Source organism: Melitaea cinxia, chromosome 11, assembly GCF_905220565.1.
Source record: "Melitaea cinxia chromosome 11, ilMelCinx1.1, whole genome shotgun sequence".
NCBI classification, from domain to species: domain Eukaryota; kingdom Metazoa; phylum Arthropoda; class Insecta; order Lepidoptera; family Nymphalidae; genus Melitaea; species Melitaea cinxia.
In genome coordinates, this window is record NC_059404.1 from 12,465,706 (window position 1) to 12,529,929 (window position 64,224).

A 64,224-nucleotide genomic window follows, 5' to 3' on the forward strand; every position below is an offset into this window, starting at 1 on the left:
TGACAGCTCACGCCCATGAAGTTTTGTATTGTTTTACTTAAAAATTCATACAAATAATATTATACTTCATGGACAGGTACCGCCCCCTTAGTGATATGCCACACATAACGATTACTACGATTGTGCCACAGATTACAAATAATGGTAGAAATAAACGTTAATATGTAAATAAGATGTAATATATTATTTAATCAGGAAGACGACAAATTTTTTAGATCGAAACCAATAAATTAAATATATTAAAATTATATAAAGTTTATAGGATATATATAATTGGCATATATATAATTTTTACGATTATAATATTTATTTTCATATTAATACTAGCTGACCCGGCGAACTTCGTATCGCCTAACACAAACTTTATCGTATGGTATTAAAGTTCAAATTGACTTTTAAGTATTATCACAAATCTTTTGTATGGGAGTATAGAAAAGTGTTGTTTTTAGACTTTTTCAGGAAATTTAATTTTTTTTTTTTTAGAATTTTTCTCTCCGTAAAAACCATCCTCGTACTTCAAGGAATATTTTAAAAAAAGAATTAGCGAAATCGATCCAACCGTTCTCGAGTTTTGCGCTTAGCAACACATTCAGCGACTCATTTTTATATTATAAATCTGGTGTCATGGGACACCAGGTAGAAACGAAGTTCCTTCGGATAGTATAGAAGCAACACAATTTAAAAAAAAAATGTTGAATTTTATATTTATTTACTAGTTCTTGATTTTCTTTTTAATTTTGTTGATTTGTTTTTAATTAAGTACAAAAGTAAAATTATTTAGGAAAATTAGTATTTTAGAAAATAACAAATACCGTAAAATAAAATAAATCAAACAAAATAATAATAATAATTCAAACTATTAAGTGAAAAAAAAATATATGGCTTTATTTATTTTTGACGACAATATAAAATTACATAAATAATTTTAAAAAGTTTCTTAGTAACATTTTAGTTTTACAAACGTCATATTATACAGTCGTGTGACTGATATTACGTCACTTCCGTTATATATTTTTCTTACGGTTTTAGTGTCACATTTTTTTCAGTTCGCTCGCCCTGCCAAACGTCAAGCCTGCCGTAAGGAACTTCGTTCCAATAAATATTATATTATATTTTTAAACAACAAAAAAAAATAGCTATACCGATTATCCTTTAGGACATCACAGTACCTTGTCAGTCGTCGAGCTGTCAAAAGACTAATAATAAAATGGACAAACTATACGAACAAATCCGCGTAGTTTATAAAGTAAACAAGATTATAGGAAAATACGGTCGTAATACTAAATTTTTATATCTTTAATAATACAACGAAGAAAATGGCGGTACATCTATTCAATTTTTGCAGATTTATAGTTTACTTAATATCCATCGCGTCCTCCCAATTGTACGTGACATTGGGGAAAACATTCGTATTATTTTGGCACTATTGGAAACGTTTTTTATTGCTCCACTGTTCTTTTTTCTTTATTTATTTTCACAACACATTCTTTTTGATTATAGAAACAAAAAAAAAATGTTTAATTAACCTTTGATTTTACTACAGCAATAGTAAGAACTAAGAACTACAAATATGTGTAATATTAATCCTTACGTTACGCTAATTGTTTTATGTTTACCTTTTCTTTAATTTTTCCTTCTTGAGGTTTACGTAATGTATCGTATATTCAGAATGAAAATGACACATTACGTAAAACTTAAGAAAGACACGCGACTGGAATTTACCTACTCCTCAACAACTACTAGTGTAACATTTAAAAATATTCTTATCTATTTCTCGCAAGTTACGTTGCGCGGTATAACGACACTTAGGAGAGGTCAGCATTACTGTTTCACACGATTTCCCTCCCCATATATTTATTATACCACGCGACATATATATCTTAAAGAGTGAACTCCAAAAAAAAAGATAACACAAAAATACACTACTAGTACAAAAATATAAATCTAGGATGATAACATATGAGCAGTGGCTCGAAAAATGTGAAGCGACAAAGAAGATGGCGATTGATGAACTTCAAGATACTCTGAGACTGAGAGAATCGTTGTTTGTGGCTCGCGGTCGGGCAAGAAACGCGCTTAGAGCTCAAACCGACGTTACTAACTACATGATGAGGAGGCGGATATACGATACTCAGAGGGCGAGGAATGAACTTCAGTGGCAGAAAATGAAGGTAAGTAAGTACTATAGATTATGGATGGTTGTTCTTGTTAAAAAAAAAATTTCGTTTGTTTTCTTTTTCTTGTCTGTGAATTATACCTTAAACATTTACCGTCTTGCTACGCTGATAACTTATGGTACTATTTTTGTGGTTCAAATGAACTTTTTAAGAAATATGAGTTATCATCTATCTACATAAATCATTTTAATTAAACAAAAGTTATTGTTTAATTATAATGATTTAAAATATAAAGCGTTTCCTTACAATTTCAACAGTAAACTTTAATATAAAAGGTTCTTAATAATATTATGCAATACTTAGGTTCGTTTTCATTATCAAATAATTGTCATTATTTACATGTAATTTTTTCGCAATGTTAGATGGAAGAAAACATGGACAAGCTAGCAAGCGAATTGAAAACGATTGGAGAACAATTCGCGGACAAAGTAAACGCGTTGAAAGTTGCTGAAACAAGACTGGAAACTCGGGGTTACAGACCGGGAATAGAACTCGCTTCCGACGAAGCTGATGTGGGACTTAAGGAAGAAGTTCGCAATTTGAGAGAAACAATACGTCAGTTGCAAGAGAAGCAGGACTGTGCCAAGTAAGTTTCGATTTGTTAATAACTAAATGTTTATACATTCAGAGAGGAAAATTTTATATATAGAAAAGAATACGGTAGCAGTAGTTGGTAAATGGATAAAATAAACTTGCCAGGTAAGTTTTTCTCGGTAAGTAAGAAAATAAAATTCTTATTTACTCGTATAGTGTATAATAATAAAAAATGGTCTTTATATTGTTATAAAGCCTGTTGAGTTAAAGAGAGAAACACAAAATTAACGAAATTGAAAACCCGCATCTGACTTTTCATCTTTGTCTGCGTGACCTTAAAATGATACTAAGGGTTTCATTAACCACAATGTTTCAACTTTTTTTTTTCTATTCAAACTTAAATGAACCGCGCCAGGAATAATTAGCAACAGAGGTACATTAGTAGATGGAGATAATAGATTAATGGCTATCATTTCCCTTTTATAAAAACACTAGCTGTTCCCGCGACTTCGTCCGTGTGGAATTTAACAAAAAAGTTATTTTTCACTTCGCAGATTTATAAAATTAATAACTTTCTAAAATAAAGGTAGCGTAAGATACTCCTTACTACAGCAGTGAAAATCCTATCGAAATCGGTCCAGCCGTTTCAGAGATTAGCCAGGCAAACAGGCAGACAGACAGACACACAAAAATCGTAAAAAATGTTATTTTGTTATATGTACCGTGTATACATCCATATGCATTTAGTAAAAAACGGTTATTTTAATATTACAAACAGACACTCCAATTTTATTTTATTGAATAGATAAGGAAAGCCACCTTATATTGGCGATTTACTTTAGTAAATTTTGTACCCAAAAGCTCTTTTTGATTATCAATTTCGTTTCCATTGAAAATAACCAGCAATAGAAGATATACAATATACAGGTATTCTCATATACAGATCTGATTTCGACTTACTCATGTTTATTTTCAGAAGTTAGTAGTTTTTGTACTTCTGCAGTAGTAGTAATCTTAATTACAAATGTGTTAAAATCATGTGTTATATCAACCAAACTTAGAGTTAACTAATTCCTCTGTTCTAGAATTTGTTAGTATAGAACTAGATATCGGTTTAAACTTATTCTGCAAACTGAATTTCTAAATTGCTTTCGACTTAGTTATAAATTCTGCGCTTGTTTGTGGGAAACATTTATTTAAAATTAATTTATCAAAAATGCAAACACACCAGTATAAACTGGTTCATTTATCAATATTTTAGCAGAATTTTTGAACTAACAACTAATTCATGGAATTTTTCCATTTTTATTTTTCAGTGTCTAAAAATAATAATTTAGACATTAATTTAAAAAAAAATCAATATATGTAGTAGTTATTTTCGAGAGTAGTGGTATTCAACTAATCCAAACTTTTCCAATCGTTTATAACTAGCTTAAATCTATACAAATTAATAAAATTGGAGTGTCTGTTCATAATATTAAAATAACCGCTTTTTACTAAATGCATGTGGGATGTATACACGGTACATATACCAAAATAAAAAAAAAATAATATTTTTTCTGTCTGTCTGTCTGCCTGTTTGTTCCGGCTAATCTCTGAAACACCTGGACAGATATTGACGGGACTTTCTCTGGCAGATAGCTAATGTAATAAGGAGTAACTTAGGTTCCTTTTATTTTAGTTTTTTTTTTATATCACTCAACAATAACTTTTGTAAAATTCCACGTGGACGAAGTCGCGGGCATAGCTAGTTTAGTAATAACTGCTAACGTAATTCACTCGCCCTAGTAAAAGTTTTGTACAAAATGTACCAATTTGGAATTGAAGGTAGTAACAAAAACAATAATTTGGAATTTATTTGATTTTTATAACTTTTATTTATCTTTCTTAAAATAATTTACTCAACGACAACTTTTCAAAAAATTCAGCAATTCATTTTTCCATAATTTTATATGAGCAGTATGTAGTAGCCCATTGATCATTCACCCGCGTCGTGTATAACGTAAGCAATTTATTCGCAAGCGATAGTGCAAACAAAACAAAACCAAACGAAATGCAACACCGAAACTCTAAAATCTAAATATTTTGCTACAGATTAAAAATGTTTTGATTGGCACAAACAATTTGTTTGTAAAAAGGTTTTTTTTTTTGTAAATTAACCAGTGAGCTTAATACTAAATTTCGTACGCCCCAAAACGTACCATCTTAGAATTCCGAGAGCTTTACACTTGTTTTCTAATGAATTACTCGCATTGTCCTTTTTGGAATGCGTCCAGAGCTACGAGCCAAATAAGTCTGTTTCTACTGTAGCCGTTTTATTTGCACATAGTTTACTCGTTGTTTGTTGCAATTAACAAAATCTCGTGACCTTTAATAAAAGTCTTTTCAGTATTCATGTAATTTTCCGAGTTTTTTTACATAAGTTTTCTATAATTTCCGCAATAGCTCTAATTTCCGTTTTTCTTTGACTGCTACAGTACAGTACAGAGCCTGTCAAATAACGTTTGCGGATAAAGGCTACCCCGACTCTTACATAACTATTTGTATACAGTAATTTCGAGCCTGCGTAGGCATATTGCGCGAATGTAGGTAAATGTTTTTCATATTTTCAGGAGCAAAAATTACTCCCGTAATATTTTATTTAAAAAAAAAACCCTTAAAAAAACGCATATATAGTAATATGTGAGATATAAAAATGTTGCTGGAAGGTTAAAATGAAATATTCTTCATTTTCGTATATATTTATGAAAGCAAAACTTCCACTACGCATTCAATGACAAATCGTGAATTGAAATTTTTAAAATCACTATCTATATAAATAAAAATGAATGCTGCTAATGTATCCGCATAACTCGAGAATAGCTCGACCAATAGGGCAAACTTAGATTTTTGTATTTTCCTTAAGGCTCGCTGTGTGGTTACTGTCGTCATTAAGAATATAGCCCCCTCTCTTCCCGTGGGTCTCGTGAGAGGCGACTAAGGGATAACACAGTTCCACTACCACCTTAGAACTAAAAACGCCGCATCATGGCGGGATAACCATCTAACTGCTGGCTTTGAAATACACAGGCCGAAGACGGGCAGAAGCGTCGACTAATGGCAAAACTCATGTGCAAACTATGGGCAAAACTCATATGAGTTCACTCCATTTTTGGTGCGAACTTGTGGAAGCCTATGTCCAGCAGTGGACTGTATTAGGCTGAACTGATGATGATGATTACTTAACTGTTTGTTTACTTTATCTATTTACAATTTTACAATTTTTACCTATTGCTCTGTCTAGATAGTTTAAGAAAATTACCGTCATGTCCAATACCCTTTCTTAATAGTCACACTTTTACCTAAAAATATTTTATTTTACTCCAATCTATCTCTAATTTTGTTTATTAGAGATTGTCATAAAATCCATAAGAATTGTGTCCGAAATTTATCACTAGTAAGCTTAGTCACAGTTATACTATTGAAACCGGCCATAAACGGATTGGTAGATATGAGACTAGCATTTAACTCTTCAACTTTACTGCCTTCCTTGTTTGTTTCATTATCTTTATTTTTATTGCACGCTTCCTGGATCTTATGACTTAATACAACTGCGGCGCTTTATAGCTGTAATTCCCAACATACTTTGTTTCGAGTAATATTTTTAATGTTAACTTTTGACGAATATCATTGTTATTGCCATCATTACCATAACCCTCTACTAAGGTACGAAATTATCTTGAAAAGTTGCATTCATTCTCTTACAACTGTTGTACTATCGAATTCTTAAAATATTTACAAAAGTTTGTAACTTAAAAAAAAAAAAAAAAAAATATATATATATATATATATATATATATATATATATATATATATATATATGAACGATTGTCTGTATGGTACAACTAGTATTAAAATAAAAATAAAATAATTAACTGAAAAATTTAAAACTAAAATATTTCAGTTTCCTGCTGGATTTTGAAGTTTTTGTGATTACATAAACATACCGATAGGAGCAAAAGATTAGCCTCGTTTTTATTCCTTTGTAAAAAAAGTTACAAAGTTGTAGGCAGCTATATTGCTATATTGTAAAGATATATCGTTACAATCACTTATTATTCATAAAAATTTAAGGTACAACAATTTTCTTTCCAAATAGTCTTACAATCACAACCACTGAAAGTACATATTGCCCATTAAGATTACTTTTATGTATTCAGGGCCACATACAACGCCCTGGAGGCTGCGTCCATCAAGATAGCAATAGATCTCAATGATAAGGAACAATCTCTCGAGACGGACAGGCAGGCCCTAGAAATGAGGGCGGCCTTGGAACCGAAGCGCCCACAAGGAACTGACAAGAATCTCATCCTAGCAAGTATGAAGGACGAAGTACCGAATATTGAAAATTAAAGATTGTTGTAGAACTTTTTTGTTTTGGATTATTTTGTATTAAATGTTTTTGTACTTTTTTATTTCGAATAAATTGTTTATGTCAATACAAATGATATTTATCTTTTAAAATAAATAAATGTGTCAGTCTCTGAAAATAAAAATGACAACGGTAATAATAAAGGAAACGTTGAAAAGCCGTTACAAATGAATAATGGTTTTGTGGCCAACAATCTGTTCAATATTTAACATTTTACGGTCAAATTCACAACTGCCACTCGATTTTTAGTAGCCTTTTAGTCCGAGTTATCACCCCACGATGAAATTGTAGGGTCGGTGCTACAAAAGTTATGACAAAATTGTAATCCATCTTTTATATTATTCCCTATAAAACCTCGTTACTAATAAAATGAAATACTTTGTACTTGTGAGTGAAAATTGAGTTTGCCTTATCGTGTAATAAAGAACTAAGTGATCAATACGTGACCCATCTGCAGACTGCATCATATCGATGTAAATCCTGTCTGAGGGTTTGAGACCATCATACAAGAAAAACATAAAGCCACTATGAATTCTTCAAACTACGACTTATGTCTTACAGTGCAAAATGAAGAAAAAATCGACTAACACATACATTAAACTTATTTTTTTATTACCTCTCAGAGCCAACGATGCGTTTGACTATTTAACCGACTTCCAAAAAAAAGAGAAATTTTCTATTCGATTGTCATATGATCCCATTTTAATTTAATGGAGATCTGAAAAGTACGTTTTCAGCGGTCTCTAATAACGCGTACTTACTATTTTCTCGTTTTAACTTACTGGCTGCACCGATTTTGATCATTTTTATTTGAATAAATAATATTTTTAATCAAAAACTTCTACTTGTCTTGTAGTCGTATTTAAATTTGATCGAGATCTGATCACTACTCTTTGTGTAATCTTTGTAAGCACGTGTTTACTTGACTATTTTTTTCGTCTATTTACGTTGTATTACTTGTCGATGTAGATGAAGTCTGTTCTTTTTTTATTTTCGAACAAATACAATTATCCAACGCATATCCAACGAATGTATAGGTGTCATTGCCACGAACTTAATTAAAATTTGGTTGTTTAGTTTTTCTTTTAAAATACCTCTTCAATGAATAATTCAAATCCACGTCTACCTTTTAGTACACCAACCGTGCTGATTAGTACGTAGTAGTCTCCTCAGACTTCAGAGTCGGTAAGATTTTATGCCTACTTATTAGTCTTAAGAGGCAGGTATATAGGGATTAAAAGTGAGTGCTTAAAGTAATAACGGTCTCGAATAAATCAAAGAACTCTTGAGAAATAAAAAGCCACATGAAATGTCTGAAATATAAGCTTTTTTATTGCTGTTACTATTTTATGGATCTTAAAGTAATTCTGATATAGCGATCATAATTAAACGTAAAACTACTTTCTTTTTCGAAGCAGCGTCGTAATAGCAAGAATTATCCTACTTCCTACTAACAATATAAATGAGAAACTTTGAACATGAATAGATAGATTAATGTTACTTACTTAAATGCAAACAGTTGAAGTGAATGTAACAAAACTTGTTACGTAGATAGCTAGAGATGTAGAATGACACTTCGGTTGGTTTTGTTTTAAAGTAAGTTTCTTTACACATGCTTGACCCAAGTCAAGTAGAGTAAGCTGGTGAATGCGTGACGAGAACGTTACGAAAAGTGTGATCGGGAGAGGCGAACGGAGCAAGACAGAGAAGAGCGAGTACACGCTTTCTTTCATTCTTTCTCTCATAGCATTGTACATGTAAACACAGTGCAGGCCGATTGTGCAAAGTTTTACTTCAATTGTGTGGTCTAAAGCACACTCGTTTTTTCGAGATACCCAAGCGATATTGTCATCATTCCTTTTTTCTTGTATTCATGAGTTTTTACGTGCTATCCTCTTATAATTATGTAGTGTTCAATAAAATGTATGTCAATAAATAAAAGAATAATAAATTGGTGTTCCACGAAAAGAAAAACAGTAAGATTACAATAGAGACCGTTATATTTATTGTGACTTCGAACTTTGTTATTAGTTGAACCTAATTAGCCAAATTAAATTTTCCAGAGAAAATATTAAAATTTCAAAACTAAGCTGCAACAACGATTTCTAATTTTAATTATCGTCTGTAATCACATCCTGAAAAATAATATATACAATAAAATTTGCATGACCTAAAGAATTCTGTCTAATATTATTTTATAATTTTTATAATACATCCGTCGACGTTCAAGCAACGTGACGGATTAAGCGCAAACCCCTTCTTAATATTAGACGAGGCACTTTCCAAGGGATTGGATATTTATAAATTCTTTGTATATTTTACGTACAATATTTTAGTACATATTTCGGGCACATATACGTAATATTTTCATATTTTTTAATTTAAGAGAGACCGTGTTTATTTATTGTAAAATGGTTCTAACATTAATTAATTTGATTCAATACTCCATTTATATTTCAGTAACATTTAAAAAAATAATGTGTTTACGAGTGAAAGTTTGATTTCATTTTTTGCAGCAATATAATTACAAAATAAAGTTAATGTATAAATAATTGTATTTGCGAAACAAAAAATAACTTCAATTACATCAACAAGTAATACAACGTAGGTAGACGAAAAAATAGTCAAGTAAATACGCGTTATCAAAGATTACTCCAAAAGCACTCATGAGATCTTGATTAAATTTAAATGGTGGTACTGCAAGACAAAAACTTACGAATAAAACAAAGAATCATTAAAATCGGTACACCAAGTGAAAAGTTATGCGATATAATACAACGTAGGTCGACGAAAAAATAGTCAAGTAAATACGCATTATTAGATATACATAGCTCGAAAAGTACTTGACAGATCACAATTAAATTTAAATGAGACCACATGACACGCAACACCTATCGATGAAAAAAAAAATCATCGAAATCGATTTACCCAGTCAAAAGTTCTGAGGTAACCTACACAAAAAAATCGAATTGAGAACCTTCCCCTTTTTGGGTAGCGGGTTATAAAAGTAACAGGGATATAGAATTATAGAGCAACAGACAGTTATGTCACTATGTTGTTACGGTTAGACGAATTCAAACATTAAAATACGTCAAGCATTTTATCAAAAAAAAATATGCCATTCTAATTTGGAGACACACACACATATATAAACAACTTTTACTTTTTTTGCTTCAGCTTATAATTCTACTACTGGGCGTATGCCTCTTTCCCCATGTAGGAGAAGGATCAGAGCTTAATCCACCACGCTGTTCCAATGCGGATTGGCGGATATATTCCCTACTATGAGTAACGATCACTATCAGGTGTACATGATAACAACTGGTACCGACATCTTAACCTGCTATCCAAGGCACAGTGGAGTAACAACCAGACCAGAAATAAATATTTGTATAAACACAAATATCTACCCCGAACGAATATCAAACCAGTGACCGACGGTGTTTAGGTGCCGCCGACACAGCACACGCACGATTACACCAGATCGGTCGTCAAAACAACTCAATACATTTAAATTAGCTTGTAAAACAGTCATTCTCTAGCAGGCTGTACTGATCCTGCGCTCTATATCATATTAATAGAAAATTCGGAAAAATTACTTTAATATTTATTCATAAAATCGCGCTTGAAGTATGCTTGACCTTAAACTTGAACAATAGACAAAAATAAATAAAAAATGGTAACTAAAGCTACAAAATCCCTGCGTAAGCCGTCTTCCGTGGTTATTAATTTTTCACGAGCCGATATATTCTATGAAAGTTTCTTTGGATAAAAATATAGGTAGAAAATACATACCTGTTATAACTAATCTAATGTATGTACGTAAAAAAAATAATTTTTTATCAAAGCTGATAATAATGTTTATTCATTCAAACGCAATAATCTCAAGGTGTAATAAAATAATTAAAAATGGCTAGCTACTTATTTACCATCAATATACATATGAGTATGATTATAAAATGACTACCGTACATAAAAAAAATAAAAAGGGGATTTATTTTGCACGTATTCACAAGTTTAAAATTAATTAATTAATATATGTTAAAATAACAACAGATAATCCCATTTCATTAAAAAAATTCATCACACTATTAAACATTTTCAAGAAATTATCCATTAAAATAAACTGACATTTATGTTTACTCCCACATTCGTTAATCCCATAAGCTCAGAAACTCGGCGTGAAGTTCTATTGCTGCGTTTTATACACATTCATAGTTATTTTCCCACCATCAGTTTCCTACACCCATCCATCAGGTGACACGCATGCTCACTCACTATTCCCAAAAAAATAATAATCTCATATGAGCCATAAATCAACGCAGGTGAAACTGCCAATCACATCTAGTTACTTATAACACGTGTCAAATATCGTAGTCACGTACAAAAAAATTTGGTTCTTGTTAAAGATTTTTTTCAAGAAATAAGTTGTTAGCTCGAATGAAAGCAATCGTTTTATATATAAATATTATAAGATGGATACATTTTATAGTAAAACTCAATTTAGATTACTCAGATTTATATTTCCATATTATTAAAGCTCTACTTTTTAAATTGGATTAATATTATAATTGAATTTAAATCTCGTATTTGATTTGTCATCGTTGAACTAACATAAATAAATAATTTATGGAATCAATTATACAACAGCAACTAATCGACGCGGTAGCGACTCGGGTTCGACCCCGCACATGACTATTATTTGTATTGATTATACAGATATTCTATTGTCAGACATGATGGTATTTGTGATAATATGATGTATTGTCTGATCCCTTATACAGGATTTACATCTCTATGGTGGCCTAAGTACATAGAGTATATTATTATTAGCCACATATGTAGGTACAAAATAATAAAAACGAAGGTTTCGTTTTTGAAAATTTGTTCCAAATTCCAACTTCATTTATCATGATAAACAGCAACCAATACCATTTTTTTATTCAAGCATTACCTATATATAAAGAATTATCATTCATGTGTAAAATTAGCTCATTCTAGTATCTTCGCCCTCGAGGAATTACCTGACCTAGAAAACGTAACTAGAATGTACATGTTCTAGAACCTTCACAAGGAAGATAAGATGATGAAAATGTTGCATATTTTAAAAATTCGTGCTAATAATCTTATATTTTTATAGAAAACAAGATGCAACACGCGGTTCCATTCGTGTGGTATTATTATCTTTGACATCAGATAATAACAATTTGACAACCGTTCTGGTGTTGGGTAGGGGGTAGTTGCCTTAAGGCCGGTGGTTGCGGATTCAACTCCCGCTGGGGACAGATATTTGTACTTAAATGTAAATTTTCTTTAAATGTAATTCTTAATGTAACTGTAATTATTTATTTCTGATCTGATTGTATACTATTATGGTTCTCCCCACTTTACCTAGAAGAGCAAGTAAAAGTCTCTGTCCCGATTGTCCTCACAAACACCTGAAAGCGAACATTACTCTATTAAGTTTGTTCCACTTTTGTCCTATAAGGAGATATGGCTTTAGCCCAGCTGTGGGATATTCACAGGAAGTTCAATGGCCCACCTGTTTAGAAACGTAGCTGATTATTCAGAACAAAATGTTTTGACTTTATATTAATTGGAAAATTATATAAATAGTAGGTGTAGAGTATTTTGAACAATAGAGTCAGTTTTTTATATTTGCGACTTTATAATGCATTTGAGCAATGTTTTGCTGCCGGCTTTTTATTCTAAAGAAGCGATGCCAAGTCAAAAAATAATTTTATCAGGTTCGCTGTTCCCAATTATAGTACAAATAAGTATAACCAGTATGGACTGGATACTTGTGTATAAACACATGCCTAAAATCCCACTAATCAAAGACCTCTGTTCTTATGAAGGATATGATTTGAATTTAATTAATCACGGTTATACTCTGCGGGTAAGATTAAATTTCTCACATTTTGAATTTTTTTTAATTATTTTAATAAACACACGACGTACATTTTGAAGACAATAATTTGTACTTTACGACTTTTAAATCCATTCGAATTTTCTCTCTAAGGACTATTTCGGATTTTGTATCATTTGTAATCTTTTCTCAAGTATGTGTAGTTGGAAACATTTTTCCCTACTTATATCGATTAACTTTATAGAATAAAACTAGAAATATTAATATTAATGTATATAATTAACCAATGAAAAATTCAACTCAATTCTAAATTTACACATTACCTATTAAGGTATTATAGTATAGCATACGTATATTTGTAGGATATCATTATACAAGAATTTTCTAATACTTACAGGAAAATGGAAAACTAAGATCAACTAATGTTTCATCAATGCAACAGGTAAATCGTAGTCTAAACTAGAAGACTAGCCTTTTGTAAGTCGGGTCATCAATAAATCTCTACAATTCTGGGATTGAGTGAAATAGTACCCTGACTGTGATTTAATGATGACCTATCTTGTTGACGTGTCTGATAGACGCAGAGTTCAATAATTTATGTTTTTTTTTAATATTACAATATTAGCCTTAATTGTAAAATGTACTCGAAACATTGAAGAATTATAGCTATCGTATTATAAATTGGATTTTCTGATACTCAAATATACATATATCTGAACCGAAAACTGAACTTACATATAAGGTATATCTTAAAACCTGATATATCTACTTTGTGATAAGTTTTATTTAAACATATCATCTTAGAAACGGTTCATGCGTACGAAGTCACGAACTAAAGCTATCCTAATAGCTCATGATTATAAATTCCATCAAGGATTGAAAATGTTAAAACAGAAACCCGAATGATTCCGTACTTTGCCGAAAGAATATAGGAAAAATAAATATAAATAACTTCATAATGTTAATTGGTTTATGGCAACTGAAACTAAGAATATTGCATGCATTTTCATGGCTATAAGAAAAAAATTTGAGCCGTAAAACCAACCTGCGGCGAATTGTTTGTTACACCTTATGTTTCCTAGTCTTAATCGGAATTTAAAAATATGTAAAAAGTAACAAAAATTCTTTTTACGCTTCTTCCGCAATTCAAGCATCAGATTAATAACAAATATCTCGAAAATTTACACCCTATTGATTCATAAGTTCACGTAGATACCGACCCTCATCCCCTTCCTTTCACTAAAACCCAGTACTCACCGCTCATAATAGACCAGATACCGTCTTGGCCTACCCTACTTCTATGTGCTTACGTCATTGTAAAATAAGGGCGGCGAACTGGTATTGTACATTTAGACGCTATACAGTTAAAAAGGATTTGATTTATCGTCGATATTTCCTCAACTGTTCAGTTTTCGTCTATTCATTGAAATACTTCGAAAGAACAACTTTTAAGAATAATATTTGTAGAATGTTATGAGGTTTGTTTAATTTTAAACTAAATTCGTAATTTTTTTTCTATTCATATATACATAATGATCAACCGATATGACCCAGAGGATAGAAATAATAAGATTGTATGCAATAGTTACCTGGTTTTAACAATGGACTAGCATTGCTAATTTTTCGTCTACTAATTAATTTTCTTGAAATTTTTTATTAATCAGCGCCTAGTCATAATATTATAAAAACTTATAATCATCAGAAAACCACTAATTAGAAATAATAAAGTAAGTAATATTATATAAGTAGTATATTATATAAGTATATAAGTAGTGTAATTATTTTATTTTATTAAATTATCAAACTATAATATTTCTCCATAATAAGGATTACGAATGAACAGGCTGAAATAAATCAGAATATACACTCACCGTCATCAGCTTGCTATAGCGTCTTAAATGAAATTCGGCTTAACATCGTTACCCGCAACGCATCACAGACAATACATTAATGTTATATATCCACAATTTAATTATAAGCACAATATATGTTATAAGATAATGGAGACTGTACAATCTCCCGTGGTGGCTAGACATGCTTCGTTAAGAAAAAACATTAGCTTCCACTATAAAATGCTGCTGTTCCTTCTGAGATAGCACAGTCATCCTGATCTTCCTACCGCCGAACAATAGATAACCTTCGGTAAGACTAAGTGCTTAGAACCAGTTACTTGATAATTTAAAATTGTAGATTGATAGCATTGAGATATGAACGTGACTCAAATGTAATTTATCAACAACGAAATCTAGCTTCCCTGTAAAATCTTCCTCAAAATCAAAATAAAAAATATATTTTACCAGATAATACTCGTAACATCGCATAACTCAAAGGATCGTCGCAATAATTCGGATCAGGAACGTTTACACCGGTGAAGTTAAACAAACATTTGAAAATAATTCTCGGATTCCATTTTTACATTAAAAAAACATCGTTTTTCTGGTAATCTAGTTATCTAGAGATTTGTAATCAAGAAAGACCTTTTCATTGTAAAGAAACTCCTTGCTTTTTTATTGAAATAAAAATCAGATTGCAGATATGATTCTGTACCGAAATGTATTTCGAAGGCAATATAAGAAATTAAATTGTAAAAGTAACATATCAGGAAAAATATTAATATAAATTTTCCAGGGCGATATTTAGCACTGAGGGCCGTAAGAAGGCACTACGTACACATCACGAGAAAACGACGTCATAATGAACATGTCAATATGGAATTAAATTAAATCATTTCCAGTTTGAAATTGCCGTAAATACTACATTTTTGACATAAGTATTTTCGAATGCGTGATTTCATATGCGGAAATGTAATAAAAAATTAAAAAAAAATCAATCATATCACATCTCGTTTTCCGGCAGGATTACGAATCTTTACATTAGGAAGTGTTTGGATTACAATTATTGATATATAAATAGATTGTGTGATAAGAAACCGCTTCCTAAATGTTAGTATAGTAAATGTGGTTGGAATAAATTGAGTTGCATGTAGCAGAAACCATTGCCGCATTAAACGGGTCGTACCCGAAGATACTCGAAGAATGCCAGCAATGTCACATACCAGTTCGTGTATTCGCATGTTGATTGCGTGGTACAAGCATGTATCTACAGGTTATTTACATTTGACTTTTTGTTCGATTGTGCGGAAGTAAAAATTGCCTCTGTCCTAAATATCGGCTTATGCAGAGACCAGTTTTGTATATTAATTTTTTATAGGAAATTTCATTTGTTAATATGAGTCAACGATACAAAGAGGATCGCTTAATTTTTGCTTTTATCTCAGAATTTTCGAACTTATTCTGTATTGATTTATGTCGAATACCCAATTTTTTAGAAATAATAATTTGTATTAATACTATAATTTATATTTCTGTGTAGTGTAGTAGTTATTATTTATTAAATTTATCGAATAGCCCGCAGAGTATCATCAATATATAGGCATTCAGGCGCCTGGGGCTATCGTTGAAGGCTGCCCAGCGAACGCAGACGGTAAAGAATGTCGTGGATATTCAAATTTATTTTTATTTAGTAAGCAATATTCTTTTGAAATTATTATTTATACATTCCTTTTTTATCACAATCGTTTTTTTGTCCCCGTATGTGTGCATAAATTTTAATTCATTGATTTTTAAAAAATTACATATTTTTTTAAATACAACTAGGTCGGCAAACATGCGTATGGCTCAGCTAATGGTAAGAGATTACCGTAGCTTATAGATGCCTGCAACACTATAAGCATCGCCAGCGCGTTGCTGAACCTAGCCCCAATTTTCCCAGGGGCTCTGATCACCTTACTCACATTACTTGAAAGCAGTATTATTGAAGTAAAACTTCTATACGCTCGCTTGACTTGGGTAGTAAGCTGGTGAATGCGTGACGAGAGCGTTACGAAAAGTGTGATCGGGTGAGACGAACGGAAGTTAGAGGGAGATATAAGTTAGTTAAAATAGAAAGAGAGAGAGAGAGTTATGATTCGTAAGTTTTACTTCAGCCGTGTGGTTTAAGCACACTCGATTTTGAGCTGTGATCTTCTGTAAGATCGAGGTACTTCCCCAGTCGGGATGCTCCGATTTTGAACAGAATATTTCCTGTTGTTATTTTTTTAGTTAAATTTATAACGTAATAGTTATAAATAGTCTGTATATGCAACGATTTAATAAATAGGTTCAATCACCAAACCTACATACATATCTAGCGTAACTATTTATTAGTATGCGAAAAACTGGTTTCGTGTCATATTGCAGGCCATTCGTCATGATGTAAGACACATCATGCACATTACGATCGTTACATAACATCGGTAACAAGTATTATCGAAATATCGATAAACTTGTATCGAATCCATGTTAGTGTTGATGTTCAAACTTCCTACTTAGAACTTTCGGCTTTCGCAAAGTACGTATATTTCCTGAGATAGGTAGTCCTTATTCACGCGTGCTAGGTACAGCCTGCGCCCCACCCTGAACGAGTCGCATGAGCATAGTCACCGCGATTCATATTTAAGCACGAATCATTTTCGAACGGTCGCGGATAGACGAATTTTTCATATTTACGAACAATTTGATTTCAAAACGGATCAACGAATTAATATTCATGTACAGAGTGTGGGGTCTGGGTAGTTTTCTTCTATTATCAGATCTCAATTACGTATAAATCTATGAATTTAAAAGCGGTGAGTTTATTTTCCGATCGAGTGCGGTGAGTATGATTTGTGACAGCGTGCTGCCGGATTGTCTGTGCTATTTATTTATTAACTACGTTTCATTAGGTATGAAGGAAGTAAACATAAGTGGCTGTGAAATAGGAAGTGTTTCTGTCGTATAGTCGACGTAGTCATTTCGCGAAGTTTACTAGTTTCCTTAGTATTGAGTTCGAACTGTTTACGCGCGGATTTCACTTTTGTGTCGTTCCCATTGATAATAAGTGTCCAAACTGCAAACAAGATATCTACATATATATTAAGTATTGGATATGGATTGCTTTGATAAAATTGAATTTTATTAATTTTTAAATCGCCTCTCGTCATTCACTGTGATGGACATTATATTTAGGTATAGTTATCCTGAATATATAAAGAAAATATTTCAACATTTTTATCAAAAACAATCAGATATCCATGATTTATGACAGTTTTGTCATTATTTCTTTATTGTTTATTAAACAATGTAACAATAACATAAATCACTTTTTGTAAAGTAGTCGTTTTTTTTAACAAATATAAAAAAACTGGCACTTTTACAGGAATCACCATGGTCGGAAAATTCTCAAGCACCTTCGCTGTCTTCACCGTAGCAGTCTTTATCTCTTCTCTGGATTACATCAACACCAACCCAGCTATCGGTAAGCGAATGTAAACCTTATATCCAGCGAAGTTAATCCTTCATTAGAACATTTCGAAAAATTGTAGTTTTAATGTTAGTGAATTAACTTATTATATTTAGGCTAGTAATAGTACACTGTAACTTGTAGTAGTTACAGATCGATCAATAATAATATTCGCGAACTTAGGTATTATATGCTATCGCTATATGCTTCGAATTATATGCTACTTTATGAAAGGTAACTTATTATTTTTAAGATAGGTTGAAAATGTCTGTCTAATTATGTTTTGTAACTTTTTTTGTTCTATGTTCCATTGTTGAGATGAATTACCTTACAATTGTAAATCTTCAAAAAAATTAATGTGCTATTTGCGAAGTCCCATTACAAATAAATAGTAGCTATCTGTTATGACAAACAGAAATACATATTTTGTATATTTCTTAATGTTAATTTATAAACGAAAATACGATAAAATTATTAGTATAAATTATCTAATCTCGCGAGATCAAGAGTTTAACGAGATTTTTATATTTATGATTTCGCGAGCTCATGTCTGGTTGTAAAATTTCGCGAAATTGTATTTTTTAATCAGACTATAATCTAATATATAAAATTCTCGTGTCGCGGTATTTGTAGTTAAACTCCTCCGAAACGGCTTGACTGATTCTCATGAAATTTTGTGTGCATATTGGGTAGGTCTGAGAATCAAACAACATTTATTTTCATCTCCCTAAATGTTAAGGTTAGTTCACCCTAATTTTTTTTTTTTTAATTTTTCGATAAAATTATTTATTTTTTATTTTATTCTGATTTGGCGTTGAAAAATACATGCAACCCTAAATTTTCACCCTTCTACCAACAACCCCTATTTTTAAATAGCGTTTAGCGAGAAGACAACATTTGCCGAGTCAGCTAGTAATATGTATAATTCTATCTTAAGATTAGAATTTTTACAATCTTATCGAGTCTTTAGTTAGGGCTAATCGACAATCTAGGTCTGGTCAAAGTTGATAATAGTTTGGTCTCAGTCCAATCTCGGTCTAGCCAGGTGTGATCATGTCTGGAACGTGATTGGGCCGGAACTTGACTGGTGTCGATATTTTAAATGATTTAACCAGACCGAGATTGCATTTAAACGGACTATTTTGATTGATGTACGTGATTGCGATCGATATTATAATCCAAAATGCCCATATGTAAAAATATTGGTTAAATATTAATTGGTGTACAGTTTTATTTTATTTTATAACTATTTATTACACGTGATAGAGCGTTATTTAATAACACCGGCACACAAAAAAAATGAAGTGGAATGTGCATTTGACCGGACCTACTTACGGGTACGTATTTTGGTCCGCTGAATCCGAATTTGAGGTCAGTTTGACCTGTACACCCTCAGAATTTCGAGAAAACTTAAAAAAACCGTAAAAATGATGAAAATCGACAGTTTTAATGATGTAAAAATTTTTTTAGAACTAAACTAAGAGTGATTTTTGTGTATTTCGATCCGCTGAATATGTGTCGAAACTTTATTGAGACCATGGGCCGCTTTAAATGCAAAAAAATCGCACAAAACCCTCGAAATTTTCGAAAAAATATAGTTTTGATGAAAAAAAAAAAATTTCCCACCGGGTTAACATCATGTTACATCGACTACAAATCGTATGTGGAACCCACGTTGAATCCAAATTAGTAATTTGGAGACCAAAACATTCTTCATAAATTTGTTTGATCTTATCAGATAACGATCTTCGATTCCTTTCCAAATTGAATTCGCCACAAATGTAACAAAATGAATCAGGATTTTTATTACACAGATGAGAATTACTTCTTGTAATAGTATACTCTCCAGTAGCCAAGTTGCCCACTTCTAAAGAGCTGCAGTCGCTTAATGACGACGCCTGCGAGCCTGCTTTCTCACTCTGACCAGACGCCGATACTGGGGTTCCGACTCCCTGCATCGTAAAGTACTTATCACTTGTACCTGCCATGACGGCACACACGCCGTTTACCCAGGGACTCTGCCAGATGGTTCTGTTGCCCACCGTCACCACGTGGAGGTGCCCTGGTTACAGGCACAATCAATTAAGCCTTCAAAAGTCAAAAACAAAAGTGAAAAAGCAAAAAAAAAATACTTTTTTTGGAATTTTCGAGGGTTTTGTGCGATTTTTTTTGCATTTAAAGCGGCCCATGGTCTCAATAAAGTTTCGACACATTCAGCGGATCGAAATACACAAAAATCACTCTTAGTTTAGTTCTAAAAAAATTTTTACATCATTAAAACTGTCGATTTTCATCATTTTTACGGTTTTTTTAAGTTTTCTCGAAATTCTGAGGGTGTACAGGTCAAACTGACCTCAAATTCGGATTCAGCGGACCAAAATACGTACCCGTAAGTAGGTTCGGTCAAATGCACATTCCACTTCATTTTTTTTGTGTGCCGGTGTAATGAATTTACATACAGTATATATATATGTAAACGAAATGTGTATTTTTTTCATGAAAAGTTTATAAAATATAAATCCATTGAAAACGTAATTAACACTAATATAAACAATACTTTTTTTAATTAAATTGGTCTATCCTAAACAGTTTCCATATAGACAGAAAAATAATAAAAATAAACGCAAATGAATACTAAACTTTTAAAAATTCAGTGTTCTTTTAACAAGCAACTACTTTCATAATCAAGATAAATTTTATATTACTCAATATTGTTAAAGTTTGACCAATCATTAATTAAAGTTGCTTGTAATTAAAGATTATTTATTTAATTAATTTAATTACTTAAATAAATATTTTAATTCTATTAGCTCTAACCGATTTCTAAGTTTTTTTTTAATTGAAAGATGGTGCTTGTCATCTGGTCCCATTTAAATTTTATAGAGATATGACAAGTACTTTTTGAGCTATCTCTAATAATGCGTATTTACTTGACTATTTTTTCGCCAACCTACATTGTATTAAGTATATGTTGATATATCATATATTTTTACTGGATACACCTATTTTGATGGTTGTTTTTTATTCGAAATCTGGTGCTTGTTATGTAGCCCCAATTTAAAGTTAATCGAGATCTAACGAATATCTTTTGAGTTATCTCTTATAATAATCATATATATTAATACGCTAAGGTTTGCCTCCATTTTTAGAAAAAAAAAACCTTACAATTACTCTACATAAATTATATATCATTTTATAGATAACTGCTTGCTCTACCGGCATCCACAACTAAAAAAAATATTATTGCTTTTGTGCGAAATATTTGCACAGATATTGCTAGTTTCTTATAACGCTTATTTACATATATTTTGGCGATGTAATTGAAGTCGGTTTTTTTTTTTCGTTTGCGAGCAAATATAATTACTATCCCTAAAATTCAACAAGGATTCAATTACTTCTTTCGGTTATAACAGTAATTAAAATATATGTTGGTATACATCGGTAATCTTAACGCGAAGGTTAAATTTATTTAATCTTAAAAAAATATTTTAAAGACAATACCACGAATATTTCAGTCTGCAAACGAAACAAAGTCACAAAGACAATTATGACGTATACGACGCTTACGTTTTTATTATTATTATCATTTTTAGATTAGTTAAGCATTATTTTATATTGGTATAATTAGATATACAAAATAACCTCCGTACAAATCTTAGATTTTTAACTATAATTGCATTAAATTACATGTACCTACATGTAAGTATTTATCTTTTATGACAATAGTTAGGTAACGCATTTTGACTTGCGATTTTGTCCGTGGAGAATACTTTTTAAGTGATGGTGAATAGTGTCGAGAGCTGAAAAAAGTTTTCTTTGCATTGAAGTGTTTTGGTACAAGTTTTTTTTTCAATATTTTAGCTGACTCTTACCAGATAATAAAACTTTAATACGTATAAAATCAACTGTTTTATTATGTTATACACATAACAATACGTATATTAATTTTGCAAACAATCCTTATTAATCAGAACACGCGTACAAGATCTGATATAAGCTTAACTTTCTAAGTGTCGTGTTTTCGCATAAATAGCGCGAGTCTTAAGTGCGAAACAATATGAAGAAGCGCATGCGAACCGAGGCAATGACCCCAATCCGCGTTTTAGCCGGTTTACTTTCGCCGTATTATTACGCAATTTCACCTTACCCGCTTACACTTGACCTCGTAACGTGTCGCTTTGAATGAGCGAAGAATTTTATGAGAAAAACAGTTAAGCAATAAAGAATAGAATTCTTGCGTAACGCTGATTCTGTTAAGTGATGTTCATACGACTCGCTTAGACATATTTAGCGGATTATCATAGCGGAATAATTTTTGCAATAAATTATTTACATTATTATTACTTGCCATATTACTATAGATATTCAGCTAATATGATTTGATGAAAAATTAATTGATTAATTGTACATTACATATTTTATAACTATTATATTTAGATGAAAAAATATAAAAAGCATCTAAATCATATAAAGGAAAAGCTCGAATATAATATAAATTTAGCTATACTACTAAAAGTCAAAATGGGTAATGGAATATAAGTAGTTATTACAAAATAATATGGGAAATTCTTAAAGTAATTTGCTAGTAGTTACAGACATTGTTCAAGTATGTACATATATCTTACACCGTTGGAGACAAAACTCTTCTCTAAACAAATTACAATAAGCCGAAACTGGGCTACTCCTATTAGGACGAAGGGTTGCAAAGATAGGCCACGTTTTCGACGATTGAAGTAATCTTGAGCATAGTTGTGTGTTCCTCTTAGTAATAGAGAGCCTACTTCTTAGTCCTTTTGCTAAGATAAATATTTTAGGGTCCAGTAGACAAACTTAAAATGTATTAAATATCTGATGTTAGTGTATTATGTGGAGATTATAATCAGATACTACAGGGAAGCATCTATTTTATGTCTTCATTATTATTATTTTTTGTTTCATCCGAATTAAAAATTCTTTTTAAAAACAACATTTTGTTTTTCACGCATCAGTAATACGTTTTTCTTACTGTAATAGAACAATGTTATACCTGGTAGTCAATTGTATATTCATATAAATATACAATTTTATAATTACATTATATTTAATATGTGTGTACTACTGTTGTGTGGCTACGGCAGTAAATAATATAGCCACCCCATCTCTTCCCGTGGGTGTCGTAAGAGGCGATTAAGGTATAACGCAGTTCCACTACCTCCGTGGAACTTAAAAAGCCGACCGATGGCGGGATAACCATCCAACTGCTGATTTTGAAATACACAGGCCGAAGACGGGTAGCAGTGTCTTCGGTGCGACAAAGCCAGCCCTGCGGTCACCAACCCGCCTTCCCAGCGTGGTGACTATAGGCAATACACATGAGTTCACGCCATTTTTGGCGCAAACTTATGGAGGCCTATGTCCAGCAGTGGACTGTGATAGGCTGAACTGATGATGATGATGATGATGATTTAATATGTATAATGATATTTGACTAGCACGTTGGCGCAGTTTGAAGTGACCCTGCTTTCTGCTCCGCGCGTTATGGGTTTTATGTGGCATTTTTTAGGCGGGGGCCTGAGTCTGGTGTAATATTTGTATTTAGATATTTAAGTATGTATTATTTTTATGAATTTTTATTTAAAAAAAATCTGTAGTTATATCAGCCGGCTGTTACCTGTAACACAAGCATTAAGTTGCTTACCTTAGGAACAGACTAGACAGTGTGTGTGTTATGAGATATTTATTTATTTTTTTACTTACTATTTTATTAATAATAATAATAATCACCGTCATCATCATTTCAGCCTATTGCAGTCCGCTGCTGGACATAGGCCTCCACAAGTTCGCGCCAAAAGTGGCGCGAACTCATGTGTCACTCATGTCCAGCTGTGGACTGCGATGGGCTGGGGTGATGATGATGATGGTGATTGCTATTAAAAATTAAAAATTAGTTTTTTTTATCTAATTATATATGTCAGGCCAGTGAATAATATCAACTGAGTACACGTGAATTAATTTTATCCTGTTTATGATTTCGAACAAATATTTAAATTCTTTATTACATTGATGGCATTGAATTAAATACCATTTTTTATTTATTACTTATAAATAATGTCCTGGTTGATTATAAAAACCCGATGCACGAGATCTAGTCAATAATCTTGTTTTGTAATGTAAACATAGTTTTTGGAGTTCTAACTCGAAGACATATACTGGCTTATATACAAATAAATAAATTATAAATAATAAGCGACCGTAAACCAACCGTCTCCGTAAACTCCGGTTAAAACGTTACATAATTAAATGGATATCTTCCAAATGATTATTTTATTATACAAATAGATTAAAAAAAACTAATAAAAATACTTTTGTCTCCTGGCTTACGGAACCATTAATAGGTTCGATCAAAACACTTGATTAGTTTATCACGTTTTTGCTTTAAATAATTATTGATTCATTTACATATATGAATCTTGTTTAATTTTATTTTCCTTTAACTATTTTAAGTTATTACTTCACCTTTAAAATATTTAATATTATTTAGACATTATTTAAACTTATTTGAGGAGTGAATAGTTCGTTAATTAGGTAATTATTATGAATAAACAACTCGACGTACCTATATGAAAATATAAAACGATTTTTTTTTTTACTTCCTTGAACATCGTCTTACGAAGATACGAACAATGTTAATTTTAAATGAAATAAATAAAATATTATAGTAAAAATACAATTTTAATTAATGTGGAAATTAATGTGCAACGAAAATATTGCCAGCCATGTCAAGCAATATACTTAGGCTCAATACAAAAAACGTTTTCCGATATTTATATTCAGATATTATTTAAATGTACAAATTGAATGTTTATATAAATTGAATGTATAAATGGTAGATAAAAAGTTGTAAAGAAAGACTACAAAAAAATAACTTGAATTACTTATCATTCGAATGAAATCCGCATGCAATTAGGGGCATCCATTAATTACTCCCCCCCCCTGTTGAGATTTGCAAGGACCGCCCGTGAGATTGACGCTTCGGGAAAATAATAAACGTGTCGTTCTGAGATAAATAAAGATAAAGATCTTCATTTATCTCAGATAGATCTTAAAAAGATCTGAACCCAGAATTGAAGCGGCTGTTTCCAGAGACATTGAACACACGTCGTAATTCGGAGAATCCGTGCGTAGGGGACAATCGATACGTTGCCTATACTATTGTCTTTATCTTTTAAATACCTGAAAAATTTTCTTTTTCTTTTTTTTAATTCTTCTGAACTAAATGATTTTTATAGGCATGATATTAAAATCATTATTTAGCGGGAAAAATGTACATTAAATATATTTTTTTAATATCTGTAGTATTGGATATCCCCTTAGGTAATTTCGTAATTTATTCCTTACTAACCAAACCGCTGACTACCTCATTCTTTAGGTTCCTAAATACTGCCAGTTTGTTACGGTTGTCACCGCAAAACCGCAATAAAAAGAATCTACTTGGGCTCTAGGATCGAGTTCCTAGACTTGGGCTTGAGTTTTAGTTTTCGCGTAACACAACGCCATCTAGTACACATTTATTACTCATCTTTAATACCTACTTATTAAATTTTCACATGAGGTTTTCAACCAACGATGAGTAGATTATAAATTAATTCTTGGTAACAATGATAGCCTCTGAGTGCAGCAGCATTCAGTTCTTTTATCCTTTCTTTTTTTTTGTATAACTAAATCGACAAACAAGCGTACGGCTCAAATAAGTGATTACCGTAGCTTATTGACGTCTGCAGAAGTATCGCAAGTGCGTTGCCGACTCTACCCCCGATTCTCCCCATCAGGAACACAACACTGCTTGAAAGCAGTTTTATTTAGCTGTGATCTTCTGTAAGGTCGAGGTACTACCCCAATTGGGCTGCTCCATTTTTTGAGCAGGAAATTTCCGCCTGTGCCCTACTTCAGTATTCCTCGAGTAATCCTTTACAAGTAATATTTTATGTACGTAGGTGTCATTGGTTCAACATATTCGATATTTCAACCCTATCCATATTTTCGTGTAAGCACTAAATATATCTTTGATGGACATTTAAAATGGCGGTTAAAGGAAGACATTAAAGATTTCATGTAAGTATGTCATGTTATTGTTGGCAGCCTTAAAACGATCCTTTTTTATTTAATGTAGCAATAAAAAAGATATTTATATATGGAGACGCGTTGATAAAGCTGCAACTAACAAAAATGCATCTAGTTCTATTGCCTAAATATATTTCTGATTATAGTTTAAAATACGCAACAGACACTCATAAAATATGTGTTACGTTCGTTTAAGAAAAAGAACAGAAATTTACAAACATTAAATTATTATAACGTAATTAATTCCCAGCTACCGGCTACGACCCTCTTGAAATCTGCATCGAGAATTGTGCACTCTGCAAGAAAATGTTGGGCGCTTGGTTCGAAGGTCCCCTCTGCGCTGAATCCTGCATCAAGTACAAAGGGAAACTGGTCCCTGAGTGTGAAGACTATGCTTCAATCGCGCCATTCCTTAACAAACTTTAAAAATGTTATTTACCTCTATCGTCCGATTTTAGAAATTGCCAACAATGTACAATCTAGGAACGATCAACTATTGAATGTTTTTGCTTTTATTAGCTATATTATGATCTTACGTGTATTGGAGAGTAGGTATTATAATTAATTGCAATGAATATGATGTACTTACAATATTTGCTTTAAATTTGAAGCCAGCAACATTTATTATTAAAAGAGCAAAATATAGCAATAACTTTATTTCTGGCAACTTCTACAAAATCGGCTATTCATAATACTCATTTACTTAAAGCCTACACAATTATCTATAGATTTATATATTGTTTCGAAGTTCAGCTACGAACTTTGATATAATGCCAAAGCATTTAAACTTTAAGTTATTTATACAGGGTGGTATAATGTAAGATTTTTATGTAATAAATCGAATGAATAAAAAATGTGTTGTTTTTAAATCATTTATTCCTTATGAACATAATTTATAATTTTTCAAATGATTTTTACATATAAGATTTATGTGTACATAAGACTACCTTATGTTATAAAGCTGTTTCTGTAAGTTATAAAGCAAAAACTAACTTTTTTATATCCTCTATAGTCATTCTATCTATAGATATAAAAATACAGGTCCAATAGTTCAAGTATTAGACTACTTGAAATTTATCAAACCTTGAAATTTTAAATTCTATGTCAAGTAATTTTATCATACGTAAGAAAATGAGGGTACTCTTGAATTATTTTTTTTTCTATTTCAATTTTATCACATACATACATCTACGTATTTCTCTTCTTTTTTTTAAATAATAAGTTAACTTTTACAAGTTTTAATTATTGAGACAGCAAATGTTACATGAAAATATCGTATAATGAAGAATAGTGTAGATCATTAGTTATATATGTATGATGTAAAACTTAAGAAAAATTAATTACATGAGTGACAATAAAAACACTTATTATAGAGTAATTCGAAATTACTTAAAATAATTGCTTAGTGTTAAACAAATATCTCTTGCGATAAGCTAAAATAAGACATTTTTTAATTTGATAAATACTATCACAATCAAAACCCTTACAGTCTATAAATATATTAAAATGTTTTTAATTTGTTGATCAAGTTTAAATTCATTCCGTAAGTTTAATTTTTGTGAAACAAAAGAAACAAAACAAATTATTTAATAAAATTATTTTTAAAAGATTACCCAGAAAGTTACCTAATTGCTGAAATATAATAAAAAAGAATCTTAGTAATCTAACAAAATCAATGTCACTTCATACATTAAATTCTTACAATTTTACAAACAAAGACAATGTTGTTTCAATACCATTTACGATAGTTCAATAAAACCTAGTTCCTATATTTAAAAACATTATAGAATAACCGTTAAAAAGATTCTTTTTTTTAAATATAATAACCGATAAAAAAAAATCATTTTATAAGAAACAGGCTTGAATCAAATCATCGCAAATATAATCACTAAATACGCACCTTTAACTTTTAATATTAAAATATGTACACAATCATAGAGCATCACGGAGGGGAGTAGCCATAGCTTTGTTTGCAGGGGGAAATCTGTGCTACGCATACTTTTATCTAATTCCTACACAAAAATAATCGTCTGTCACTACGAAACTCACACATTACTAAATTAAAAACACACATTTTTCACACACACATGGATACATTCTGTGTCTTTACAGCATAATGAGATGCCGCAACTACACTGACAAGTTGCTGCCAGCCGTGGTTGTAACAACTGTCGATAACCATTATTGATAAATTCAAGTGCTCGGTTAGGGATATTGGGTTCTTAAAGTGATACAAAGGTAAGGTGTTATTATAAAGATGGACTTTATTTTTTATGTACTACAATAACTATCACGTCAAAAATAAACTTCTTCTTCTTCTTCTTTAAAGACTATGGCTCCATCAGCTTTTCGCCGATGATAAAATAAACTTTATATCATTTTAAGAACCAGTGATATTTGTATCTATATATCTATTACTGGCTTTTAAAATGGATTAGTTTTCTATAAATATGACGAATACATTTTTGTGGGTTTTCTTTTTTCATTAAGAAATAAATGCTTGTGCCGGTATATTTTTCCATTACTAATCTTGCCAGTTCTACACTTGAAAGGTATTGGAATGATTTGAGAAAATGACACTATTTCTTGAGGGCTTCCAGGTTAGTCCGTTATTACAATTTTTTTTGCATCCAAGGTAATGCCATCTTTTAGTAAATTTGACATGGCATATCTCTTTTTTGCAGCAGAAAACAGAACAATTCGGCATTTTTTGAAGGGCGTTGATTCAATCGCGCAACTAGATTTAGTCTAGTGAGCAGTGCGGCTGCAACTAGTTTTATTGTACGCGTAGGACCATTTGGACTAATACTTTGACAGAGGGGAACGCCTGTGTATGGCTACTCCCCTCCACATTGCTCTATGTACACAATGTATGAAAAATAAGCATAACTGAAAACTTTTTGACTTTGTAAGAGTTGCATTTAATTCATTGAAGACCAATTTCACTTACTGCTAATAAATTTTATCTCACATATAAACAATCCATAAGATATCAGACTTGTGTACTATATAATATACGTGGCGCGCTTGCAATTATGGCGCCCATCGCCTCAATGGTTTTTCTGTATGGCGAAACTATACATATATTATATAGTCCACCATAGATATATATGTGGATATTTTTATTACTTTTTACTTTATCAGTGTGAAATAATAAAAGAAGGCCTTAAGCGCACTCGAGGCCCCTTTTAGTTCTATTTATATACTACAATCATTTGATTTTACAGATTGATGTTGATAGTGAAACAGGAAAAAATATCAGGCATATATCTATTGGATGCTATTTATATTTTATTATATGTCAGATAAGTATCAGTTTCTTTATGAGTAGCCATTGAAATTAGCTCTTGATACCTCTAAGCGTTGTTCATTTCAGTTTGTTTATAACTAGTCTAAAATGAGAAAGCTGAATGAAATGAATCAAAAACAAATTACATGGCAAATGTTGTTATATAGAAAAAAAAAATTACACACTGGGCTATTAAATTAGGCTTAATTTTATATAATTAGTGCTAAATTTTATAAGAACTATGTAATTATAAGTGTAGTCGTTTATTAGGACATGATATCTAACACTTTAATTTCCTGCACTTTTTTACATTCAGCTTACACATGATAGACTATAATTATATACATGTAGCTTTGTATGTAATGTTTGTAAAGAATTATATATCGATCTAAAATTGCTAGTTTTGTTTGTTTTAAGTGTTGTAGTACGAAAGTCAGTTTACTGGTACTTCAATGGGTTGTTGCGTTTCTGTTTCTGTTATGGGTTGAGATTCAGTTGTTTCTACCGCCGGTTGATCTGTTATACAAGTATTAGAAATTTTATCACACAAGTATAACATTTTATTAAGGATCAAAAACTGTATTAACATAAAGATAAAAAGAAAAACACAATTCTTGATTAAATTTATGAATCAACTCCATTAATATTATAAGTGCTGATTTTTGTTTATGTGCAATTAACTTTTTACTGACGTGATAATAATTCCTTTACCACTTATAGTAATGATTTATTAATTTCTGTTATTAACCAATTAAACAAATATAAATTGATAGCAGGTGACTCCGCACAAAACATTAAGTTTAATAGCATACAAAATATGTATTTTACCTGTTTGTGGTAGAGAAGGTGTATCTTGACTGACCTCCATTGGAGTTTCTGTGCTTGTTTGAGATGTTTCTAACGGCGGCAGCTGAAAAATAAGTAAACAATAAAAGATTGATATGATGCATAAGTGTATGCATAGTGTACTTTTCAAGATAAAAAGTCTTGGAATGATAAAAAATCATAAACAAGTTTTAAAGCCTATTTAAGGAAATAGATTTTTAATTATGTTTTTAACAGTAAGAGCAGCAGCAATGTATGTAATATGTTAATATATAGAGCTCTTCTATAATTGACAAGTGGGATTGGAGTTCAATCGTCTCACTTAAGGCTAACTGAACAGACATTGATTAATCATAGGTATAAATTATTTTCAAGACAGGTTTCCTTATATTTCCTTCACAGACAAACATGAATTTTTAATTAAAAAACATACTTAATAGTACAACATACAAGTGCTCACCTACATTTCTGTACACATTCCTTTGGGTTATGATCCCCACAGGATCATTGCATCATTTGCAAATACATACACATCACATAGATACAGTTTTTTTCTGGTTAAATAAATTAATAACTATTCAATTAAAAAATATATATATATCTAATAACTCCTGGATTGATTTCAAACAAATGTAGCTAAGAACCATAAGGAAACTCGCTTTTAAGACAAAAAAAAACACAATGAAACCAGTTCATTCATTCAAGAGAAGAGAGAGATACAATGCCACATACACACAGACAGACGTTGGCATTAACTTATCACACTCTTTTTTGTGTCGCAGATTAATAAACTTACCCATTATACTAAATATTAATAAATTAGGAATAACTTACTTCTGGAGCGACCCTTGGCACTCTGCCTACATTATGTCTGACACTGAATGGAGCGCACTGTTCATAATAGTTTATCACAAAATCTGGGAACGCTTGTCCCAAATCGTGTCCTGGAACTACATCAATTTCTTCACAGCCTTGCCTGGAATCATATACACTTAATTATAAATAGGAAAGACCTATCAAAAATATTGTCATCATAACATTATAAAGTTTTGTTAACACTACTTGTACAACTCATATTAGCAGTATGAGTGAAATAAATGGAAACGGGAACAGAAAGAGATATAGTTTTGTAAATCTGATGATTAGGCTCCCAAAAAACTGAAGCAGCCTATCTGAGAAAGTACCCCAAAACTTAAAGAAGATCACGGCTAAATAGTACTGCTCTCAAGAAAATATTTATAGTACACTAATTTATATTGTGATATTATACATACCATTTTACTAAGAAGTACAAAGTACCATGGAACAGTTGGCCAGCAAGAATTTTTTCTGGTTGTAGTTCTCTTGCTAAGCCTCTTGGTTTTTCAATCTCCTGTAATATTCAAGGTATTATTTATAGCGTTGAATTTATTTAACAGTTTTATTTGTTTGTTTATATGACTACATAATTATAACATATTATATTGTATTATAAGTCAACAGATACAGGCACACATCTGTTGTCCTTTTTGCATACATTATACAATTTATACACATACATTATACGATTCGAGCAATGCGTCCTGCCTTTGTTAACATACGGAGCCGAGACGTCGACACTGACGAAGGGACTGGTCCACAAGTTTAAAGTCGCTCAACGTGCAATGGAACGGGCTATGCTTGGGGGTCTCTCTCAAAGATAGGATTAGAAATGAGACTATCCGGGAGAGAACGAAAGTAACCGACATAGCCCACAGAATTAGCAAGTTGAAGTGGTAATAAGCTGGCCATCTGTGTCGCAGGACCGATGGTCGTTGGAGCTGACGGGTCCTGGAGTGGAGACCGAGTCTCGGCAAACGCAGTGTGGGACGTCCTCCGGCCCGTTGGACCGACGATCTACGTAAGATTGCCGGTGTAGGCTGGATGAGGATAGCGGAAAACCGGGATGTTTGGCGCGAACTTGGGGAGGCCTATGTCCAGCAGTGGACTGCAATAGGCTGAGCTGACTGACTGACTGATACAATTTATGCTTATCCACATAACAATAAACTGTGGTTCAGCTCAGCAGTTCCAAGACTGCCTAGAAAACTTATGACAAGGCCTAACATTTACAGTTTATATAGTTACATATACCGTGTGATCGACTCCTAACTACGTTCCTTCAAATGGGGGATTCTGTAAGTGTAATTATATCCTGTTTCGCGTGAAAAAAATGCTTACCATAAGGTGAGCCATACGTTCGTTTTCCGACCTAGTTGAATAAAAAAAATGTGAGAAATGTCACCTCAACTTTCTTTTCTTTCTTCTTATCTCCTCTCTTAGCTCGTTTGCGAGTAGAATGATTTTCCTCTACTTCGATAGGTGCTGCAGCCTCTCTTTCCCTCTTAAGACGCGCTTCTTCATAAGCAGATATTAAATCTGGACAATCTAAATTATCTTCTGGCTCCCATGTGTTGTCTTCACTGAAAATGTAATATTATTCATAATCTACAGAATTATAAATGTGAAAGTTTGTTTATTCCTCTTCAAGGCTCAATAGCTTGAACGCTTGCCATAATTTTTTTTTAAATGGCTATAATTCATATCGGCAAAATTGCAATTAGAACTAAAAAAGTTAAAAACAGAATTCACTTAAAATGTTATGAAATATGTAGTACGATTTTATTTTTGTGTTACCCACACATTAGGAATTCTCACATTTTTGAATATCATATCAAAAATTTTATTTAAACTTTAGGTTATGGTCCAGGACCCATATTATTGTCTGTAGAAAACAGATTCATGCTACTTTTATCTTAATATATATAAATTACGCGTCACGTTGTTTATCTGCAATGGACTTCTAAACTACATAACCGATTTTAATCAAATTTGCACATTGTGTGCAATTTGATCCAACTTGAAAGATAGGCTATATTTTAATTTGATTTATGTAATTATTAGATATAAGAAAAAAAATTAGGCGATACGAAGTTCCAGGTCAGCTAGTTCTCTGTACAAAACAGATTCATGCTACATTTGCTTGAAATTATGACAGAGTTTATTTTCTTCAATATGTATGTGAAACTAAAAACAAATTGCATTTTTTTTGTAATGTCTCAAAATTAACGGCATATTACGAAAACTGAGAATTCCCACGGTGAAAATTTAATTCCGCATCTCTAGCTTTTTTCTGACGTTCTCTTTTAGCATTCATCCTAATTCGGTTTAGTTTACGTTCTTTACGACCAGTTAATGAACGTCGCCGCGGCATTTTGCTGTAAAAACAATTTTAATTCAATGAGAATGCTGACATGCTTCACCAAGTTATGCCATGTGTATAAATTAAATTCAAATAACATTTTACTACGTTTCTGTTGTAGGCACTTACTTATATTTATTGTTAATGATTCGATAAAACAATGTTTCCGTTTTTTCACAAAATCAGCCCAAAATTATTATCATCAAAAACTTCACTTTTAAACATTGTACGATTGTGTTTGTTATTCCGATTTCCGATACCGATAGTTTTACACAATTACACATCTTTTCTGTTTGAGTGACAGATATCATCAGCCCTGACAGTTAACACAATCTTAATTCTATTTAGGTGTAGTACTCAAATCACAGATGGCGTTACAGTATAATATCATTATTAATGACTTTTCTAATAGTTTATCAGATTGTTATTACAAGCTATATAATATATATAGACATATATTTAAATTGCTATGTTAAAGCTCAAGCCTGAAGATGTGATGGTTTTTCCGTTAGGTGTACCACACAAATGTATAAGTTGTGCTAAATTTATATGAATAGAAACAAAACATAAAAACTATTTTATTTAGCATTTAATGCACTTAATTTAATATATCGCTGGCCCCGGGCAATAAAGCGGTATACGCCGGTTATACCCTTTTTAATGTTATTTAATTTTTGGCTTCTCTGAGTATCAATCTATCACTCTTATTTTTTTCAGTTTTTTTTATTAATATTTCGTTAGAATAAATGACAATAACCGTTTTATTGCATGGATAATTCTCTTACGACTAAGCTATGTATTATTGCATTACTCTAAGAAAAATAACACAAAAAACCGGTGAACATCTTTACAGTAATTGTTAATGATCTTGCAATTAAAATAGTATCATCTATGAATTGTATTATACATTTTTTTAATTATTTCATTAAAAAATTATACGATTTGTTTTTAAAAAATTATTTTTAAAAGCTTAAATTGGTAAAAAAAATAGCTTTCATTTGACATATTGAACGTCTGTTTTGGATCACTGTACACTGCACTATAAACAAATTAGCTTCTTTTATTTCTCCTGTAAAATTTGATTTTTGATATTACCGCTTTATTGCCCGGGGACAGCGATATGTGTCGGCACTTGCGCTGTCATAGGCAATTAGTAAGAAATTAATAAACAACAGATGCACTGATCACGCCACCTAGCACATCGTTCGATTGTCATCTACCCTCACTCATTCTATTGCTCCAGTCATTCTGACATGTATAAAACGATCGGTGCAACCGCGGCTAAGGCAAACTGCCTTAGCCTTACTAGCTCTGGCTTGGTACGGTGCAGTTGTGGTGCTCCTGCTAGTAGCTAAACCTAGACTCTTTCAATAATTAATTTGTGCAAGCGAATTAATTCTTACATGTTATTTTACGATCTATAATTTGGCAAGGCAGGGCACAACTCGAGAAGTGAAGGTGAGCATTGATGCGCATCTTAAAGGGGGTCTCCTTAAACCTACACCTAGGTTGCAAGTCCTAGGAACTGCTCTTAGTTTCTCGCTCTGCCACACGATGGAACCAGCACCCACACGGTGAATCCATCGAGTGCTAAAAAGTTCGTCTCCCCCTCGTTAACTTGTAACTATCTTGTGTTACCTTACAAAGTTATTAATCAGTCTGACCTCCTCTTTTCTATATATGCAATTAGTGAGGGTTAAAATGTATACAAACACAAAAATATTACATTTGTTGTTTGCTAATAATATTGTTAATTATTGTTAGATGAAAAGAATACACATGTGAGTTAAAAAGGTTGTTTTGCATAAGATGTTTAGACCACTAGTGTCAAAGTACCATACTTATTTTATACATCGATCTAAGGAATCAAGGCAAATCAAAGGTGTTTGAGGCGTTCACCATTAATTTTTATACCTAGCAATTCCCACTCCATCAGCTTCAACACATCTTCCAAGCAAGTTTAAGCATTTTTAGGGATGTAACATCCCCTTGTAGTACTCCGTGCTGCAGAATAGATTTAGTACTTCTGTCATGTACTGGGACTGTCATGGCTGGAAAAACTCTAGCACCACCCAGGTCTCCATAAAATCGAAAGCTTTCTGTTAGACCGAATGTGTATTGGGACCCTAGTAGGTGTCATTAGACTCAGGAGATGGTGCTACCCATCTCTTGGAATTTTCTCTCGTTTGCCTCTTACAACTTCCATGAAGAATGGTAGTGGTGCTAGATTCTAATGCCAGACACCACACCGCAAATTATTATTACATATACATATAAAAATATTTTTACTAATTACTTTTAAACTAAACCTCTTGAAATCATAGAGTTCATTCTATCCTGATGGGTATTTGTCTGGTAGCTTTTTAAAATCTAGTTTCACTGTAGAGGCCGCGATAAAGGTAGAAAGCAATATATGCTACTTTTCTAAATTTATATCATGTAATATCATGTAAATAAAAAAAATATATTTTACCATGAATACCATAAATTATAATTGTATAACTCACCATACAGACCGTTCTCTCAAATGGAGATGGCCTATGCAGTAGCAGTGGAATGTTACAAGATGAATCGTGATCATGGTCATTCGTATGTACTCATCAAGTTTGATTTTTTTAATGTATTCATTTCATATTACCTCAATTTTTTCATTATAAACAATAAAATAATACCTATTCCTAAATATAAAAAAAAATTGTAGTTACCTACTTATAAATAAATATTGTCAAATACCTTCAACATATTTAAAAAGCGAATAGCTTACGCAAAAATGTTTAACTTATTTTTAACATCATTTTCTATTTGGGCCATGGGGACATGTAGTCGTCACACAATTGTTCCGTTAGTGCGGCGGAGATACCACATAAACATGACCCAGAGTCAACTTAAAAAATATGACTTAGAAAAATATGCCAGATGGTGTAAGGAAAAATAAGTAAATTCTTTAAGAATGGGTATGGTAAGGCAATAAAAATTCTTACAAAAATTTTGTAAATAAGCACTTTTAAGCTAGCCCCATGTACTAAATAAGTGAGGCCCAACTGGTTTGCCCCGTAGCGTTTAATGTGTTAATATGATATGCTTCAGCATGTAATATCCCACTACTGTGGATCTTTACTTACTGTGGGCTCTTTCCCCATGTAGGAGAAGGATCAGAGCTTAATCCACCACGCTGCTCCAATGCGGGTCGGCGGATATATTCCCTACTATGAGTAACGATCGCTATCAGGTGTACATGATAACAACTGGGGCCGACGGCTTAACGTGCTCTCCGAGGCACGGTGGGAAGACCCACAAGGACTGCACAAACAACTAGACCACGGAAAACACCTGTATGACCACTACAAATGTTTGTCATGTCGTTGCGCCAACGCGATATCGTTAATCATCATTACAGCCTATACAGTCCACTGCTGGACATAGGCCTCCACAAGTTTACGCCAAAAAATAACGTGAACTCATGTGTTTTGCCCATAGTCACCACGCTGGGCAGGCGGGTTGGTGACCGCAGTACTGGCTTTGTCGCACCGAAGACGCTGCTGCCCGTCTTCGGCCTGTGTATTTCAAAGCCAGCAGTTGGATGGTTATCCCGCCATCGGTCGGCTTCTCAAGTTCCAAGGTGGTAGCAGAACTGTGTTATCCCTTAGTCGCCTCTTACGACACCCACGGGAAGAGAGGGGGTGGCTAAATTCTTTAATCGTTAATATGATATAGAAAATTATTATTTATATTATAATTGATTGATATCGTTAATATGATATAGAAAATTATTATTTATATTATAATTGACACTTACTCAGAATACCCTTTCCACTTGAGTAAGTACTCCACTTTTCCGTTTTTAATTCTACGGTCTAACACTTTCTCAACAGAAAACTCTTCGTGTTTACCGCTCTGCGGTCCGACGCTCTCCGGCGGTTGGATTGAAGGTTGATTAGGTATCTTGACAGCATCCATTGGCTGTTCTGTTTGCATAGGCTCGGTTGGTGGGTAAGTTAAATCGGTAGATTGTGAAAGTTCCTCCATTTATGATGGCTGTAATATTAATTCAAATTAGAGCCTTTATTTTACAACAAAAACCTATCAAACTTCAAAATGTTTTCGTCATGTAAACATTGCAAAAATCATTGGTTCTAAGATCTTACATAGGAATTCACTTTCTTATGTACAATTTATATTGTACGTAAGCGAAGTTTTAGTATAGCCTGTATGTTACTTTACTTTATTATCTTCAAATTGGTTAAGTATTAAAAGAATCTTTACACCCAAGCATGTGCAAAACAACGTAAATCAAAATAGCAACGTAGGTACCTATTACCTATTATACTATATAAGTATATACAATCAAGGCATATAATACAAAATACATACTCACACAATTTAATGTTGCCTATAAAAAAAATGTAACAGAATTATATTATTATAATCTCAATCTCAGTTTCTCAGTAAATCAGTAATGCTTAACTTAAAGCTTATAATTATAAATACAATGTAGTAAATTTAGCCATGTCGGAAAAAAGTCTTTTGTATTTTTTAATGCATAAAATTGAAGGAAGTTATTTACAGATGTTTCAAAGATTTTGCGTTTTTTTACTCTTTTGGTCTGAGCTTTTGGTATTATAGCGGTTGTTCATCAGTATTTTAAACTTGTCATTATTAAAATGTTCCAGAACCAAAAATATTTAGCCTTTTCATGAACAGGAAGTAACTTATAAATTATAAATAATTTTCTTAACTGTGCTTACACTGTTTTTTTTTTGTCAACTAGATATTTCATAAAACGAATTTGTAAAACCTTAATATTATCTAAATATGGTTTAAAAGTACGACCATAAGTACACAGCCCATAGCTCAGTAATGACTCGGCAAGTGCTTATTAGACCTTACGCATTGTTTTACTATTTAATATTGTCTCTAACATGTGAAATTTAGATAGAACTGCGCTGAGCTTCGTGCACACCGTATCATCTTGCAACCTCCAGTTCACGTTTCGGTCTACCCATAGTCCTAAATATTTAAATTGTTCGATATATTCTTGTTGACTAGACTATCAGGCATTTTTAAACTGGTCTAGCTCCTAACCGACTTTTAGGCCCATTCTAGTACGTTGCAAGCAAAAAGCAACACGGAGGGGAGTAGCCATGTACAGGCGTTCCCCTCTGTCAAGGTATAAGGCCAAATGGCCATATGCAAACAATAAAACTAGTTGCCGCCGCACTGATCACTAGACTAAATCTAGTTGCGCGATTGAATCAACGTCCTTCAAAAAATGCCAAATTGTTCTGTTTTTTACTGCAAAAAAAGATCTGCCACGTCTAATATACTAAAACATGGCGTTACCTTTCATACGTAAGTATTTTTTAATCACATTATTACTTGTATACTTCTTTTAAACCTTTTTTAAACTTAAAAATTACAAATATTATCGTTCGTGTTGACTCGACTTGTTTACCAACACAGGCCGCTCGCCCGCATACAATATGCGGATCAGTCGAGCGACTGATCGGAGTCTATTTCCGAGAAGTCACTGTCGCCGAGCGATAGTGTTGTTACCGATTTGTTTGTAGATGGTTATCGATAAAAATGGCAAAGGCAAAAGAGGAGACAGACATTTTTGAGATTTTGATTTATTTAAAATATTATATTGGTAGCTTATTTTAATAAACATAGTTATATAATAAAATTGCATTAAATTAAATATAATACACGTATTATGAGTATTAATACATTTTACTAGAATTACTTAATGTGAACTTCCACCATAATGTTATATATAAAAATTTGGCAGGTTTTCTAAAAATCCAAATTTAAGGGATACATGGAAAAAAATGGTAAGAACTACAGATTAACTTGGACGCCCACAAAAAATAGTGTAATTTGTTCAGATCATATCAATACCACTAACTTTTAAGTGTTGGCGAACAATACAAGGATTAGTCGAGGGCACCAAACCAACACTAACGCCACACTGTTTTTGTCCCGTAAGTTTTTTTTTTTGTCTCATGTACAAGGTAATCAAGATATGGTTCACCTTAGTCATAGTAGTGAAATGAAGCTTAGATTTATCAACTTTGGAAATGAACAATGTCCATCCTTTCAGAGTCATCAACAAATCATTAAATCTAGCAGATGACAAGCTATCATCTTATGATGCCATTAGTGTTACGCTCCCTACTCCCGATTCGTTGACATCACCGTGTACATCATCAACTTCTCAAAATGTATGTTAACTTTAAATCGTTTATTGTAGACTGGCGTTGTTTGGCACAACAACGTTGCACCAAACGTATTGTGACATAATTATAATAGTTAGACATAGGCTGTCGCGACACTTTTTAACTGACTTCCAAAAAGGGGAGGTTCTCAATTCGACTGTATTTTTTTATGCATGTTACTTCAGAACTTTTGACTGGGTGGACCGATTTTGATGATTTTTAATTTAATAGAAAGCTGATATTTATCATGTGGTCGCGTTTAAATTTCATCGAGATCTGATAAAAACTTTTTGAGTAACCTTTGATAACGCGTATATATTACGTATATTGTATTACTTGTCGATGTATTTGAAGTCAGTTCTGTTTTCGTTTGCGAGCAAATACAATTATTGTAGATAATGATGTGTTGTACAAAGTCTTACTACATTATATATTTCTATTATCATTAGTTTTTGCAGCGTACGCAATGTAGGGAATTTTTTAGGTTATTTTTTTATCCCTTGGGTTACATTATTGGAGTTTTAGTAAGGATCCCTAATATTTTTGAAAATATAGTATAACCTATGTCGCTCAAGGATAATGTAGCTTCTCAACGGTGAAATATTTTTTTGAATCGGTCCAGTAGTTTCGGAGCCTATTCAATGCTAACAAACAAACAATCAAATCTTTACTCTTTATAATCGTTTATTTTATATGAAGATGTTTGATTTGTAGTATATAATAAATTAAGCCTATTTTTATAATAACATCTTACCTTTGTATCACTTTAAAAACCTAATTTCCCTAACCGAGTACTTGAATTTATCGATAATGGATATCGACAGTTGTTACAACCATGGCTGTAAGAAACTTGTCAGTAGTTGCGGCGTGTCATTATACTGTAATGACACAGAATGTATCTATGTGTGTGTGAAAAATGTAAGTGTGTTTTTAATTGAGTATGTGTGAGTTTCGTAGTGACAGACGATTATTTTTGTGTGGGAATTAGATAAAGTGTGCATGTGTGTAATTTCCCCCCGCAAAAAATGACAGACAATTTTGTATCGGTAGCAGACGCAATGGCTACTCCCCTCCGTGTTGCTCTATGGTTGCAAGTATCTTCTATACAGTATTAGCTATTTTGAGGAAAAAAATTTAAAGTGGTGCAAGCTTAAAATATACAGGGTGTCCCAGAAATTGCACGCCAGGCTGACACGGGAGGTAGATCGGCTTTAGATCTATCAAATAAAAGCAACATGATCTCAGTAAAAGTTTTTTAGTTTTCGAGATATTGACACTTTTAGGTTTTTTCAGAAAATCTCCACTTTTTGCCCTATTTTTGCCTGTTATGGGAATAAAAATACCTCTAAGTTATAATTTTTTTTCCTGGGCTACCACTAATAGTTGGTTGACACAACTCAGTATTTATTTTATTAAAAAGTAGCACGACATTAGAAAAAAAAACAACTAAATCTTACTTTTTGTTTAAAAGCGAAAACCTTAACTAAAGTTTGGCTAGCGACTGTGAAAAAAAAATGTACCAGACTGAGTCAGCAAATATTCTTAAAAACTAATCTACTTAATGCTCTTTCAAAAATGGTATAATATTCTTAGTTTTTTTTTACTAAAAATTGAATAATACCACGTTTTGTCATTGAAGTCGTACTACTTACGCAATACTTCAAATAAAAAATAATGCTTAATAAAAAGTTAAGCCGACTTTAGTCTTCAACTTACAACTTTTTAGTTACTGTAATCGCTTTTTAGTTTTGCAATGTTAAACAGAGTTATCCATTATCCTTTTTTAATTGTTGTTGTAGGCTGGCATCAAAATAATTTAGGTACAGAACTTAAGGTTGTATTTTTTTCACCTTCAACATTCAAATAAAGATTTACCATTCAGAATTTACATTGAATAAATCATTATAGCAGATTTTCAAAATTTCTGCCACCTGCTCTTATGCATAACCTCCATCTTCTTAAAAACTGTGCTTTAAACGTGTTAAACTTAAATCAGTAATTTTGCGAGCTGCTTCATTGATTCTTTGCCGCAAATCATCGAACGATCGAATTGGTTTAATGTACACTTTATCTTTCAAACATCCCCAGTAGAAAAAGTCCAGTGGGTTTAGGTCTGGGGAGCGTGGGGGCCACAAAATTGGCCCTAGCCGGCCAATCCATCTTCTTGGGTATGTGTCATCTAGATAAGCTCTAACTGCGCGAGCATAGTGTGTAGAGCACCCATCATTCTTGCAGCCACATTCTTCTTCTTGTCTCGAGAGATGCACCTTCCAAAAGAATGGGTAGATCATTTTGTAAAAATTCTAAATACATTGCTGCATTGAGGGTAGCAGGGAGTTCGAATGGGCCAATTATGTGCCCATTAAGTATCCCGGTCCTCAGATTTATTTTAAATTGGTGCTGCGAACGGTTTTGTCTTACTTCATGCGGATTTTCTAATTGCCAATTGTGAATATTATGTAGATTAGGATACCCATCTCTTTTACAGGCCAACTCGTCGCTCCATAAGACGTAGTTGAAAAAATTTGGGTCTTCGTCATGCTTCTTCAGCATTGTGCGACAAAACGATACACGTTTTGCATAATCACTGCTTAACAGCGTTTGAACCCTTTGAATATGGTACGGGTGGTATTCATACCTCTTCAAAATTCGTTGCGCTTGCGATTTAGAAACGCTAGTACGTCGTTCGATTACCCTTAATGAAGTAGATGGGTCCTCCGATACTTGTTCTAGTACAACTTCATCCTCTTGAGTACTACGGGGTCTTCCTTGAGAACTTCTTCGGCCATGGATTCTGCCTTCTCGGCAGGCATTGACAGTGCGAAGAATAATCTCATGGGTTGCTCGCCTGCGGTTAGGGTATCTTTTCGAGTTCAATCTCGCTGCCAATCTTGCGTTATAACTGACGCTACCACGTGAAGAAACGCTTCTTGTCTCACCATAAATTAACAACATGTCTGTGTACTCACTAGAGGTGAAAAGCACAGGTTGTTCATTTGCCATCTTAAAAGCAGTCCAAATCACAAAATAAATCGAGTCCACTAAGAGCGCCAAGTCGTCGTTATGAAACTGTGTCCAATAAACTAATTTCAAACACAAGCAAAACGGAATCCAAGTCAATGCGAAGTTGTCGTAAAAATGCAAATCGAAGCTTCAAGACTAAGGAATTAGAGAACACGTGTGTAGCACTAAACACAAGGAGCAGTACTAAATTTACCCTGCGCCCCCGCGCGTGCGGTGCGCAGGTATCACCTCTGATCCTATTGGTAACGTTGTTACCGACCGAACAATGAGTGTGAACGAGATAGTCAATAAATGTTCAGGTCATTTAATTTCTCAGTGATATGGAGACAAAAGACGTCTGCACATTGAATTAAAACTATTATTTTTTAGTTGCATAATTTCGAAGAATTGCGACTTCAATAACAAAACGTGGTATTATTCAATTTTTAGTAAAAAAAAACTAAGAATGTTATACCATTTTTGAAAGAGCATTAAGTAGATTAGTTTTTAAGAATATTTGCTGACTCAGTCTAGTACATTTTTTTTTCACAGTCGCTAGCCAAACTTTAGTTAAGGTTTTCGCTTTGAAACAAAAAGTAAGATTTAGTTGTTTTTTTTTCTAATGTCGTGCTACTTTTTAATAACTGCGTCTTTGCACCCGAGCTGACACCGACAAGTTACAACCTGTCCGTCGTGATATGGTTAACACAATGAATGCTCAGAACGCGTCATGGCTTTTCTTCATTGCCACAACGCGTTGAGATCGAATAGCATGTAAGCCACGACACGAATTTCGCTATTTGGTCTTTCTTTGATTGCCACAACGCGTCGTGCGTGTTTTCATTAGAGCCATAACACGAATTTCGCTATGTGGATGTTTTACTGTGACCACATCGCGTTGTGAGCTATTTTTCCGCTCAATGAGCGTTTTCGATCTTTGAGCATAACATATATATATATATATAAGAAAAATTTCTAAGAATATCATTACAAAGCTCATTTCATCAAGTAAACATTTTTTTTTAATATCTGTATCAGGGACTTTAATACATATGTACATGACAGTCCAAGTAAACACTTTTCTATCTTGTTTATTTTAAAAATTAACACTTTTCTATTTTATTTTAAAATAAATTTCAAATATCTAATATTGGCACTTACAGTAGGTCGTTTTTGCTGGTCGGGAGGGGGGGCGCCGGGATAAATTTGAATGCTACGCTGAGCTAGGTAAAGAGGGGGGGGGAGATAAGAGCAAAGCTATGTAGTTTTCTTCTGATGACAATTTATTTGTGAAATAAATTCATAATTGTTCAATAATTTTATTCAAAACACGGACGCTAATTTTTTCGACGGAATAATGAATAAAATGTTCTAAAAATAATGAACTGTTAATAAATTAATTTATTTGAGTGAAGTACATTTATTTACAGCTAAATGATTTATATTAATAGTTAACAGCTATTAAAGCCACCATTTGAGTCAGACTGTTTATAAATATAAAAAATATATGTAATAAGTTTAAACAAAAAGCAGGAGATCTCCCGAAAAAAATAAACACCTTCCATCGTGGCAGCGCGAGGAGGTGACCGGAAAAACTACGTTAGGTTACGTGAGGGGAGAGAGGGGTCTAAAAAAGGCTAAAATATTATCACGTGGTTTATGAATGCTCCCTTACTCGACACTTTAATGACTAATATACTACTAGACTATAATAATATTACACATATGGATTGAGGGCATATATAGGTATATCGGATTGAGGTAGGTTTCTCTCGCTCATCGTCTCTGAGTACTCGGTCTACTGTGGGCTTCAGTGGTCAATGTTGGCACAAGTAAACACAATTTATGATATTGCCAATTCCTTATAACACAGGGATCACTTAACAGAAGGGTAATGCAGCATGGAACGCGGGATAGTTATTAGTTAACGGGGCGGAGACTAACTTCTTAGCATTCGATGGATTCACCGTGCGGGTGCCAAGTACATCGTGTGGCAGAGAGGGTAACTCTGAGCAGTGTCTAGGACTTGCGACCTAGGTGTAGGTTTAAGGAGATCCCCTTTGAGATGCGCATCAACGCTCACCTTCACTGCTCGAGTTGTCCGCCCTGCCTAGCCAAGTTTCAGATTGTTATGTAACAATTAAAGACTTACTTAAGCCAAGACTGCCTTAGCTATTTTTTTTTTTCAAATTGTAGAGTGCTGTTGGCCCTATCGGTCTTTACAGCGTTACCGGTGAGAGGGGCCGGGTACTATAGACACAGGCTATAGTTTAAGGCTGTAATTTACCTTTACCTATGTATTTGCAAGCCTCTGCTACAAGAGGGTTTGGGTTGGGTTAGGTTAGCCTTTGAACTGCGCGCCCTCTCAAATACGCCATAGCGAGTATTTTAAGGTGCTTCGCGATCGAGTCGATCTTAAGGTCGCGATGAAAGTCGACATTACACACGTACCACGGCGAGTACGTGGCAGTGCGTAGAAACTTGTTCTGTATGATTTGAAGTCTGAGGATGAGCGTCAGCTTCACATGACAGGGCACGCGTAGGTCATGGTAGGTCGTACGCAGGCCTTGTATAATGTCGTCTTATTTCTAAGAGACACATTACTTTCCTTTTCTATACGCTGTCCTATACTCAAAGGTTGTCTGGAAGAAATCGCTCTTTTAGCGATAAGACCGCCTTTGTACAGCTTCCTCTTATTATACTACTTTTGTTTGTATCTTTTAATGGCGTGCAATAAAGAATATTATTATTATTATTAAACAACTTATACTAATACTTATAACAAATGGACACAACGATAAATAATTATTATTATTATTATTACTCTCCTCCATTACAGTGTGCAATCGACCTAGTACGAACGCTGCCCTGTTTCAGACCCGGTTTATGTGGGCTATGAACGAAAGTTTACTGTCGAGTATGACACCTAGGTACTTTGCTTCCTTTAGCCAAGGAATCGGAGTGCCGAATAGGGCTATGGTCCCGGGTCGACCTTTCGTCCAGAAGACGCGCTTAGTGTGTTTACCTTAGCCGAGGTTTTACCGTTCGTTTTATACTCGTCAGAATAACTCGAGTAATATAATGAGTGAGGGTAGGTGACTATCGAACGATGTGCTATGTGGCGTGAACGGTGTATCTCTTGTTTATAAATTCTTTTCTAATTGCCTACGACAGCGCAAATGCCAACAGTTATAAAATTTTTGAAAATTCATAAAATCGGTAACATCGAAATTTTTTAATTGTCCGCTTCGCGTGTTTTGCCCCTTATTTAAGTATCAAAAAGAGTTAAAAATAGCCAAATGACTAGTTTTGTTGTAGCTGTGGATTTTTTAATTAACGATAATTTTTGGTTCATCTTTTATAGATCAAATACTTTATAATATTAATGCTTTTAACAAATTTGAGTGTATAGTGATTGCCTTCGATTTTTTATCCGTTTTAAATAATGAAGTATGTCTTTCCTTCAATTCTATTCTCTATGCGTTAGATTGATATTTGACATCTAAATTACTCTACCACGAGATTTTGTCTTTTGTTGTTTTGGTTATACATAACCTAATACTATACAAATAAAATCGTTTATTTTTACATGAGAATATTATATCTATGACATTTTTATAATTTTAACTTAATATATATTTAGAAATAAAGAAGGTAAGGTACACCACAGGTATAAGTCTACGATTTGATTTCTCAAAAATAATTAAGTGTTATAAAATGTTACATTGATTTTATTTAAATTTTCAGGTTCTTCAAAATGGCAGAGACTGGTCAATTTAAAAGTAGTACAGCATTTTGTGCTAAATGTGGTTCTATACTGCCTTTGCTACAAGAATTTGGATCTGTGAAATGCTATGCCTGTAAAGCGGTTTACGACCCGGAAAGTAAGTAAAAACGGTTTTTTTTATTCTATGTATAACAAGCATAAGTATACAATAGTTTATCTTGAAAATGTAACTAATACAATTTCTTCCCATTGAAAGCTATTAAATCAAAAGAAGTAGTAAAATTTAAAATGTAATGTTTAGTTTCAACATACTTTCCTTATGTTTCTCAGTTGCTACTGTTGAGGCGTATAATTATCATGTTTAAATATAATTTTAATCATATTACAAGTAAATTGATGTTCTTATTGCTTGGATAAAGCTCTCAACACATAGGTTGGCCAAACTGTGAGCTCGAGAGTAAATTGGAAACCTTTTTTTTCTAATATCTTGTAGGAGGTTTTTAACAAAATAATAAATTACCAAAATGTAGCAATAATGCAAAAAAAAAAAAACAGTAATTATAACTATTTCAACTTATAATTAGTTGCTGTCCAGTTCTCTCAATATCTGTCAGATCAGATATTTGTAAATATTTAAATTAATATTATAATTATTTTCAGGTTTTAATAAGATAAAGTTCAATTACACAATACATTTTAATACAGTCTCTGTGATAAATAATGATAAAATTTTAAATATGGATAACCCTGAAGGTCCAGTTGTGGAGCGGAAGTGCCCTAAGTGTGGTAACGATAGAATGTCTTATGCAACGTTACAGCTGAGGTCGGCTGATGAAGGACAAACGGTCTTCTATACATGTGTTAATTGCAAGTAAGTTAAACAAAACTTTCTATATTGTATTTAAATATAGTTATAATAAAAAGAAAATGGATGAGATGATTCTTTGCAGCAAAATCTACATGCTGATGTGAAGAATGCTTTTTATTATCAATAAAATATTGAATGATAATACTTGCATAATTGAAAATTACTTTTGATGTGAATGAAGGAAGTTTTTTTTTATATCACTAGTTCGGCAAACAAGCGTACGGCTCACCTGATGGTAAGAGATTATCGTAGCTTATAGACGCCTGCAACACCAAAGCATCGCAAGCGCGTTGTCGACCCAATCCCCAATCCCCCCCAGGAGCTCTGGTCACCTTACTCATCAACAGGAATACGATACTGCTTGAAAACAGTATTATTTAGCTGTGATCTGTAAGGTCGAGGTACTACCCCAGTCGGGCTGTTCCATATTTTGGCAGGAAATGCCTGCTGTGCCCTACCTCAGTTATGTTGTTAAAATAGATTCTTAAGTTACATTATTAACTAGCTTCTACCCGCGACTTCGTCCGCTTAGACTCCGCTTCTATTGCTCGTGATGATATATAAGCTATAGCCTTCCTCGATAATTGTACAATCAACATATGAAACACTGAAAAAAGTTTTCGAATCGGACCAGTAGTTCTTGACATTAGCACATTCAAACAAACAAATGAAATCTCCGGCTTTATAATATTAGCATATATGATATTTTTCTAATCTTACAAAACCATTGGTAAATATAGATATATGTTTATAATCGTGAGGAAATAAGAAATCAGTTGTAATGATCGTCTAAATTGTGATTTTGTAATGTAAACAAAAATTAATATGATTTTCCTAATTATAATATACACTTAAATCCTATCTTTAGATTCTGTAAACCAGAATCTATACTGCATCCCCTCTGGTTCTGACTCCGTTTTTGGCAAAAATGATTAGGCCTACAAAAAATTATGTAAAAATAACATATTATATAGCCGGCGCTTAGACTTCTATATATATATATATATATATATAAAGGATTTTTAATCTGAAGAGACAACAAACAGTGTACAATCACATACAGTGTACAATCAAACAAGCTTTCATACATAAAATGATATACAACTTTATTTTTATGTTTGGCATACTTTACTCTCGTACTTCGTCTAATAACTGTGTTTCTTTTTCCAGGTACAAAGAGACTGAAAATTCATAAGAATATTCAAAAAGGTAGACACTGAAAATTTTTGCATTGTTTTCATATTTTTGTATGATTGATTGATTAAATTGTATTAAATATTATACATTATGTTATTATAAAAGAAGCGTAATTAGTAGTAAGTCTGTTTTGTACAAAGTTCTCTTTTAAGTAATAAATCATTACTTCTAAAACTTTTTAAATTTATTTATTATATTTACGTGTTAGTCATATTTTACAATAAGTTTATCCAAAAAACACAACAAAATATTTTTTAATATCATATCAAAAATTGACCGCTCCAGCGGGGTTCGAACTCGCGTCTCCGACTGACCGTGTCGGCGCTCTAGCCAGTTAAGCTATGGAACGATACTTATATTTTTTTTTTAATTTTTATATTCGGTTTAAGCGAATCAAAAATTTCGATCCAGCGAGTATATCGTATGATATTCAAAAATGTTTAGAATTCCTAATGTAGAGATGTAAGACAAAAATAAAATCGTAGATATTAACACAAGAAAAATTAAAAATCTACTAATCTTTTAATAAAATTTGTCTATCTGCACTACTCTTAAGGAAATAAATAGCTTCTTGTAGTAAGCTCCAACCCTTCTATATATAAGTATACAAGATATTTTTTTTATGTCTTAATGATTATTTCCTCTAGAATACAAACTACTGAATATGAAATGAAGTGTCAGTATACTTCTCGATCAATCCTTTAAATGTCCACTTCTGGACAAAGGCTTGATACAATCAATGAATTAAATTTATTTTCCTTATATTTTTTATTTACATTTACATTACTTGGATACATTTGTGTACTAATAGCATCTTTATTAAGTATTATTAAATCAGCTATCTGCCAGTGAAAATCCCGTCAAAATCGGTCCAGCCGTTTCATTTTTTTTTTTTTTTTTTATACCAAGATAGGCTTGCGTTTGACCACTATTTCACCTGATGATAAGTGAAAATGCGGTCTAAGATGGAGCACGCTTACCTAGAAGTAACCTATTCACTCGCGACTTAAAGATCCCCAGGTTATAATTTTCTGGAAACACAGACGCTGGTAGAGAGTTCCATTCTTTGGCTGTACGGATCAAGAATGTACTAGCGAATCGCTTAGTGCGTATAAGGGGAATGTCAACCATATAAGGGTGGCGTAACGCAGAGCGTCTGGTTGTACGATGATGGAAGGGGGCAGGGGGAATCAGGTTATGGAGTTCCTGCGCACACTCTCCGAAGTGTATCCGATAAAATACCGACAGGCCGGCCACCCTCCGTCGATGATGCAAGCTTTGCAGCTTTGCAGCGACCAGTGCATCATCACCGATGAGCCTCCTGGCTCGTCTGTCAATCGACTCGAGAAGCTCCAGCTGGTACTTGGCTGAGCCATCCCAAAGATGAGAGCAGTACTCCATGCATGATCGAACTTGCGCTTGATATAAATTTAGAAGCTGTTCCGGAGTGAAGTACTGTCTCACCTTCGAGAGGACGCCCAGTTTTCTGGCAGCTGTTTGGGCCTTTGTCTCTATGTATGAGCCGAAATTGAGGGTGGATGACAAAGTAACGCCAAGAAGCTCTAGGCGGCCGGTTATGGGCACGGGTACACCTCGGAAAGAGGGAGTCAGATGGAAAGGACTCCGCTTTGCCGAAAAAAGACACGCCTGGGTCTTAGAGGCGTTGAACTTGACCAGGTTTGCGTCACCCCAATCGGAGACAGCTTTAAGGGACAAGTTCAGACGCTGAATCATAGCTTCCCTCAGCGATTGGATCTCAGACCCACTCGCTCGTGCGTTGGACACGTAACGCTCGACAACGGTGCTGTCATCTGCATACCCAAAGGTTCCGGGCTTGAGCAGGTCATTGATGTGCAGCAAGAATAGCGTTGCCGAGAGTACAGACCCCTGAGGAACCCCGGCATTGATGGCCAAACGATCGGAATCGCAACCGTCTATAACTACGCGGATCGATCGATCCCTCAGGAAGTCAGATATCCAAACACAGAGAGAAGCGGGTAGCCCGTATGAAGGAAGTTTGCTAATAAGGCCGTCATGCCAGACCCTGTCAAATGCCTTCGAAATATCGAGCGAGACCGCAATAGCTTCCTCGTGTTTCTCGATAGCCTCACTCCAAATGTGAGTGGCATACGCCGGAAGATCACCCGTGGACCGACTACGGCGAAAACCAAACTGTCGGTCGCTAAGGAGATCGTCCTTCTCAAGGTGTGCCAGGAGCCGGTTATTCAGTATACGTTCCATACTCTTACAGAGTATGGACGTTATGGAAATAGGTCTGTAATTGACAGGGTCAGCTCGACTGCCCTTTTTGGGCACAGGCTGCACGTTAGCTTGCTTCCAGGCTTTCGGCACTTGTCCTGTCGCTAGAGAGAGACGAAACAGACGTGTCAGGATTGGAGACAACTCAGGCGCACAAGTTTTGAGTACTATGGCAGGTATTCCGTCAGGACCACTAGCTTTATTTACGTCCAGATTGCGCAAGGTTTTAAGGACCTCTTTTTGACGGATTCGGACTTCAGGCATAGACGTCTCGCATCGAATCGAAGAAGTTGGAGGTGTGGCGCTGCCTAAGTCAAGATGCGAGGATTCCGCAAAGAGATTTGCAAACAAGTTTGCCTTCTCCTCAGCGGTGTGGGCTAGTGATCCATCGGGTTTTATCAGTGGAGGTAGTGAGGGGCGACAGAAGTTCGATTCGACCGATTTGGCCAGGGACCAAAAGGCTTTACTACCAGGTGGGTATGACGCAAGTCTAGTCCCAATTTTGCCAATGTGGTCAAATCGAGCCTTCCGCAGAGCCTTCTTGCAGGACTTAGCGGCTCTGTTATAGGCTTTCTTCCTCTGACCCACGTCTGTTGTCTTGCGGTTACGAGCGTCGACCCAGGCCAAGTAAGCAGTGTTTTTTTCTGCTTCAGCACGAGAACAGTCAGAATTAAACCAGGGTCGAGCTGCCACGGATGCTGATGCGTCAGTGAATGGTATGTAATACTCCATTCCCTGACGCAGAACATCAGCCACAGCATTCGTACAAGATGAGGGATCATCGGAGGAGAAGCAAATCTGTCGCCATGGGTACGATGCAAAGAAAGAACGCATCTCATCCCAGTTTGCTGACTTGTATCGCCATATTCTACGGGTGCCTTTGGAGCAGGGTTTAGCCGGAACAACAAACAGAAAGACAAGTCAGACAATAATTGAATTAAATGTTATTTTGGTATATGTACCGTGTATACATTTAGTAAAAAGCGGTTATTTTAATATTACAAACAGACACTACAATTTTATTTATTTGTATAGATGTGCAGTAAGTACCTGTGTGACCGAGCTTAGCCCGGTATTTTTAGTAAATCGTGTTTTTTGGAAATCATATTTAAATGCGAATTACATATTTATATAAAAAATAAATAAATATAAAAAAATAAATAAAAAAATAATGATAATATATATACATACAAGAATTGCTCGTTTAATAGTATAAGAAGATATATTTTTAATTTTTTTTATATTTTGTTTGCATTTCTAACAATATTTTTTTCTGTATTTGGTGACACCAATCGACAAAACCTAATAATCTAGTTAACCTTTTAACGCTATCTTAAAATAGTTCTCAGTACAACGATCTTTAGGACTAAAATTCAATACAACGTTACGAATCTTTGAAGTTTGAGTCATGTGGCATTTTATTTTGCTACAATACAGGTAACTCAAACGAAATTGCCATCTCATTCATGAGGATCGCGACCCCGACCTCGCAACGGAGCTTATTGTTGACTGTTTTATTTTTAGGATGATTACACACTGTACAATGTGACATACATTTGATAGATTATAAAATCTTTTTTGACTATTTTTAGAACCTTTTTGCAATGTTATAAAATTATCGAGAATAATGTTATAAACAACAACGTTTACTTTTACTCAATATTTATATTAAATAAACTATTATGTATGCGAAAAGCGTGTCAACGCCTGTGCGTCTGTGTAACATAGTTGCTATACATTTGTAACCGATGTTGTCGGTATATTGAGGGACATTTAGAAAAGACGAAATAAATAGAAGGGTTATTTGTAAGAACATTAGAAGCTAAAACCATTTTTTTCTGAATATTTTATCTCTATGTTTGTCTCAGCCAGCCTTGCGTGAAATTAGAAACACAAAATTTAATGCGGTTATCATTTATGGCACTAATTTGAAGTCTGGTGTAGGTTTTATTTTAATAAAATGTCTTAGAAGCAGAGTTTTTTATGTACCTATAACTTCTGAAATTATTCTGTAGTAGTCGGCGTATAAGCTAGTTTTTAAGTAAAGCCGATTCGCCACGGTCCGCTTAAACCGAAAATAAAATCATATCATATTTGTGTTTGCTCGCAAAAGAAAAAAAACCGACTTCAATTACATCGACGAGTAATACAACGTAGATCGAAAAAAAAAATAGTCAAGTAACTACGCGTTATCAAAGATTACTCAAAAAGTAGTTATCAGATCTCAATAAAATTTATATGTGACCACATGATAAACATCAGCTTTCGATTAAATTAAAAATTATCAAAATCGGTACACCCAGTAAAAAGTTATTGCGGATTTTCGAGAGTTTCCCTCGATTTCTCTGGGATCCCATCATCAGATCCTGGTTTCCTTATCATGGTACCAAAATAAGGATATCCCCTTTCCAACAATAAAAGAATTATCAAAACCGGTACATCCAGTAGAAAGTTATGCGGTATAATACAACGTAGGTAGACGAAAAAAGCGTCAAGTAAAAACGCATTATTAGATATAACTCGAAAATTTGTTGTTAGATCTCAAATAAATTTAAATGACATTTTACACCACCTTTCGATTAAAAGAAAATTGTTGAAATCGGTCCACATACATATATAAAAAAAAAAACAGTCGAATTGAGAACCTTCTCCTTTTTTGGAAGTCGGTTAAAATTTTCGATCTAGCGGGTACATTGTTCCATAGCTTAATTGGCTAGAGCACCGACACGGTCAGTCTCAGGTTCGATCCCCGCTGGAACGGTCAATTTTTGATATACCTTGCCTTAGCTTTTTCCATTCTCAATATGGTAGGGCGCAGTTTATTGATATTTTGCTCCGGGCGCAAGCCAAGATTGAAATTCCCCGTTACGAAGTGCTTTGTATTCGTTTTTTTCTTACTTTTATTCTTCCTACTGGCTCGATAAAATGTGGAACATGTAGTAACAAATTGTAAAAAAGTTGACATTGATTTTCTCAGGATATATATGAAAATACAAGAAGGATTCTATATAATATGCATTCGTGGGTTAGCCTATAAGCTATTTAAGCAACTGCTTAGGGCATCCCATCTAGGGAACCAGAGACGACCGAGAAAATGAAACAAGCACACGAAAGTTAAAGTAATTTCAATTAATTCTTTGTAGTTCACACAGGGGAAGATTGCTTAGGGCATATAAAGTTTAATTAAGCTACAAATTTAACGGAAAGCCAGTACAGTTTGGATAAATATGATTAAGTCAAGATTGTGCAAGCATAGTATTTAGGTATAGAATATTTCGACCGCAATTTGTGAGTTTGAATCTGATATATTAATTGCCTACTGTATTTGGCAATCTTTAAAATATTAATATCTAATAATAATTTCTGGCATACAATTTTCTCGCATATAATGATATATAGGTACTTAAATTTTAGGCATATCTAATTATTTATTAACCGTAATGATCGCAAAATGCCTTAAAAATAGTGTCGGGTTTGAAGACTTACAATTTTACATTTTTAATTTCTTTTATGCTTTTAAAAGCAACAGTATACTAATGTAAATATTTATACATGTGAATAAGTTTTCAAAACCGTGAAATTGAAGAGAAAACGAAAGTTCCTTTATTAATTAAAATTGGATATAAAAACGATTGTCGAGTCAGCGCATAATGGACTTAAATATTAACAATTGGATAAACGCGGTATTGATGTTTGTAACGAAATCGCGAAGTTTTTTTCTTCAATTATTATAGCCTAATACTCGTGATATGTATTTCAAAATGACTTTAAATGAATTTTGGTTGTGTAGTCTCGTAAAGTGGAACATTTTCGCAGTGCTGTTTTTGGATAATTTTCGATGGGACAGTTATATAAGTACAAAAAGTTGTAAGTACAACACAAATGCGTTTATTATATGCGTAATTAATAATATAGTAGCAAAGATGCGTTTAGGTAAAACGTTTATCAGTATCTTACGAATATATCTGGGTTGTCTGGAAGAAATGGCTAATCATCCGTAAGTCCGCCCATTGTACTTTACTGTCTGTAACTATCTTTATGCTTTGTTTGTAATATATTTGTGGTGCTGTTGCGTTGCTGTGTGGTTACGGCATTAAGAATGTAGCCATCCCCTCTCTTCCCGTGGGAGTCGTAAGGGGCGACTAAGGGATAACACAGGTCACTACCAGGCGAAAGGGTAATGTGATGATGCAAAGTGCGAAATAAAATTAACATACGATATTATTTATGTGTTTGAAAAAGATTTTATTTGCATTTAAACAATTAAACATAGAGATAATTCTAATATTAATGTTAGATAAAGTTGTCTTCTCACAAAAAATAATAATTTTTAAGCACTTTTTTATATACTGTCTTGGGAATTTAGAAAGCTGAATACATTACGAAAATTATATTATTGAGCATCAAAGCTGTTTGTAGATGTAATTTTTGTCAAGTAGGTATTGTTATGAGAGCGATTCATGGGAATTTATGCTCTAAATATATTGAGATAACTATATTTTTTGGGTACAATGTGGTGATACAACTTCGATAGTTGTAGTCTACTAGCACAGATCAAAGACACCGGCGATGTTCATTCACAAGTCAAGTGAAAACTTCCCGTTTCACATTCGGCACGCGCTACCGCCAGATTCTACGCGTTTTTTTTTTTTATCATGACGAAAGAGACGGATACATTAATATTAATTTTTAGTACATGATAGAGAGAGATAGTTACACATTTTCGATAGAATTGTGGCACGTCCAGATGAGGCGGTAATTAATTTGATCGGTTATTATAAGTATATTGCTTACGTAGCGGTTAGTAGAGTTGTTTGTGGTTGCTTCTTTTGTATCGATAAATTGAAGGAAGTCGTAGTATTTGGGTATTTTTATTACGTTATATGACGGAAATAATCACGTCTTGTAAAAGAGTAGAATATAAGAGTAATTTTCTTTATCTGGATACTTTATTTTCGAATACCAGTACTATTCAACGTTTTTTCATGTTATGTTACATGTAGTAAGGTACCATTTAGGTATGTATCAAATGTTTTTGGTTTTTAATTGAAAGTATTATGATGTGTTTTGTTTTTAACCTTAATAAATAATATATAATTTTATACTTCCGATATGTAACATATATCTACATATATTTATTAAGGAAAGGATGTTTTATAATCTGTAATGTCGATTAAGCGCGCGTGGTATTGTAATATTCTGTTATCACATTTTAAGTTCGATATGCATGTATAATGGACATATGATGACCACCACCCTGGCACTATCGATACCGCCTCACCTGTCACTAACCGCGGGGGCCGGGCGGCAGGTGTAGGCAGACCCGGCGGCGCGCCAGTCTCCCGCGGTCTTCGCTCCGACCACACGTCGCGTTCCCAACCACATCTATCTACACGTGCGTGGCTCAACCCTATTCTGACGTTCCATTTACAGTGTTGTCAAAGTGGCTCGGGATTTTTTACGCTTTAGAATTGGTAAGTCGATTAACGGCTGCTGTATCACAAATGTTAATTACACAGTCGATATTCGTTACGGAGAAAATATTTTTAACTGTGTCAGTGTGGCATGTCTTATTAAATATTGTTCTTTTTTACAAACTTAACCGCTTTCGTACAACGGTTCGTGGAATTGTTTATGTAAATGTTATTTGTTTATATTGTACGGAGTCAAGATATCGTTTACGGCGATACGAGATAAGCGACAACAAAAGTCGACCAACTCGTTGTCGGTACAAAAGACATCAACGCTACGTCCGTGTCATTAGTGGGATCGAAAGCTTTTTACGTTTTCTTAACATTCACTTGGGAATTACTAACGTGACTTGCTGTTTCAATATTAATACTGCACGGCAATGATATTCGAAAATCTAGTGCCATCGACTCATCGTTTTGTCTCATATGGATCAAGTGTGAATAGCTAATGAAACTAGTAAAAGTTATATGGATATATTTATGTATAACATTATAAAGTATACTGTATTGGTTAGATATACTTGTTCAAAATGAAATAAAACCTTTAAGAATTGTTTGAATCGTAAATTTTATATTCTAATAACTTAACGAAGTAAAAAATTTCATTTCACACGATATTTTTAAACGTTTATGTTAAATGAACGACTCTGACCCGCTATAAAGTATGTTAAACAACACAAAAGATTATTAATAACATAAAATGGACCTTCGCTATGAGGTTCGGAAAAAATCAAAGACGCCTATAAAATATTATAATGAGAGAAAGCTATCGAGTCTTCGTCCTTGATCGAAACTTTGATGTTTTAAAACTAAGAGCTTTTAGTGAACTATTATCATACTAATAACGCATCGTGATAAATAAACAAATGCGACCATTTATCTATGTCATTAATATAACAGTAAATTTGAAAAACATTCTATTTTTTTTTCGAAAAATTAGTTAATCGAATGTCGTTCTTCGAAACAATAAAAGAAAATTAAAGGTCTGTTAATTGGACTTTTTTTAATTTTATTTTGACACGAACGCGTAAAGGAATTTAAAATAAGATAAAATTGTCCAGAACACTCCTCATTGACACTACTTAAGGCAAGTAGTCACAGTAAGGTACTAAAATTATAAGTCTTATTTTGGTACTCGTTAATGTTGTAACATATAATTTATTTTTATGTTATTGCTTTTAATAAACATTTTTATGCTGATAATACTATGTACTGGCTTTTTTAACGTATAGTTAACTTTTTTAATGCTTATCGTGACTTCAATGTGTAGAACCTACGCTTTAAACATTTATTTTCCCCATTTTATTAAAAAAAACCAACTTCAAATTCATTTTCGAAATTCAAACACATACATAAATGTGAACTAGTTAATTAGAACTTTTATACATATTCATCTCACATTATTTCATAGCCTAATAATTTCTAAGTAACAGTAAAATATGATTCTATGTAATCTACTGAATTCTTGTATAGGTTTATGACTTATTTTATAAGTAGGTTAATTGTGGGTTAAGGGTCTGTTAAACCACTGATATAAAAGTCTTTGGTTGTGATTCTGTATGATATCTAAAATCGCGATATGTTAAGGCTGTCTCTATTATATAGTACTGTAATATATTTAGGTTTTAAAGTATATATATATATATATATATATATATATATATATATAGGTGTAACAGAGACGATTTTATCGCAGAAAGATCGATATTTTCCAGATAATATTTACTTTTGAAACCTTGGTTTTTTAAATGTACATTAAATGAAAATATTTTTAAATTTACTTTTGAATTGTCCAGCTAAAGTATACTCTCTATGTAAATAACCTATTAGTGAACCGTCATCTTAACTCCATGTATTAGAAGCTCAAAGCTTTTCTATATAAATATAAAAAAGAATCGAATAAGACACGGTCTTTTTATATGTTACATAATTAAAATTTAATTAAAAGCATTTAAGTAACAATTATTAAAAGTCGGACAGGTGTTCATACTTTTTAGTTGCAATTGGAACAAAAAAGTATATTAGGTAGTACACAGCTTAAAAATATAAAAAGATAGTATAGTAGTAGGTAGTGTCAGTGACATTTTCTATAGGTGTGTTTTATGAACAGGAATACATTATTATTTTTGTGTATTACCGTTATTTTCGGATACAAATTAATATTTTAAATGATTAACTTTGTATGAGGTTTTTGTACTCTAGTAAGTATATATGTAATTGTGATCTGAGAGCGGAAATGAGCTAATAAGATTTAAATATTTAAATAAAAACGACTGGAAAAATTCGTCAAGGTTATATAAGGTCTTTGTAATAGTTAAGATCTAAATAAATCATAACCTTCCACAACATGATGTTATAATAATAATAATAAAAAACAAGACTACCTATCAAGGTAGAGTAATTTTTTATATATAATTTTTTATGTTACTAACCTGTATGATTAATTATGTCTTAATCAAAGATGTTGTATCAACAATTAGTACAAATCGTTCAATACAACAGATGTAACGTAATATTTGTTTCATCTCTGTATCGCCGATTAACTGATGAATCCAGCGACCGAGAGCAATCGTGAAGCACGCTTTGATCGATTAGGTAGTTTATCTTACTGTTGGCTCTGATAACAATCAGTTTCTATGAGAAACTCTTCTAAAATTCCAAACTTAAGTAAGCTTTTAAAAAACATGTTGCTAGATTAAATAAAAATACCTGACTGTTGATTCATACTGTAGATTTCCCTAGAAAGAAATAGAAAGAAACTAAGTCACTCAAAAGACTGAATCTTTACTAGTATTCCATAAATGCTACCAGATAACAAAAAAAAAATCTATGCTATTATGTTTTTTAAGTTTATTTTCAAAATTGCATAGTTATTTCTTATGAAAAATAGGTTTTATATCTATTTTTAGGCATCATATTTTTCACGTGATGAGAATTGGTGCGTTTATATTTCTGAGTTACATACGCTCTTACTAAATACATTAAAAATGAATATTAATATGTACGAGTTCAAGAATCAAAAACATTACCGCCATTATATGCCATAGTTCTCTTAAAAGTTCTTACTAAACATGAATTACGAATCATGTCATGTAGTCTATATTTTCAGACTTAAACAGCTATCTAAATGGTAATGACTTTGTTGACTTTTATACCGCTATAAATTTTACAATTTTAGTACTTGTATCCAATGTATTGTTTGTAAATTATAATCGAAGATATCGACACTTGTTTGAGAGAATGTGATTACCCGAAGTGTTTCGAACAATCTGTAAATCTTTAGTTTACGAATTGGTCTATAAAGTGTAATCAGAAATCGTAATATTATTGTGTAGTTTACGTGTTTTCAACTTTCTATCCCAAGTTATTGCTTCATCAAATATCAAAACGAGTCCTGTACAATTCACAAAATGTAATAAAGTAATAATTATTTTTATTTATTGTGATTTGTTTTATTACGCATGTCGTACTAATTTTGTTCAACTTTAAAAATTGAAAACATGTCGTCGAAAAGAAAGAAGTGACAGAGCGATAAAAAGTGTTATTTCTCTACTTTTTATATTACCACCATTATAGAATGAATAATTTAATCTCAAAACTACGATCATTAGATTATCATAATTTAAGCCGAGTTATTTCAAATATCAGGGCTTATAAACAATCAATTACATATATCAATAAAAAATTAGTAAACAACAGATGCCTACGCCGCTTAAAATAATGCTTAAGGTATTCATTATTAATGTTCCCTTTAGGGTAAAGGTCTCTTAAAATAGATGAGCTTAACGAAAAACGTGTTTAATCGAGCATTAAACCTTAGTTTAATGAGCGCTGTTGTTTCATTAATGGCCAGAACAAACGACTCGTTACAAGCAATTTATCTATTAAATAATTTAATTTTACAAACAAGTATTGTATTATATAAACCCTTCTATGTAAGAATATTACAAACATAATTGTTTTTGGTTGTAATATTTTTTTAAGCAATATATTTGGGCTAAGTTTTGACTAGTTGTGCCCGCGACTTCATCTGCGTGGAATTTAACAAAAAAGTTATTCATCATCATTACAGCCTATACAGTCCACTGCTGGACATAGGCCTCCACAAGTTTACGCCAAAAATAACGTGAACTCATGTGTTTTGCCCATAGTCACCACGCTGGGCAGGCGGGTTGGTGACCGCAGTACTGGCTTTGTCGCACCGAAGACGCTGCTGCCCGTCTTCGGCCTGTGTATTTCAAAGCCAGCAGTTGGATGGTTATCCCGCCATCGCTCGGCTTCTTAAGTTCCAAGGTGGTTGTGGAACCTTGTTATCCCTTAGTCGCCTCTTACGACACCCACGGGAAGAGAGGGGGTGGCTAAATTCTTTAGTGCTGTAGCCACACAGCACTATTAAAAAGTTATTATTGACAGAGTTATGAAATAAATAAACTTCTAAAATAAAAGTAGCCTAAGATACTCCATATTACATCAGCTATCTTTCAGTGAAAGTCCTGACAAAATCGGCCGTTTCAGAGATTAGCCGGAACAAACAGGCAGACAGACGGACAAAAATTGTTAAAACGTTATTTTGGTATATGCAATGTGTATACATCCAAGTGGATTTAGTTAAAAGCGGTTATTTTAATATTACAAACAGACTCTCCAATTTTATTTATTTGTATAGATCACCAATGGAACTTTTAGATCTAGGTGTTTAATTATATAAAATTTATCTCTGTCTATAGAATATACCAGCATTAGTAAAATTCTTGTACATTGTATTGCGTTATAACATAACGATCGTAAGTTGTACTGAAGTTAGAAATAGTTATTTTAACTTGATTTTCTTTAATATTAGACACTTTGTAAGGGAACCTGGTAAAAGTGAAATATCTTTCTTCACTACAATGCCTATGCAGACGTGTGTATTATACAGAAATATATGGGAAACCTTTTTATAACCACATTTATGAATAATTTCGTTCGAGAACAAATTAAATTGGCTATAGTACGTAATTAAAGCGCTGTAGCGCTTTCATTGTGAATAATGTGAACAGCTAAAGTGTGCGTTGGATATTGTTACTAACATGTGATTAGATTGCTATCTTTTTAATCGTTAACTAGAATCAGATGCTGGTATGTGAGTAAAAAACGTACTTTGATATTATCTTGCGCTGCCAGAGAGGATTTAATAAATGGTTTTTGTTTTAGTCAAATGCTTTAACCGAATAAAAAGCGCTGAAAGATTTATAATATACTTTGAAGTTTATATGTTCATAAAATAAACGAAATAATTTTTTAAACTTACATACGTTTAGAAAATATATTTAAAATCTATTCATTTGTTGATTCTATTCTATTGTTGATCTATTCATTCTTATCATTTGTTTTTTTGTTGTTGTGTTTTGACTTATCCACTGCTTTCATTGATAAATATAAATTATTCAAAGCGCTAGGAATTTTTTTTACTAACAAGTTTAAACAGATACCGTATTCAAACTCTATTCAAAGTGTATGAAATGTAGGGTGTTAATCCTTAAAAATAGATATTATTAACGAATATAATTTTAGATCACGTATTTCTAAACGTTAATTGATAACCGAAAAATAAAAATATGTAGTAGATATTTGAATTCTTCATTAAATAGGCATTTTTTACGAATTGTAATTAATATCTTATTATATTAAGATCAAGGCATAAAATTAAATTATCCGAGACATTGTTCTCAAACTTATCACATCAATTACAATGTATCCTTTCGGCTGTCAACTCATAAACTAACCGCAATCTTTATTCACATCAAATCGATTCATTAGTACTTCCATTATAATAAATGATTGAATTTTTAATATTACGTTGTTAATTTGATTAAGATATCATGTTAGTGATTAGTGATTAAACAAATATTAGTACAAGCTCATAAGTATATGTTTACCTAATCATAGCTATATTACGAGTCAATATACATATTACATACTTACCTGAAAAATATTAAAATTACATTAATACTGTTAATTTTAATCGTTGCAGTTATTATATAAGTACAATCCTGGTGTTAATTCTGCACTCTTAATTTTCTTTATTTTTTGTTTCTCTAATAACTATCTTTAATGAAATAATAATATAGTTACCTTAAGAACAATACACTTTATATGATGCCAATCTTTATTTATAAAACATTTTTATTCGTGCAATAGTTTAAAAATGTATGTATTAATGCTAATGACGTATACGGTAAAATATTTATGCTTAACAATATTATGTTGAGTAAATACTGCAAATTAATGAGCAATGAGCAAAGTGTCACTTATTGAAAGCTCAATGACCTTGTCTGGGCTTTTCGGTATTCTTTCTATTGTAACAAAAATCAGATATCATTTTTGTTAGTTCTCCATGACTCAAAACATTGAAGAAGTAGGCGTTTGCTCAAAGGTGGTCAAATACGCATAGTTTATTCAAATCTATTAACTTCAACGACTTCGAATTATACAGACTAAAACCATTTAAAATTAAACGATCCAATTTGTTTCATTAATATAATTAACATTTTTGGATATTTCTAGTTTGAAATGGGATTTTAAGAATTTCACATTAAAGCCAATGTTAATGTTATTACTTTAAGATTTTATTAATTGTACTAAACTTTATCATATATTTTTATTACTTTTATAAATATATATTTTTTTTACATACATTCACTACTTTGTTTTTCCAACTATACATACGCTGATTTAAATAATACTATTTAGGTATTATATATAATTTATATATTATTATAGCTAGCTCATGTAGTTTTTTTTTTGTCAATACTTACTTTCATTGAGATTTTTTTTTTATTATGTTATGGGCTTACTCTTGACCTCAGTCTAGCTCTAGAGCACAGACGAGGTCGAAGATGGAGCGAGTTCGCCCAGAAAATATATATCATTCTTTATAGTGATCGTCTAGCTCTTATGATATATGCGCATCAAAAGTATTACGCCCTTAAATTAGATTTAGAAACACTCAGACGCGGCGATAAAGCCGTTAAACACTTAAGCTATTAAAATTTACAACATACACATCATATAATGTTATAAATTTTAGAATCGGACCGTAAACACGATCGGTCTTAATCCAAACTCTCACTTGAATAAAGCGCGGATGAGCTCAGCTAGCGGAATTCCCTATAATTATTAATTTATTAATTTATACAGAGCACCGCTCTCTCTGCGGTATGGAGAGCGCCTCGATGTGCAGACGCGTGGCGTACTGCGCATCCTAGCCTAACTGTGCTCGCACACGAACTTGCTGCTGTCGCTAGCTAGTATAACTGGAAAAACTTTAACTTTCTTTATTTATTTACATATAATTAAAACATCGGCGCCACTTGTGACAGCTAAATGGATTTTTTTAAGTTACTATACAAAATAGAAAAGACAAATCATGACCGTAATTTTATTAATATGATAGTAGTAAATATAGAGGTATAAAATACAATTTCACGACCCGTTGGCGCAACGGTTAACGCACTGGCTGTTGCGCCAGCGGTCGCGGGTTCGATTCCCGCTCACGAAAGACATTTATATCGACCATATAGATGTTAGTCGTGGTCTGGGCGTTCTGCTTGTGTAATTTATGTGTTTCCGGACCCCCAGCACAGGAGAACCTACTGGGGGATCCCTTGAGTGTGAAGCGTTTATTATTATTATTATTAATTTAAACTGAAACTGATTGAACTGTATTATAAATAATTATTTATAAAATGTTAATAACCT

General features: G+C 32.9%; 4 protein-coding genes across 5 annotated transcripts in view; 3 read left to right on the plus strand and 1 right to left on the minus strand.

Annotated features, from left to right (window-relative positions):
• Positions 1-7,195, plus strand: part of LOC123657872 (tektin-2-like) — a 24,783-nt gene extending 17,588 nt beyond the window's left edge. The window contains exons 5-7 of the mRNA XM_045593370.1: positions 1,949-2,171; positions 2,540-2,763; positions 6,911-7,195. Of these exons, the coding sequence (XP_045449326.1) occupies positions 1,949-2,171; positions 2,540-2,763; positions 6,911-7,103 (640 nt within the window). The 3' untranslated portion in view covers positions 7,104-7,195. The remainder of the gene's footprint in view (positions 1-1,948; positions 2,172-2,539; positions 2,764-6,910) is intronic.
• A 10,979-nt stretch (positions 7,196-18,174) lies between these two features.
• On the plus strand, positions 18,175-27,279 carry LOC123657749 (eclosion hormone). Its single transcript, XM_045593263.1, has 2 exons — positions 18,175-18,325; positions 26,661-27,279. Exons 1-2 carry the CDS (start codon positions 18,235-18,237, stop codon positions 26,834-26,836), a joined length of 267 nt encoding a protein of 88 aa, XP_045449219.1. The 5' UTR covers positions 18,175-18,234; the 3' UTR covers positions 26,837-27,279.
• Positions 27,280-29,943: 2,664 nt separating this feature from the next.
• LOC123657837 (chromobox protein homolog 1-like) lies at positions 29,944-38,084 on the minus strand. The gene is made up of 7 exons (XM_045593343.1): positions 37,890-38,084; positions 37,541-37,779; positions 32,788-32,965; positions 31,799-31,896; positions 31,359-31,500; positions 30,528-30,609; positions 29,944-30,215 (listed from the first exon to the last, which is right to left on the minus strand). The coding sequence occupies exons 2-7, from the start codon at positions 37,768-37,770 to the stop codon at positions 30,133-30,135; spliced, it is 813 nt and encodes a 270-aa protein (XP_045449299.1). The 5' UTR covers positions 37,771-37,779; positions 37,890-38,084; the 3' UTR covers positions 29,944-30,132.
• An 8,390-nt stretch (positions 38,085-46,474) lies between these two features.
• Positions 46,475-48,928, plus strand: LOC123657798 (DNA-directed RNA polymerase I subunit RPA12). 2 transcript variants are annotated; one of them, XM_045593305.1, is made up of 4 exons: positions 46,475-46,632; positions 46,710-46,846; positions 47,350-47,560; positions 48,728-48,928. In XM_045593305.1, exons 2-4 carry the CDS (start codon positions 46,720-46,722, stop codon positions 48,750-48,752), a joined length of 363 nt encoding a protein of 120 aa, XP_045449261.1. In that variant the 5' UTR covers positions 46,475-46,632; positions 46,710-46,719; the 3' UTR covers positions 48,753-48,928. The 2 variants fall into 2 exon arrangements, with proteins under 2 accessions (XP_045449261.1, XP_045449262.1); XM_045593306.1 differs by having other exon boundaries at positions 46,475-46,616.
• Positions 48,929-64,224: the final 15,296 nt, after the last annotated feature.

Bases quoted from the DNA above. Each gene is read 5' to 3' on its own strand.
- LOC123657749 (XM_045593263.1), top strand. From the start codon at position 18,235: ATGGTCGGAAAATTCTCAAGCACCTTCGCTGTCTTCACCGTAGCAGTC. The intron at 18,326-26,660 runs GTAAGCGAATGT...ATTAATTCCCAG, and splicing joins CAACACCAACCCAGCTATCG to CTACCGGCTACGACCCTCTT.
- LOC123657837 (XM_045593343.1), bottom strand. From the start codon at position 37,770: ATGGAGGAACTTTCACAATCTACCGATTTAACTTACCCACCAACCGAG. The intron at 32,966-37,540 runs GTAAGTGTCAAT...TTACATTTTCAG, and splicing joins AAGTGGAAAGGGTATTCTGA to TGAAGACAACACATGGGAGC. The intron at 31,897-32,787 runs GTGACATTTCTC...TGAATATTACAG, and splicing joins AGAAAGAAAAGAAAGTTGAG to GAGATTGAAAAACCAAGAGG.
- LOC123657798 (XM_045593305.1), top strand. From the start codon at position 46,720: ATGGCAGAGACTGGTCAATTTAAAAGTAGTACAGCATTTTGTGCTAAA. The intron at 46,847-47,349 runs GTAAGTAAAAAC...AATTATTTTCAG, and splicing joins AGCGGTTTACGACCCGGAAA to GTTTTAATAAGATAAAGTTC. The intron at 47,561-48,727 runs GTAAGTTAAACA...TTCTTTTTCCAG, and splicing joins TATACATGTGTTAATTGCAA to GTACAAAGAGACTGAAAATT.